The 72,089-nt window shown below is 33.6% G+C and overlaps 3 protein-coding genes, 1 long non-coding RNA gene and 1 pseudogene across 4 annotated transcripts; 1 reads left to right on the top strand and 4 right to left on the bottom strand.

Annotated features, from left to right (window-relative positions):
- Window positions 1–27,520: 27,520 nt before the first annotated feature.
- On the bottom strand, window positions 27,521–30,575 carry LOC149559794 (uncharacterized). The gene is made up of 3 exons (XR_016363309.1): window positions 30,487–30,575; window positions 29,981–30,010; window positions 27,521–28,416 (listed from the first exon to the last, which is right to left on the bottom strand). It is a non-coding gene; the product is annotated as an uncharacterized LOC149559794 (long non-coding RNA).
- Window positions 30,576–32,792: 2,217 nt separating this feature from the next.
- LOC149559795 (uncharacterized) lies at window positions 32,793–34,587 on the bottom strand. The gene is made up of 4 exons (XM_089823506.1): window positions 34,010–34,587; window positions 33,769–33,894; window positions 33,413–33,679; window positions 32,793–33,095 (listed from the first exon to the last, which is right to left on the bottom strand). Exons 1-2 carry the CDS (start codon window positions 34,460–34,462, stop codon window positions 33,865–33,867), a joined length of 483 nt encoding a protein of 160 aa, XP_089679632.1. The 5' UTR covers window positions 34,463–34,587; the 3' UTR covers window positions 32,793–33,095; window positions 33,413–33,679; window positions 33,769–33,864.
- Window positions 34,588–35,704: 1,117 nt separating this feature from the next.
- Window positions 35,705–53,040, bottom strand: LOC149559796 (uncharacterized). Its single transcript, XM_089823508.1, has 8 exons — window positions 52,892–53,040; window positions 52,675–52,763; window positions 46,906–46,966; window positions 46,762–46,809; window positions 36,469–36,582; window positions 36,323–36,385; window positions 36,170–36,244; window positions 35,705–36,083 (listed from the first exon to the last, which is right to left on the bottom strand). Exons 4-8 carry the CDS (start codon window positions 46,771–46,773, stop codon window positions 35,823–35,825), a joined length of 525 nt encoding a protein of 174 aa, XP_089679634.1. The 5' UTR covers window positions 46,774–46,809; window positions 46,906–46,966; window positions 52,675–52,763; window positions 52,892–53,040; the 3' UTR covers window positions 35,705–35,822.
- LOC149559797 (arogenate dehydrogenase 2, chloroplastic pseudogene) lies at window positions 38,056–39,151 on the top strand (annotated as a pseudogene).
- A 1,126-nt stretch (window positions 53,041–54,166) lies between the features above and the next one.
- Window positions 54,167–56,370, bottom strand: LOC149559798 (uncharacterized). Its single transcript, XM_089823507.1, has one exon. The coding sequence runs from the start codon at window positions 56,142–56,144 to the stop codon at window positions 54,306–54,308; it is 1,839 nt and encodes a 612-aa protein (XP_089679633.1). The 5' UTR covers window positions 56,145–56,370; the 3' UTR covers window positions 54,167–54,305.
- Window positions 56,371–72,089: the final 15,719 nt, after the last annotated feature.

The raw sequence follows: 72,089 nt of genomic DNA on the forward strand, positions 1-72,089 counted from the left end.
AAAATATAGTTGGCCTTACCTATGACTTAAACCTATATGGTTAAGTACGAAGAACAAGGCATATCTATTCTATTGTTGACAAGTATAATAGAGAAACCCGTTATGTGTTGCCTAGGAGCATACCATACAGGGATGGAGTATCTTAGTGCCATAATGATGACACCTCAGTATATATATGTTTCATTTACATGTTATTCTTAGTGTGAGTTTAATTTTGCAATAATGAGTAAAGGTTTACTTCTTGCATATTAATTTTGGAACTGCACTATGTTATAGTGAACTAGATATATGCATTATGGTTTTGTATATGTTTGGTCTAACATGCATGCAGGTGGATTACACTTTTCAACTCAGTGTGTACTGAGCCCTCTTTTTTTTTCTGTTGCATCCTGTGTGTTTCTAGGTGTTTCGAGTTTACAAGTAGCTAAAGATGCTTATTGAAGTTCTTCCTGAATCATTATTCATTTGATTGTAGGGTCCATATTTTGGACATAGGCATTTAAGGATGAGATTGTACTTCATTATTTTCTGAACTCAATATGTTTTAGAATCTTTATGGAATCATATTTGGATGATGTTTACTTGTATTTTGAGGTTTTCAGATTGAGAATGGTTCAATCTGTGTACTTGTACTTGTATTAAGTGGAGTTTTATATATATATAAATTATTGCATTCTTTGTACTTGTTATTGTATTCATATTTATTGGTATTGTTAGTAGTAGTGTTACATCTTGCCCTCATAACTGTCATGTCTCCCTTTTGATCTGAATGGTAACTGCATACACATATCCCTTACTAATTCTGATATAGGATGGTAATTGTTCATAAATCTCTCAATCATATTATTGTTTGTTAGTGCAAAAAAATTAGTTATTTTCTAGGTAATGTTGGTTAGTCTTCACTACGAATGAGTCATCATACAGGTCGAGCTATTAAGTAGTAAACTAAAAAAAAATTAGTATGTGACAACGTAGTTATAGGTGCCAAGTGCACATAATTGTCATTGAAAATTTAATTAGTTGTCAAATGATTTAGGAGGCATTAAGCAATCCAAAAGCTAAAACTAGTTTTATGATCAAATTAAGTTCATGTCAAGAAGCAACATGTTGGAACAAGCATGGTCAAGTGCCAAAAGCTACATGAATTATGTCATACAGTTAGTTTTATTTGAGTTTGGAAGGATAAGAATTAGAATGTGACTAAGGATATTAATGAAGATATATATCATTCACATAGGGACCTCACAAATGGAGCTGATAAATTGTGAGAATTTCTTTTGGATTTGCATGGTTACTAGAGGTGTTGTCATCAATGCCAAAGAGGGAGATTGTTGGAAACAATGATTGGAATAATTTTTATGTTATCATTGATGTCAAACCTACTAGACATACTTTTACTAATAGTGTAGAGTGCCATATCAAATGATTAATAAAGTGGATCTAAAAAGAGAGATAACTAGATGAACTACTAAACTTGTTAGAGAGAGGATTGTGTGGTTGAAGGTGAATTAGAGGTTGAAGGACTAAGGTGGCCAAGAAGTGTACAAAGGAGATAAATAATTTTTATCACATTGAGGCAATTGAATATTAGAACTTGAGAATATTTTTCATTAGCATCCAAATGAAAACTAAAGTATCATGGTACTAATAACATTACAACTAGTGTATCAAGTGAATCTATTAATAGAACGGTCCTAACACACCTATTGTAAATATCCTAATAGAGTACTCACTTTATTGTGATATAAAAATCATTTAATCAAGGTTGAATTAAAATTATTTTAATATCTTCAGAGGGAAGACCACTCACAAGCTAGATCATTAGAAGTTATCAAACTATATATACCTAATAAGCACACTTTATTGCTGCATTAGTGACAATTTTGTGGGTGTCATCTCCAATGCAGCTTTACCTCCACCTTGAAGGGTTTTTGTATTACCATATTTGGTGTCATGTGTTGATCTATTTCTTATATTTGGTATTCATGTTATTAGATGTTAGATCTGATATTACATATTGATATATGATGTTGCATGTTAAGGTCTAAGGTTAAGGTTGAGATATGTGGTGAATCAAGTGTGAATGTGATTCATGTTTGAAGTGATAGAAGTTTAATGGATCCTAATTCATGCCCCCTTCCTCCCTCCCAATCCCTCTTAGCATCTTACTTTTCCTATTAGACTTTGAATATTTTCATGTTAGATCCATCCATCTTCTCATAAAAATTACCTCATCAACTTCAGTGAAGTCAAGCTTTACCTCCTCCTCAATAGAAGAGTATCTTCTCCCTTAAACATTCCTTATAACCAACTAGAAAACTCTTGTCCTAGTTAGTAGTTATCAACTCAAACAAGAATATATCATATCTTCAATCCTCAACTTGAATTTATCCCAAATCTAATCCAACTTAGCCATTATGTTCCTATCAAAGTGTAACTTCCTCTAATTGGTGATCTGATTCCAAGATTCTAGCTACCTCACACTCAGTGATCTACTTTCCATCCTCACAACCTATCACAACTTGATGATATATCCACTCAAGAAAAAAAATTTCTCTTACGTTAAGGTTTCATAACCAAACTGATCCATCTATGTTTCCTCTACAATTGTGAGCCAAAGCCATGATCTTCCACCCCACAACAAAGAGATCTAGGTATTTATAAATAATCAATCCACCACACAACTAGCACAAGATCAAATCCTTATCTGATAACATATGATGTAGGAAAAGGTTGGATGTACCCCACTTGGAGGTTACCTATCCCCAAACCAATAATGACACAATGAAAATAAAAAATAGATGGTGATTCAGATCAATTACTACATATATTCTCGTAACATAATAATAATATTATATCCATCTTAGGCTATAACACCATCATAGGTACAACCATTACAAAGTAGAATACAACTCAATCCTCATATGAAAAATCCACCTCCTAACTATCATCCCTTAATTTGCTTCGAGCTACTGCATGCTTAAAAATTGATTTATTGACTTAAGACAACACAAGACTCAATAGTTATACCTAGAAAGCCACAATTCTAGCTCACACATTACATTAAATAAACTCTCAAGACACAAGTCATTTTGGAAGATTAAATTAAATAACACTTAAGACAAGCCACAAGATAAAAGACACAACTAACTCATACGCTAATATAACATTATATGGCCTTATAAATAATCTGACATGCCATCCAAAGAGCCAAATCTAAGATCATGTAAGCTAACTCCCATAGATTAAAGCTCATGGAGATAATCTCCAATATTTACTCAATAAATGAAGAATAGTTATAGAACCACCAAAATATCACTACATTGAATAGGATCAATCCAAACATTATCCAAACAAATGGACAATTTACAAATAGGCCTCCAACATAAGCCTAAACTCACAGAACATAAGGTCCACAAAATCAAACTTTGGTGCTCTTGCATGAATCCTCTACATGGGGAATGCATTAAAATTCAATATGTTAAGTCCCGTACATGGGTAACACATTCAAAATTTAGGCATGTTAAGTTGCATACATGAGTGATACATTTTTAGCTTCCTTTTTGTGTGGCTCATAGTAGGATGTACACTTCTCACTGGGAAATCTAATCAAACTTTGTCTTCTTCCATTAATTAGTGATTTAGATATCTTATTAGGAATTTAAAGCTAGAAAAATATCAACCCTTAGTGGGTTAGAGAGATTCTTTGTCTCCTTGATCATGATAAGATTGTCTCATGTGTTATGCTCTACTTTACCAATAGTTTAGGTTGAGCTTGTACTCTCACTAAAGTGGGGCCTAAATGTATCATCTCAAATTGAAAGAACCTCAAATTAGTGATGGGTTAGAACTCATTTAGTGCATGTTCTTGGTAAATTTTGATTTGGGATGTATTTAATATCTTTTATTGTCTCTTTTAGATGAAATTGGGGTAGGATCTAATGTATCCTCCTTGGTATTCCTATTCTATGATAATAATAAAACATGAGGTGGGACCTATTTATATGGTGTCCTCCCTTTTCATCTTAGAAGAAATTGCATATAATAACAAGATGACTTTGTCTTCTATGGGTATAATGTGTACATATAGTATAAAGTCCTTTGGTAGTAACTTCCCTTAAGAGCACACACCTATTCTCCATATTTTAGTTTTACTCATATTTTTAATCCATTTTTTCTCTTAGGAAATCTATGTATTGTAATTGTATTCAATTGTAAATTAATGAAATATTTTATTAATTTTTTTTTTCTCTTTAATCTATAAACATGTTCTTCTTCTATAGCTAGATCAACCAGTGATGTGTAGGTTAAGATAAATTTTAAACATGGTATAAAATTTCTTAAATTTTACATGTTTTTTGTACACAATTTTCTATTTGAGAAATCTATTAACTATGAGTATTTATGGCTATATAAAAATTTATTGAAAAATATTAATTTAAATATTATCATTTAAGAAATTATAGGATGTAACAATATTATCTATAAAAATTATTTTATTGATATAGTCATTTTAATTTAAAAATACTTAGTATGACGAATAGAAAATGTCATAAAATTGAAGACCAAAATTTAATGTTTGGTAAAAAAAAATGTTTAATTAAGTTATCTATTTTCTTATGTCTTAAATAATGATTATTTATCATTTGATAGTAAAAACTCCTTCCTAAATCTATAACATTAGGATGGGAAGAGAAAAAAAAAAACTGATATTAAGAAAATTTCTTTATAAGTCACAATAGTTTGATTTATTAAAATAAAAAAGTTAAATTCAATTTACTTTCAATCAAACTATCAACCTGTCAACAAGGAGCTTAAGAGGAACAACCATGATACTATAGGAAATATGATCCTCATGCTCGAGCAAATTTAGGATCATAAAAGCATTGTGTGGATGGAAGGCACTATGGGATGGACTGCTTGGATGGACACTTATGATGATGTGCTACATTGGCCATTGGGCCCCTTGTCTCTTTTATGTTATTTTTAAATTAGGCTATGTTCTTATCGTACTTGCTCTAGTGATGAGGCTTGACCTCTTGTAATTACTTTTTGACACTTTGTGATCTGATTTTGTATTGGTGTACTCCTTATACTTAATACAAAAATTTACACATAAATAGAAGCTTTCATAAAAATAAAATTAGGTTTACTACATGTACAAAACAAGTGCTACATAGTCATTAGTATTTGTCGATTATAGTTATAATATTTAATATTAAAATTTTAATTTAAAAATGTAGCATAGAAATATACTTTATTACAGAAGTATAGTACATAAATGAAAGCAATGACAGTGTCAAAATATATTATAAATATATAAAATAATGTTTATTTAATATCTAAATTTATGCATAAATAATAAAAAGTAAAAAGTAATAATTAACTTTGTATTGATATTATGGATTTAAGAGTAATTTTATAATAATACATTAAAATAATATTTATAAGAAATATATTTATTTAATCACTTTGAAAATTGAAATAATGTGGAAAATGAAATAACTTCAATATTTTTTCATAACATTATGGATATTTGAATGAGGTAGTGGATGTGAACAGATTATCTTAAACTCGTTAGAAAATCATTTTTTTCATTTTAAAAAATAAATAAATTTATACATTACTTTAGAAAATAATTTTTGAACTATAAAAAAATTAAAATACTTCATTTTAATTGGTTAAAATGAATTTCATTAATAACTAGTTAATACAAAGTGATTACAATAGCATATGTCTATCAAAAAACACAAATAAAATATATATTTTATATTACATTTAAAAAATACAAAATATTAGATTGATTTAATATTATAATAGTAAAATCAATTAAAAATTTATATCAGACTTAAATATCTAAATGAAAATAAATAAGAATTTATAATATAATGGTAAAATTGAGCATTTTTTTTCATGATCAAATAAGAAGTTCCACATAGTGGCTTGTATTTGTCGAATAGTTTAATTTAGTAGATTAATAATAATAATAAATTAATAGATATAAAGAAAAATTGAGTATTAAAATGATAGCATTTAATTAATATCTAGATAATTTTTTATATTAAAAGTTAAAAAATTATTTTAAATATTGATTAGAGTTCTTTTGATTTTTTTACATATTGATTAGTAGATTGTTAAATAAAATGTCTTTTAATTAATGATCAATTAAAATAAATTAAAGAATACTTCATGTCTTTATATTTAAATAACATTTAAAATATATATATATCAAATAAAATAAAGATTGAAGATGATTAATTGTAGGTCTTAAACAATGATAAATTATAAGCCTTTCAGAAATATAGGTAACAAAATATTTAATGTTTATAGATAATAATAAAGATTTTTTTGTAATGACATTGACATGAATTGGTTCGATAAATCATTTCCACTACTTCAAGGAAAATTCAGCATATAAATATTTAACATTTAATTACCAATGATTTAATTATTAGATCAAGTTTAATGTATATACAATATTTATTTTCTCAAAAAAATAATGTTGTAGAATTATCCTTACTATTATCTATCTTATTCTCTTTTTTAACTTTTATTTAATTTAATATATAGTTTTAAATATAACTACTATGATAAAAATAACATAATTAGATTCAATTTACTCGTAAATAGAAGCTCTCATTAAAATAAAATGAATTTTACTACATGTACAAAATAAAATACAATTTTGTTTTTTAAGGCAAGAGCCTACAACACAATGGTAAAATTCTGAGCCTATTATCGAAGAGGTCTTGGGTTCAAATCTACTCACAATCATGCTTAATAAATAATAATAATAAATTACAACACATAATAATTAATCTTGGCTTTGGCCTCTTACTGATAAAAAATAAAAAGATTTCATATTATATTTAAAAATATATAAAATATTAAATTAATTTAATATAATAATTATAAAATCAATTAAATTGTAATTTTAAACTTAAAAATATAAAAGAAAATAGATAAGAATTTATAATACAATGGTTTAATTGTGTACCGCATTTTGACAATCAAAATAATAAGTGCTACATAGTGGCTTGTATTTGTTGTATAGTTTCATTAAGTAGATTACTCAAAATAAAAAATTAATAGTTATAAGAGAAAATTTGAGTTAATTAGAATGATAACATTTAATATATTTAATTATTATTTATATTATCTTATATTAAAATATTCATGTTTGGTACCTTCAATTAGATAAACTATTAGACCAAAGTGCGCGCACACACACACACACACACACACACACACACACACACACACGAGATGTTGATTATTAAATACACATTTGTGATTATAGTAATTAGATAATAAGAGACATACATGTCTTATGAAGAGATATGTCTCCCCATGTCTCATGTTTAATATAAATAAGAGTGATATTGCTGCCATTGGAAAATATATACTTTACTAACAATGCAATTACATTTGCAACAATCCGCACGAAATTCAACATGGTATCAAAGCAGTTTGAATTTTAAACCGATTCAAATTTGACTAACTAGATACAATTGTAGATTAATATCACACAATTGTTGTCTTTAAAAAAGTATTACATTCAAAGTTGAGTTGCACATCATGGAGTATTGAACACATTTATTTATTTATTTTGAAGATCATTAGGATATCATTTTGTTTGCAATGATGATGAAGAAATAATATATTGCCAAAACATAAAATAGAAATCTTTTCTAACACTTTGATCTTGTTGCATCCATTCTACCACTCACAACTTTAAGAGAAAAGTGTGATATTTTAAAGCATACCACAATATGTTAAAGTTTGTTACCATACAAATACATGGGAAAGGCTTTGATATTTCCCTCTATTAATCATTTCCATATTATCTAATGATTTCATTGTTTTGATGCAAGTATATAGATTATGCGATTGGTAAGCAACAAATTGTACACTCATGACAGAGAAATAACATTATTGACCATTCTGGAGAATACGACATGGACACTCAATAGCAATAAAGCATCCATCTCATTTTTGAATGCATTTGATTTATTGAGAAAAAACTATCAAAGGAGTTATTTTAAATCAAGAGGTAATGATAGGAAAAAATGAATACTTGACAAACTAGAGGATATTTGTCGATGTCTCTAAATTGTAGTAAAGTTTGAACATATATTGAAAGAGCTCATGCAAACTTTGAGAATGGATGTAGTGAATGGAATATCCTATATACTTTAGTGGGAGTAGTAATCCACATCCTTGACCAACACCCCAATGTTTGGAGTGCTAAAATGGTTGGGTATGACCTCTTAATATTTCCTCCATTCAATGATTGTCATCAGTCTGTGTAGCTTGTTCATGCCATGAGGTTTACACTCTCTCAAGGAGTTACATGGATGGCAGTACATAAGCATGGTATGTGACAATGATGGTCTTACTCTTGGTAACAAAGAAAGTAATGCATCTAAGAATGTATGCAAGAAAAATGCACAAGTGACTAGACCATATACTTTCCTTAATGACTATTAAGATGGATCTGGAATTTGTAACGCACTTCAACTTTTAAGGAGGAGATAAGACATTAATGGACCCACCAAGAAAATTTGTGGGGACATCGATGTTAAGGACCTTTTGTCTTGCTAACTACAAAAGGCAACTTTGGCATCTAGGGTGATGTAAGAGCATAACTATTGTGCTAAGAAGAGAATCAATGGGGTCCACATCTTCCTAAGGAAAAGGGATAGGGAGAGTGAGATTTAGAGGGAGTATGACATTTTATTAGAGGAAACCTTGAAAATTAGGGAGAAAATAGAGGATATGATCTAGCCAAACTTTGGTGCTCACGAAAATATTGACTCAGAGCAAGTAAACCATGTCATTGTGAATTCTCTAATGATCAATAAATTGTATTAGTCAAGATGATTGTGATTCATAAATATACATTGTGACTATGTGATTTAATGGGCCTACCACCTATGTACATCATGTGGAAGTGATGACTTCCAAATGACCATCACTTGTGTTTGCAGAAGTTATTGAAAGGTGACGATCTTACAATACCTAAGTTTTCTATTATGATGGATATCTTATGATGTCTATGAAGATCATGATAGATTAAATACTTTTCGGGGGGGATGTTTGTAGGGTAAGCATTATGAGAATGTACATGCACATATCTTATGAACATTTTGAGTACATGGTGAATTTTATGCAAATTGACCTTCAAGATGTCATTACATAGACTACTTGGTGAGTATCAAATGAGTTGACATATAGGAAGCCATTACTCACAGTTTTAGTGAATGTCTTGCAACTCAACATTCATGAGGCCATTATTCAAAGAGTACACAAAAAATGTTAAATGAGTTGACATTTTGGAGGTCATTACTCCCAATATCTTTATATTACATTGAGGTAATATATGGTCATTTGTTTATCCTCCTTAGCTAAGAGGGAGTGTTGATGTTTGGTAGCTTTAGTTGGATAAATTGTTAAACTGAAGTGCATATATATATATGAGATTTTATATTATTAAATAGTCATTTTTTATTATATTAATTAGATAATAATGGATAGACATGTCCCATAATTAATATAAATAAGATTGATATTGTTGTCACTAGAAAACATATACTTTACTAACAATGCAATTACATTTGCAGCCATCCTCAATAAATTCAACATAAAAGTTATAAGAATATTTTACATATTTATTAGAGTTCTTTTGAATTTTTAACATATTGATTAGTAGATTGTTGAATAAAATATCTTTTTATTAATGATTAGTTAGAATAAATTAAAAATTACTTCATGTCTTTATATTTAAATAGCATATTGTTTTTTTCAAAATTTCAAATAAAATAAAGATTAAATATGATTAATTGTAAGTCTTACACAATGCATATAGATAACAAAAAATTTAATATTTATAGATAATAATAAGGATTTGGATGTAATGAAATTGACATGAATTGCTTCAATAAATCATTTCCATTAGAAAATTGAACATATAAATATTTAACATTTAATTTACAATGAATTAATTATATGTAAAGATTAGATTTAATGTATATACAATACTTATTTTTTCTGAAAAGAATGTTGTAGAATTATTAAGATGATAGGCTTTTGATTGTGGCACACAATGGCCTAAAAATTGTCAAATGAACTAAAAAGTGTCTGATGGTTGGAAAGGAATAAACAGTCAAGCTGTGAAAAAGTTAAACTAAAGAAAGACATCATAAGAGAAAAATTAGGGCCACAATAAATTAAGTTCTGAAATAAATGTGAAAAATTCAATAGAAATACGTTTTAAGAATATTTAATATGAATTATTAAAGATAAATATTATTTTAACTAGCTTATCTAATATTGAGTCTGGGTTGCATTTATTTCCTTTGAATAATATTGTTCTATTAGCATAAAAATAGTATTCATAGAGCATTAATTTGGAAGTTATTTTTCCTATCCTTCACAATATATTCCCTTTCTTTTAAAAATTAAAATATCATAGTTTAATTTTTAGAGAGTAAAGAACATTGATTCTTTAAAAACTTAAATCAATTTATAATTAATTTTTATTTGGTCATGAACTAAGTCAAGTTAGTTTAATATCAAGAGAATTATTTTACACATTATATGTTAGTTAAATTCAATTAATTAGATTTGAAATGTTAAACTATTAATAATATTATTTAGCTGCCCAGAAGAGCTTTAGATACATTTAAGTATATTTTTTAGTTAATTCTTTGGGTTTAAAGTATATTTGTTAAGATTACTTTTTTTAAATGTTTTGTGTTTTTTTGCGTATGAAATGAAGTGTAAATAATTGTAAGTATTATGAAAGAAGGTTTTGTTAAACAATAAAAAATATTTGTATGAATGGAGTATTATTATAAATATATAGTAATATGATTAATTAGTGTAATATAGTTGTGAGTTAGGGTTTCTTACATAGTATCACCTACTTATCTCACAACATAGCCAAAATTAATATATATAGGTATTTTGCACTCTACAACCATGCTCTGCAACCACCCTCTATAAATTTTTCATCATCCCAAACTCCATATCCTCTTAGTCTTGGGAGAGATGGGTCCTCCCTCAACCTCTACCCCTCCACCCCACACACCCCCCCCCCCCCCCGCCCCCTAAAATCTTGGAATGGTTGCTTCCTCCTTTGTGAGGATAATTCTTTTCCGATGGAACTTGGGGCCATTCCCAACAATTGTGCTTACTTGGGACCCAAGCTCTTGGATGGCCCCATGATTAAGGATATCCCAAAGTCAAATTGGTTGGGGGCTATTATTGGATCCAAGAATCCTGTTGGCTCTATTGCTAAACACACATTCTCTTTAGGACCCATTGAACCCCTGATTTTCTTACCCGATTTGGTGGTGGACTCAATTTCCTTGGGGTTTACCCTATACCTTGTAAGAAAGTTTTTTTCTTTTTAACCCATAGTGGATACATGGTCATAAAATGATGCTCAAAAAAGTGGAAAATCAAGGGCTCTATTTCCATCTCTATGATGATTATGGTATCTTCCTATTTAGATTTATAGATGGAAATGATAGGGATGTGATCATGGATACATCTTGGAACTTTTGAAAACATTATTTGATGCTTGAAAAATGGAAGCTAGGTTTTAACCTAGAGAGATACATTTATAGATCTTCTTGAGTTTGGATCCACTTACATAGGCTCCCCTTGAAATTCTAGGATGAATGTGTTTTTAGATGGATTGGTAGCTCCTTTGGGCAGTTCATAAAGACAAATTTGATGACTAGCTCAAAGATCAAACTGAGCTTCGCTAAAATTTGTGTGAACGTGGGAGTGAAAAACCCTTACCAACCATGGTGGACCTAACATCTAAATGGGGAACCTGGTCACAATATTTAGTCTAAGAGAACGTTGCTCCTTTCTGCTAGAAATACAACAACTTTGGTCATCTTTTTGTGGAGTGCTCAAATAATGAGAAAATCGTGAACAAGGTATCTTCCCCAAGTGTGGAGGTGTCTGAGAGCTCAAAAATAGTTGAAAGGACTATTATACCCACAACCTAGGAAAACACTTGCATGGAGGAGCCTTAGTACTTGTGTGGAGGAGCCTCAACTAAATGGAACTCATTGCTTGGGTGAAACCAAAAGAACCTTGGTGAAAGAATGCACTGGTGTGCAAGGTAAGGAGATGAGTGATTTATTGAATGTTGTTGTTCAAGAAGAAGGGGAGACTATCAACATGTTGAACTTGGAACAACATTTGAGTGATGGTATGTTGGATATAGAAAGGTTTGTTGGGGAGTGGAGAGATATTTTAACTTTCCTATTGACTTGGATGGGCACATATATTGATAGTGGAATTTTTGTGGTCTCTATTCCTAATATTGTGGAACTCTTTCCCCATACTTCAGAGGGCCCAAGCCTTGATCTCATAAAAGACACTGGTGAATGGACAACCTCAAAGAGGAAGATCAGGGGGGAATAAGATAGATGTTGGATCGACTATGAGTATAGGGAGACCTCCAACTAGGAACATCTATCAAAAGGAAATAGGAAAGGATATTGCATAGGGGAAACAAAAACCCTGAAGGAGAACTAGAACCACAAAAGAGGAAGATCATATCCTAGAATGTGAGAAGGTTGAATAGCCCTAGGAAGCAGTATTAAATCAAAAAGAAAATCATTAAACTTAACATTGATATGATTCTTCTACAAGAATTTGAAATGAATGCACATTTTTTTTCACAAGTGGCTAATTATATTTGGCTAGGTGCTAAATATACCTATTGTGAAGTTAATGGAGCTTTTGGTGGTATTGCTGCGATGTGGAATCCTAATAGGTCTATGAGCATGGATATTTCCAATAACACCCATTTTGTTGTCACAAACTTCACCACCCACTCTGACAACTAGCCTACTTTCAATTTTTATACCCCTGACACTCACAATGGTGGATTTGATGTTTGGAATGAGGCTACTACTTTTGGTAGTTTCTATGAGACAAGAGAAATTTTGTGTATGGGAGACTTCAACACCCCACTATACAGTTATGATAAATTGGGAGGATTAGAGGATTTTTTGGATAGCATGCAAGACTTGGAGGATTTTTTCAGAAGAAATGATCTTATTGATGTTGAACTGCAAGGCTCTTCTTTTACTTGGTCTAATAATAGAATGGGGAAAATTATGATTCAATTTAGGCTTGATAGGGCTCTAATCTCTTTAGGTTCAAACATTCTCCAACACATCTCCCTAAAGGTTTTTTGAAGGACTATCCTAGATCATTTGATGATACATCTCTCCTAGACTCAAAAGGATACTAGGAGAAGGCATTTTAGGTATGAGATCATGTTGCACTTGCACATTGAATTTAGGGGCTATATTTTATGATGGTGGAAGGATCCAGTGGAAGGCACTACAATGTTGTGTGTTGCTAGAAAGTTTGACAGAATTAGAAAGGAGGTGAAAGATTGGAGAAAATCTTCATTTGGGATTTTATTCAAGAAAAATAAGGTTACAAAGAAAAAGTTGGAAGCCCTCCAAATGCAAGTTGTGCAAAACAACATGCAGATTAGGTAGCAAGAGGAGATAAAGTGTAGAAATGAATAGAGAACCCTTATCAATAGTGAGGAAGTTTTTTAGAAACAAAGATTTAGGATACAATGGTTGAAGGAGGGATAAAAAAACACAACATTTTTTCACAGATCGGTCTTGAGATGAAAAAAAGGAAACACTATCAATAGCTTGATGGATGATAATGACCATAAGGCCACTGAAATGGAATACATAGAGGATAAAGTAAATTTCTATTTAGAGGAAACATATAACCCACCAGGGGCCCAGATTAATAGAAACATAGAAAATGATACTTTGAGGCCATTTTAACTGATGATTGATAGTCAAATAAATGGGAAGATGACATTCAAGGTCAAAGAAGAGGGAGTTAGAAAGTTTTTTTTGAGTATGGATCAATATAAAGCTCCTTGTTCAAATGTGTTTCCTCCTACTTTCTTCTAGGTATTTTGGGGCATTATTAAGTGTGATGTTATCCATGCTTCTTTTGATTTTGTTAGAATGGGAAAGCTACTAAAGGAATGTTCGAATTCTTTAGAATAACTGTGAGAGAGGGGTGGGGGGGGGTGAATCAATTATTCAAGGTCCAAATGCCCTGTTAATACTTTTTCACTACTTTTAATGAATCCATACACTTTTCATCCATCCAAACTTAAAAAAAACCATATTAGCAAGTTACAGTAAATCAATATGCAAAGATAAAACATGCAAGATCAACACATGACACAATGATTTATGTGGAAACCCAATCTGGGAAAAACCACCAGTAACATGCTACTTGATTTTCACTCTTCTGAAGTGATGCCCTGTTAAAAGCCTGCCCTGTTAAAGGCTTACAACACACTGTTAAATGTGACCTTGTTAGAGGATTTCACCAAACTGTTAGGAATGGGCCTGGTTAAAGGACTTTAGAACATTCACTTGGAATGTCACCCTGTTAAAGGATTTATCTCATGGCTATTAAACCAACCTAAGTCCATAGGATTTAAACTAACTGTTACAATTGCTAGAAAGTAAAAATAATGACCTTTTGATCTGATATAACTTACAACATACTTTGCAGATTTTAGATCACACTTTCAGTTCAATCCTAATGCTTGGCTTCAATCACTTCAGCTCTGACTGCTTGTCTTCCTCTCAAGCTTCATCTCCTTGATTCTTCTAACTCATTGTACCAATGCATCCATATTAGGGGTCTTCTTACTGAAATAGAGTAACTATGCTTTCTTTCCTCCTTAGCACCTCCTTCAGCATTTCATTCTTTCATGCTTGACCGCCTCTCTCTCTCTACTATTTTTCTTCACTAACTTATGACTCCTTAAATAGAAATCTGATTTGCCTTTTTTGCTCAATTCTCCCTCTCCAATTTTAGGGTTTCAAATGGATTAGGTAGGATACATTGTATCTACCTCATATCTTGTTCTTATCTATAAACTTTGTTAGTTGTATCCTTAAAAACATTCTACCTGATGTTCTGTGCCACTTTCTCATCATTCTTATCTTTCATTTAATTCACAAACTTCTAGATAACAACCTTATCGGTTTAGATCTGGAAAATCTTCCATTTTTAAAATAATGCAGCAACTCGGCATTATTGTTTTACTAGTGCTCGACATCTTTGTGTTACTCGGCACTATTGGTTTTATTGGTGCTCAGCATCTCTGTGTTACTCGGCACTATTGGTTTTACTAGTGCTCGGCATCTCTGTGTTACTCGGCACCTATATCTTCTCGGCACTTGATATCACTCAGCACTTGAAGTTTACTCGGCACTTGAACTAGGAATTTTCTCGGCACATACTAGCTTGCTCGGCTCCTTCTCTCTAATGAACTTAGTTGAGCTTTACAAAAGACTTAGCTAAAACCTTACATCTTTGATATATTTTAGTGTGCCCATTCTCTGTGTCTTATGGTATATCATCAAATACACTTTTTCATCAATGGCTTAGCTGATCCTTGTACTTCATTACAATATCATAACTTCAACCTTTCTCTAGGTGTTCTAGTTACATCTTATTGATTGCCTCCTCCTTGACAATCAACTAATTGATAGTATTTGGATCACTAAAGCAATTGTCATTCCTGCAAGTAGCAAGTTTGACATCAATGACAAAACAATGATTGAGAACATTCTTTACTAGTTCCATTTGATCATTTCAATCATTTCCAACAATCTCCCTCTTTGGCATTGATGGCAAACCAAACTAATCAATTGATCAACTTAGTTACCATCAAGATTATATACGTTGTTTGCTACATTTCTTTGTTGCTACATCTTTACTACTGATCTCATATATCTCCGTCTTTCATATGTATCTCCCTCTTTCTTTTTATTGATCAAGTTTCACATTTCTCCCTCTTTGACATAAATGCCAAAGATGTAGCATCTTTATCATGCAAAATATGAGCTTTGAATTCTTGTTGTTTTCTCCCTCTGTCACCATGCTTGTGACTGATTTGGAGTTTCTGCTCCTGATGTCATCCTCTGCATCAATCTGTTAATATTTCAATGATTTTTTTTTTGTTGATGCAAGGCAGCATCCTTGTTGCCTTAAACTGCTTGTGTTAGGGGTATTACCACCAACTTGCCTCTAAGATATTTATTAGCATCCTTGGGCAATGGTTTGGTGAAGATATTTGCAGTTTGTTCCTTTAAGTGAATGTATTCCAACTTCACTTGTTTATCTTCTACCAATTCTCTGACATAATGATACTTGATTGCAATGTGCTTGGTTTTTGCATGCATCACTGGATTTTTGGATATGTTTATAGCACTTGTGTTATCACAATATAGTATCATAGGTTTTGTTACCTCTTCTTTCATTCCTTTCAATAGATGTGTGAGCCATACAATGTTTTTGCAATTGACTGCAACTGCTACATATTCTGACTCTGCAGTGGACTGGGATGTACAAGTTTATTTCTTGCTAGTCCAGGTAACTAGCCTTTTACCTAGAAATAATGCACCTCCACTTGTGCTTTTTCTATCATCAATGTTGCCTCCCTAGTCTGCATCTATATATGCATTGAGCTCAAATTTTCCATTCTTTTTGTAGTATAGACCAAAATTATCAGTTCCTTTAAGATATCTCATTATTCTCTTTACTTCTATGAGATGATTTTCTTTGGGATTAGCAGAGAATTTGGCCACTATTCCAACTTCTAATGTTATGTCTGGTCTATTATGTACAACATATTGTAGTTTTCTAATCATGGATCTGTACATTGTTTGATTGACTTTAGTTGATTCATCATTTTTGGACAGCTTATTTCCTATTGCCATTGGTGTGTTGACTGGTTTGGACTCCTCTAATCCAAACATTTTAAGAATCTCTTTGATGTACTTTGATTGTGTCACAAATATACCATGTTTGAGTTGATGTACTTGCAATCCAACAAAGAATTTGATTTCTCCAAACATAGACATCTCAAATTCATGTTTCATTTTGTCAACCTTTGCAAAGTACTTCCTTTCCACCAAACACTATGTCATCCACAAAGATTTCAGATACAATAATGTCTTTACCTTCTTTTGCTTTGATGTACATGTTGTTGTTATCATCAGTTCTTTCAAATCCAATTTGCACTAGATACTTATGAAGTCTCTCATACCATGCTCTAGGTGCTTGTTTCAGACCGTAGAGTGCTTTATGTAGCTTACACACCATATCCATGTTGTTTTCATCAAAAAATCCTTCTGGTTGTTCAATGTAGACTTCTTCTTCTAGTATGCCATTTAAGAAAGTAGATTTTACATCCATCTGATAGACTTTAAAATCTTTGTAGGCAACATATGCAAGTAAAGTTCTTACTCCTTCCATTCTAGCAACAGGGGCAAATGTTTCCCCATAGTCTATTCCTTCTTCTTGAGCATAACCCTTGCACACTAGTCTAGCTTTATTTCTAGTAATCTCACCATTCTCATCTAGCTTGTTTCTGAATACCCACTTGGTGCCAATCACATTCTTGTCAGTTGGTCTGGGAACCAAACTCCAAATTTTGTTCTTCTTTATTTGATCAATTTCTTCTTCCATAGCTTTAGACCAATTATCATCTTGTAATGCACTGTATACTATCTTTGGTTCAGATTTGCTAATCAGACATGATTCATGTCTTAGTCTGTTCCTTGTCATTGGTCTTGCATCTTTGTCACCAATTATCTATTCAATAGGGTGATGTCTTTTTACATATTTGGATAATCTTGGCTCTGTCCTTGTTTCCATGTTTGATCTTTCAAATTCAGGATCACTATGCACTTCGTTGTCAGGTTGTTCTTCATCATGTGTTCTGTCTTTAGAATCAGATTGTCCATTTCCTTCATTCTGTAACTCGACTTCTGAATGCAACTCGACATTCATTGGTTGGGACTCGGCTGAGACTGATCCTTGTTCTTGAGTTTCAATTTGATTGACATCATCCTCATCAATAGTCATTCCTTCATAAGAATACACAAAGGTTTTGTACTCTTCCATTTTCTTTGGTACTTCAGCTTGGACTTCTGTGTGCTCATCAAAATTTACATTTGCACTTTTCACAATTTTTTTAGTGTTAGTATTCAAACACTTATATACCTTACTTCTAGTTGAGTAACTAAGAAATATGCCTTCATCACTTTTTGCATCAAATTTTCCATTTCTAGCATCTTTAAGGATAAAACATTTGCAACCAAACACTTAGAAATGTTTTACATTGGCTGTGTGACCATACCATAATTCAAAAGGTGTTGTATTTGTACCTTTCTTGAATTGTACTTAGTTCAGTGTATGAACAGCTACACTTACAGCTTCTCTCCAGTATTTTAGAGCAACAGTCTTTTCCATCATTAGTGTTCTGGCACAGTCAATCACAGATCTATTTCTTCTTTCGGTAATTTCATTTTGTGGGCGAGTTCTAGGAGCTGACATTTGTCTTTTGATTCCTTTATCATTACAGAATATCTCGAATTCATTTGATGTGAATTCACCACCTCTATCTGATCTTAGGCATTTCAAGCTTTTTCCTATTTCCTTTTCAACTCTAGCCACATACCACTTAAACATTTGAAAAGCATCAGATTTTTGTTTTAAGAACATAACAGCCATCATCTTGGAATAGTCATCAACAAATAACATTATGTATTTATCTCCTCTATAGCTTTGTACTTCCATTGGACCACATAAGTCAGTATGAACTAACTCAAGTACTTCTTTAGATGTATAGTTTTTGCTTTTGAAACTTGACTTTGTCATCTTTCCTAGCTGACATTGTTTGCACATGATGTTATCAGGCTTCTTCAATTTTGGTAAACTTTTGACTTTCTTCATTTTACTGATGTTGACCAAATTGTCAAAGTTGACATGACATAATCTTCTATGCCACAACCATTCATCATCAAATTTTGCAATAAAAAAAGAAACATCATCCATATCAAGGTAAAACAGATTACTCTTTGTTTGATCTCCTTTTCCTATCAGTTTACCATCAGTATCATAGATTTTTGCAGTTTTGTTTCCAAATTCTACTTTGCATCCTATATTGCCTAACTGTGAGACACTCAACAAATTGTAGTTTAATCCTTCAACATAATATGCATTGTCACATGAGATTTGTTCTGTAAGCTTAATGGAACCTTTTCCTTTGATTTGACATGGAGCATCATTACCAAATCTAACACTATGTCCATCATACTGAGTAAAGTTAACAAACTTACTTTTATCTCCTATCATGTGATGTGAGCATCCACTGTCTATGATCCATCTGTCATTTTTGTTCATACATGTTACCAGTACTATGGGCTCTTCTTCATCAGATTGATCCTTCATGGCTACATAAACAACTTCATCATCATTGTCATCAAAATCTTCTTTAACAATATAACACTTTTTACCTTTTTTCTTTGTAATCTCTCTTGTCATCATCTCTTCTAAATTTGTTTTTGTTTCCTTCCTTGTAATCCTTTTTTTGTGTACACCTGGCAGCAATATGACCTACTTCATTGCAATTGAAACAAATGATAGGCATCTTACCTTTGAATTTTCCTTTACCTCTGTGAAATCTTCTAGCAAGCAATGCTTCCAATTGTTCCACATCTTCCTCATCATTGCTACTGTTACTGGATACATCATTTTTCTTCCTTTCTTTGATTTCACCTATTCAACATTTTTCAGTGATAACTTGGCCTTAAAGGCAGATTCAACATTCTTTGGTCTGTAGTTGTCAAAATTAGATAACTCAAATGCAGTGAGTCTACCTATTATACCTTCAAAACTTAGATTGTTTCCTGGTATACATCTTAGCTCTTGTATTGCTGATACTCTAATAGCATAGATAGGGAGCAAGGTTCTTAAGAACTTACTATTAACAGTATCTTCATCCAATTGACCAATCAACCATCTTATTGCACTTACCACTTCCTTTATTCTTGCACCATATTGAGCAACGTTCTCATTTTCCTCCATTTTCATATCATCAAACTTTCCTCTGAGACTTTCTCTTTTTTCTCTTTGTACATTCTGATCTCCTCCATAGATGTCTGATAGGGCTTTCCACATTTTGAATGTAGTGTCACATCCTTTGATATCATCAAATTCAGCATAGCTGAGTGCAGAGACAATTTCTAGCATTGTCTGATTGTGTTCTTGCTTGTTTTTCATGTCTTCTGCAGTAGGAGCATTTGTCGGATCTACATGTTTAGTGACAATTGAATTTTGGGCATAATCTCTTATGGATCCAAGATGTAGCTTCATCAAGCTTTGCCATGCAAAAAAATTGTCTTTGTTGAGCTTGGGAACTTCTCTCTTTGGCATTTTGATCTTTTCTGCTTATAGTCCCTTTAAACTAAATCAGCAGTCAAGCTCTGATACCAATTGTTAGAATTCTTTAGAATAATTGAGAGGGGGGGGGGGGGGTGAATTAGTTATTCAAGGTCCAAATGCCCTGTTAATACTTTTTCACTACTTTTAATGAATCCATACACTTTTCATCCATCTAAACTTTAAATCAACATGCAAAGATAAAACATGCAAGATCAACACATGACACAATAATTTATGTGGAAACCCAATTTGGGAAAAACCACCAGTAACATGCTACTTGATTTTCACTCTTCTGAAGTGATGCCCTATTAAAAGCCTGCCCTGTTAAAGGCTTACAACACACTGTTAAATGTGACCTTGTTAGAGGATTTCACCAAACTATTAGGAATGGGCCTGGTTAAAGGACTTTAGAACATTCACTTGGAATGTCACCCTGTTAAAGGATTTATCTCATGGCTATTAAACCAACCTAAGTCCATAGGATTTAAACTAACTGTTACAATTGCTAGAAAGTAACAATAATGACCTTTTGATCTGATATAACTTACAACATACTTTGCAGATTTCAGATCACACTTTCAGTTCAATCCTAATGCTGGCTTCAATCACTTCAGCTCTGACTACTTGTCTTCCTCTCAAGCTTTGTCTCCTTGAGTGTTCTAACTCATTGTACCAATGCATCCATATCAGGGGTCTTCTTACTAAAACAGAGTAACTATGCTTTCTTTCCTCCTTAGCACCTCCTTCAGCATTTCATGCTTTCATGCTTGACCGCCTCTCTCTCTCTCTACTATTTTTCTTCATTAACTTATGACTCCTTAAATAGAAATCTAATTTGCCTTTGCTACTCAATTCTCCCTCTCCAATTGTAGGGTTTCAAATGGATTAGGTAGGATACATTGTATCTACCTCATATCTTGTTCTTATCTACAAACTTCGTCAGTTGTATCCTTAAAAATGTTCTACATGATGTTCTGTGCCACCTGCTCATCATTCTTATCTTTCATTTAATTCAAAAACTTCTAGATAACAACCTTGTCGGCTTAGATCTGGCGAATCTTCGATTTTTCAAATAATGCAGCAACTCGACATTATTGTTTTACTGGTGCTCGGCATCTCTATGTTACTCGACACTATTGGTTTTAATGGTGCATAGCATCTTTGTGTTACTCGGCACTATTGATTTTACTGGTGCTTGGCATCTCTGTGTTACTCGGCACCTTTATCTACTCGGCACTTGATATCACTTGGCACTTGATATCACTCAACACTTGAAGTTTACTCGACACTTGAACTTGCTTGGCACTTGAAGTTTACTCGGCACTTGAACTAGGAATTTTATCGGCACATACTAGCTTGCTCGGCTCCTTCTCTCTAATGAACTTAGTTGAGCTTTACAAAAGACTTAGCTAAAACATTACATCTTTGATATATTTTAGTGTGCCCATTCTCTGTGTCTTATAGTATGTCATCAAATACACTTTTTTATCAATGGCTTAGCTGATCCTTGTACTTCATTACAATATCATAACTTCAACCTTTCTCTAGGTGTTCTAGTTACATCTTATTGATTGCCTCCTCCTTGACAATCAACTAATTGATAGTATTTGGATCACTAAAGCAATTGTCATTCCTGCAAGTAGCAAGTTTGACATCAATGACAAAACAATGATTGAGAACATTCTTTACTAGTTCCATATGATCATTTCAATCATTTCCAACAAGGAACTCAATTAGACCTTCATTGTTCTCATTCCTAAGAGAAGGGATCCTCAAAGACTGGAAGACTTCAAACCCATCAACCTTTGTAACACAATTTACAAGGTTCTTGCTAAGGCTATGATGAACCGCATCAAGCCTCTCCTAGAGAAATTCATTGCCCCCTTTTAGAGTGGGTTCATGCCTAGGAGGTAGATCCTTAATGTGATTATAACCACCCATGAGGTGATACACTCTATGGAAAGGTGTAAGAACCACCGTATGGCTCTTACACTGGATATCTTGAAAGCTTATGATAAGGTCAAGCATGATATCCTCTTTTCTATTCTTGCCAAACTTTTCTTTAATGAGAAGGTTAATGGAGCTCTTGGCAATTTTTTCTGATCCTCTCAAGTTTTTCACCAAGGTGACCCCCTGTCTCCATACCTTTTTATTATTGTGCAAAAGTTCTAAGGAAAAAATTAGTGTCTTTGACTAACTCTTACAAAATCAAGGGCATTAAACTAGCCTCTAGGTCCCCCCCACAAATCATATAGCAGTTTGCAGATGACACCTTCTTATTCAAAATCTCCTCCATCCATTAAGCTAGATAATAGAAAGTCACCCTAAATCAGTATGCACTGGTCTCTAGTCAATACATAAATTACCAAAAAAGAAAATTCATTTTCTTCAACACCATTTCCAACTTAAGATATAAGTTGACAAGTATTTTATGTTGCTAGGAGGCATCCCTACTAGATACTTATCTTTGCCTAACACTCACAATTAAGGAAGTTCCAAACCATTTTTGAATGGTCTAGTTGAGAATTTCCAAAAAGAGAAGTCAAGAATGAATTTGGTTAGCTGGGAGAAATTTTTTTAACCAAAATCTCTTGGTGGTCTGAATTTAGGAAGAACGGGAAACTTGAACAAGGCCCTATTAACCAGAATTGGCTAGAATTTGGTAAGCTCTCAAGATAGCTCATGCAACATAATTAAGGCTAAATACCACAAGAGATTGTCTCCTCACCAATTCCCCTTGGGCTTTTGATCTACCCTAGGGCTTCAAGATCTAGAAAAATATGGTTATACTAGAACGATCCTAAAAAGGGGGCACTAGTGGATTATGGTGAATGGTAATTCTATTGATTTTTGGGAGGATCAATGGATTTGTGATAGTCCTCTCATGCATACTAAGTTCATAACTCTCTAGGAAAAGTGCACTATATTGTATGTCCCTTAGATTTGAAGCTTCATCACCTCTAAAAGACAATGGATCACTTTCTAGAACCTTGAGCCTATTGATTTGGGAATTTCTCTAGAGTTATAGGACCTTCTTCATACTTATAAAACCCCCCTTGATCAAATTGAGGACTCCTTGGTGTGGAAATTCAAATCCTCAAGAAATTTTATGGTTAAGTTTGCTTATCTATGCTACACAGGGGAGATGGTTTCCCAAGCTGATTGGAAAAAAGCTCGATACCATTGGATCCTACTAGAGATAAACTTCTTTTGGTGGGAAACTTTGTGTCGATCGATCCTCACTATTGGTAGCCTACAACATATAGAGTGCCAACTCACTAATTACTGTATTTTATGTCTTCAAGATGCGAAATCTACTCCACACCTACTTATCCACTACCCCTTTGCCACAACTATGTTAAGGGAAGTTCTTTTCCAAGGGGAGGTCCAATTGTGTATGGAGAATGAATTGAAACAAATTATTCATTGGAACAGGTTGGCGGTGCATCCTTATCTCAAAAACTTATGGTCACATATTTGGAAAGAAAAGAACAATATGATCTTTAGGGAACAAACCAATAATAGTGTGGGGGTGGCCCAATAGGTTATTGGGATCATAAAAGAATACAATGGGATCTGGCATTGCAAACCCCCTTTCCCTCGTAGATCCTCAGGTGGTTTAGACATGAAATGGGATTCAGCGTGGAATGTTGAATGAATCATGGAACAATTTGACAATTCTAAAGTCTTGGCTAGAAAGATGATGTTATGGCTCCCTCCCCCTCCATCATGGTTCAAACTAAATTTTGATGGTTTTTCCATGATAGGGAGCACTACAATAGGAGATATCCTCCATAATAGTGTGTGAAATATGTTGGTCACCTATGCTGGTAACTATAGAGGAGACTCCAACAATGAAGTAGAATCTATGGCACTCCTATGGGGGCTAAGGATTGCGAGAGCTTAGGGGATCAATAAGCTTTCTATTGAGGGGGGTTCTATGCTTATTGTTAAGGTTGCTAAGGGAGAAGAATAGAGTAATTGGTTGATTAAACTCATAATTAAGGAAATCTGAAGGTTGTTGGAAGATTACCATGACATCCAAGTGGTGTATATATTTTAGGAATAGAATGGTGTAGCAGATGAGATGGAAAAATTTGGTCATTGTGCAAGGGATTTAATGAAATGGGAGGATGTTAGAATGTTTCCATCATCAACTGAAGTGATAATGGAAAGGGAGTGTACTTTCAAAAATTCCATATGATGAATCAAAATAGGTGGCAAGGTATCCTTTTTTTGCATGGGCATGAGGAAAAAATGATGCATAAAGGGCTTGTTTGGAAATATTGTATGAGGACCATGCATTAATGTTTTGGCTGCTACTAACATTGATTATTTCCATAAAAGGATGAAAAGTGAGGATTTGGAAAGATATAGAAAATGACCTACTAATAATCATAATGACAACTTACTCTATTCCCACACTAATATAGTTGGAATCACCTATTTATGGAGGGAAAGGGATCGCTCATACATACCGCAAAAGATGGATTTTTTTCTTTTAGGAAACATTGCGGAATTATGATGACTATGCAATGCCTTTTCATTTTTATCATTCAAGCTTCTCATTTTATATTTCATACCTTCAAAGAGGCAATGTCAACTAAAGATTTGGTTGTCAAGTTGGGTGAAGACATGGGTGTTAGTGATCGCATAGAACCAATTTGTGTAGAGAAGGGAATCTGTAGTAGTGAGGTAGCAATGGTCTACTTGCAAGAAGGTGGCCTCTTACTGTATATGGAGGGAATGAAGAAGCATGATGAGATTTCCTCGACATAGTTCTTCTAGACTTGGAAGGACAAAAAGGTGACTAACAATGGTATGAAATTTGAAATTTCTAAGGAAACCGTTGTAAGGACTAGAGAGTTTACTATAAGAGGAAAGAAATGGTAAAGGTAGGCTAAGGTTAATGAGAAGCCCAGTTTGTGGAAAGTTTTCAAACTCAAAGGGAACTGATGTGAATGCGTGAAGTATTTTCATGGGAAGCCCTCCCTTAGCCTTGGGACACCATTTGCTATGTGATTATGTGGTATGTCACCCTTAAGGACCACTTTTAGGTGATCTGTTATTACCACTTCCCTATTTTGAATCACTTCAGGAACCTTGACCACATTTTCTTCATGTTTCTGTTATTGCATTTGGTTGAGTATTCTATTTGTAAGGCTAGGAGGAAACATGATGAGGGTAAAAATTTCTACCTTATCCACTAGGGGCTCATGAACAAGTTGTATATCCAACACCTAGCCCAAAACCCACCTCTTTTGGTTAATCCTCTAGCCTCAGTGATCCTCCAAGTCTTCTTGGACCCTGGACCTCGGCCTAGCCATAAGAAGTTCAAAAAAAACCATAGCCTGTAAGTCAAAATGGACACTGGGGCCAAAATTAGCCTCATAGAGTCAGACTTAGATACTAAGAAGGGTTCAGATACTAAGAAGGGTACACTAAGCACTAGGAAAAAAAGTAAGTGCCCCTAGTTAGATAAATTAACCACCCCCCCCTCCCCCACCAACAAGATTCCACCTCTGAGTCTTCTGATAGTGATGTCAAACCCATGAGAAAAAAGAGATTACCTCAGTCTTCCCCTAGCACTCTCAGTCCTTCCCATAGCTCTAACACCATGGAGGCTACACTAGCTAGAAGTTAGGGGGAAGACATCACTTCCCCTAGGAAAGAACTCAAAAAATACTCTGGGAAGAAAGAGAAATACAACCATAGTAAGGGTAGAATGGAAAGGCCGGAACATTCTATGAAGGACCTAGCTGATAATCAAACTAGTATCTTCCAACGATTTGAAAAATTGGTGGAGTTTTCCACCAGGGTCATGCACTCTGTGGCCACAATCTTATACTTCTTGCAGGCTAAGAAGGAGGAGAAGGATCTAGGAAAAGCTATTGAGATCACCCACTCCATCTATGGTTTTTTAGTGGAGGACTCACTAAAGACCATCTTGGACAAACTGGTTAAGGGGGAGGGTGAGGATGTGGTCAAGGATGTTGCTAAAGTAAATAAGAAGGACAAGCAAGGGAAAGAAGAGGACATTTAGCTCTGGTTTTGGCATTTTCTATGTGTTTTCTTTTTATGCTTAGTACTTTGAACTTGATACCCCATGGAGTCTTAGCTTTTAAGATTATGTTGATTAAGAGCATCATTTTTTATAGGAGCTATTGGTGCATTTCACATACTTTTATGAATGTTAGTCTAAGGTATGATAGTACCATTAATCATGTTGTGGACATATTTTGTTTTTTGAAGTTTAAAGATGACACAGGATAGACAACTAGAAGGTTACCTCCGGCTGATTGTTTAGCCTATTTGTTACTTGGGGTCAGCCTCCCATTCTCTTTTGGCTGCTATCTAATACTTCAAAAACATAGCTAAATGTCAAAGTTTCAAATGTTATTTAGTTTTGCACCTACAATTAACAATTCCACCAAAGAAAAATGGAATTAAAGAAAGCAATTTGTGGAACATAATTTAGGTAATTATCTAAAAATAGATAGATTGATTATGTCTATGATTCTGTTCACTTGTATGGATAGAAGTAGAAAGTCTCCAATACAACCATTGAATTAGAAAACAATAAACAAGCATATGCTTACATGAAAATTCAGGGTACCAAAGAATCCAAATATAAGTTATCCCACACTTGCAAAGACACTTGATAAGGACAAGAAATATTTCCCTTCTTTTGTCACATTTAAGAAAACATACAATCACTACTACATAGAAGTGGGGTTAAAGACGATTATAGAAACAATTGTTGAGTCAATTGTCTTTATTTGAGATGAAATAAAAGTTGTTTATTGTCATAAATATCATCTTTAATTCAATGTCTTTAATTATTGTTGTTAATTATTGTCTCTTAAAGATGATATAAAACATTTACTTATTGTCTTTAATTATTCTCTTAAAGACGATATAAAACCTTTACTTATCGTCTTTAATCAGTCTCTTAAAGATGATATAAAACCAGGCTATTTATTGTCTTGTAGAGACAATTTCACTTGTGTCTTTATTTAGAAAGATTAGTTAGAGAGATGATTTTTTTTTTACTATTACCTTTATGAATGAATGTAATAAAAAATAAACAATTTAATTATATATAATTTTTAACATTTAATATTTACTATAATTATTTCCAATGTTTAATTCTTGCAAAGCACTAAACAAAATAGTAAAAAACTAACTCGAATAAAAAAATTATATTTATTTTTCATTTATTATCAATGTTGTCTTACAAAATAATGTGGGAGCTAATCCACAAAAGGAACACAGCATTAAAAACTAGCAGTTGCACGTTTATGTACACACAATAAAGAGTTGATGGGAGCATATTCTTTTCTCTAATGAGAAAAAATAGTTGACAAGTGATTAAAGGACCATAGAGCCCACCACATTTTTGACAAGTGATTGAAGAACCATAAGAGTTTAAGGGCGAGTGGTCTAAATGGCTTTTTTCCTTGATGAGAGTAGTGAAACTCCAGCTACAGAATCTACCATACTCATTCTACATACATCCTCAATGGAAGCCTCCCTTGATAGCATTTAAACTGTCAGGCTCATTGATGGTCGGGAAGAACTCATTCCTTGAGTGTACAGAGGGCCACTTGAATAATTCTTAAAGCCTTATACACAATAATTATCTCCAAATTTTGGATCCACAAGATCCAAAAGCTTACCTTCACTAAGCAATTCAAACACCTGCATTGCATAAATTGCATGTCAGCTATTTTTCATAATAATTTTTCACAAACCCTTTCATGGAGATGTAAAAAAATTCTTTTAAAAGAAACCCTCATACCTAACAAATTAGAAGTAGAAAGATACCATACCAAGTCCTAGATCTATACTTCTGATACTCACTACAAAAAATCTAGTTAGATTAGTTCAAGATTTGAAGTATATTTTAAGTATACCTTATCATGCCCCTATATTTTAAGTATACCTTATCATGCCACTAGCAACAAGTCTTTCTTTAGAATCTTGGACAACCTCATAAAGGTCTTCAATCATCTCTTGATGATGTGATTGAGCAAAAGCGAGACCCATATACTTTGTGAATTCTGGCCAATCTTGGGAAGTGATGACCTGGTTTGACATCCAGCACATCGAATTTAAATAAGATGTGACAAAGATTAAATGCAAATTTTACTTAAAGTGAGTCATTAGAAATCATGAGGAAATCCATTGATATCTCCCCTTTTTTCATCTCTATGGGAAGAAGCATACGTGCCAATTGTAAAACTTAAAATAAATTAAGTGAAAGAAAATTAAAAGATACAAAACATCCATGAACTAAATTAAAGAGGGTAGCATTATTTGATTACAGCTACTATGGAAGGACTTGTGTCATCTCCAAGGTGAGGGCAAGCTACATCTACTCAAAATATTATAGTTGGAACATCAGTGACAAGAGATATCCTCCTCTATAGAGCATCTACAAGAACAGTGTTCCTTCCACCCACCTATAACCAATCCCACCATATAAAATTGATTATGAAAAAATTATAACTTCCATGGGAATGAGTTCATGCAATATGAAAACATAGAATTTATTTTGCGTATTTGCAGTTCAAACAAACATCCATCAAATTTTACAACATATCACACTGTTCACCTTAACATTAATCTTGAGAGATACATTAGCCATGTGCTATTTTCTCTTCTTCTTTACATGTTTGGATAAACAACATTGAGAAACTATGGTGGGTTCGGTCTTGCATATCCTTTTCAGTTCTCCTCAAGAAAGCATAAGGACAAAAATCAAAACTCAACTTTCCATGCCTTCACCCCATATATCATGACCGCCTACTTGGAGCAATAGTAAAAGAATACATAGTTGATGACATATACCATAGAAAGGACCATTGTTATCAGGAAAAATTATAATCAGAAGCTCCAATTCCTTTTCCCTAAGTCTATTTTTTATTGCTGTGTACACACATTTCAATGCAGACTCAACTTGATTAGGAGGTGATGTATATAGTGGAACTGGTGGCTCTAAATTTAACTCTTGAAGAGAAACATCAGAGAAACATTGTGTTAAAGTGATGCAAGATAATCTTACTCATATAATGTAGTTTTCATAGTAAGATACCATGTTTAAAATTAGTATGTTAAAGGTTCAAGTCTATTCACCTGCCCTTTTTCACAGATTCCAAGCATTACAATGCAAATCTTAAAATTCAAGGTTTCTTAATGGCTACAAGTTGCTCACCTACAAAAGGTAGGCACATGGAAAGAATTTGAGTAGCATTAAGGAACACCAATCCAGTGATGGTGCTAACATTGAAAGAGAAGAAAAAGTTGGCTGATAAAAGACAGTGTGAAAAAGAAAAGTAAATGTAAGCATAAGGAAGTGCACAAGAAAATGTGATAAGAAGCAACAGATTGGTCAATATTAACAATCATGAAGTTATGAAATTGCAAGAGCCACAAGCCATGTACAGACCTAGAAGGGACTATTTCTAATGAAATGGCACTATTTTTCATACCATTTCTTATAAGAAAAATGGAGTACAAATAAGTAAATTGTAAAACGAGTCTTGTTTTCTAGTCTGTAGTGCAACACTAAAAGTTTCAAAGATAGATGATGGAACTTGAAATTTCTTAGATAAATCAAAGATGAATGAATAAATGGAAACCATCTCACCTGAAATTCTCATTTGAATGAACCGGTTACCTGAGACAAAAAAAAATTGAATAAACTTATCATTAGTTTATCTCCCCTCCTGGAGTTGGTTAAAACTGGCAGGAAAATATATAAACACAAGTTTAGAAGAGCTGGTAGTATTCAATTACATATAATTTCACAGTTGTCACAAACTAAGTTTTCAAAGACAACTGGAAACAACATAAAAATGCTTCCTTGATATATGTTTCCTCCATATTGGATACTCAAGAAAGAAAATCGTGATACATAAAACTAGTTCAACTTCCACTATCGAATATGTGAATTACACTATGTTGTAAGTATATAAATAAAAAAGAATTCAACAACAATAGAACTTCTGCCTACATATGTTACAATTGATAAAATGTATGTCAAACAAAACAAAACAACCAATCAAACCATTGACAGACATATGCAGGCTCCACCTTCATCTGCCTTTAAATCAGCAGAACCAAAATGTTTTGAAAACCCAATGCCAAACTCACCATGTGTTTCAGCTTCATATTTATTGAGGTCTTCCTGTGCATTCATCCCTGTGCTGATTGTTTTGGCTGCCACAGCTGCTACGAGGCATCCTTTCATCCATTATGCAAAACCTAGAAAAGTGTCAAACTAACCTTACAAAAAAAAAGGACAGGGTAAAACATTATAGAAATATGTTGTCCATAAATTCCCTTTATCAGGGAAATACAGTTTCAATTAATCAGAAACTATCAATTAAATATCATCACCTAGAAACACATTAAAGAGTGTTCACGACAAACTCTCAATTCCACGCAACCAAATGGTTATCTTGCACGATATAGTTCTATAATACTAAAGATGCTCTAATGAATTGGAATAAATCTAATAAAAGCATTGTACATGATAAACAAGCTGAAGAACATCTCATAGCAGATGAAGAACATGTAGAAACATAATTTGCAAGCACAAAACACTACAATTTGTTAAGCTTCGCATCTTCAAGGAAAATTTTGCCCTACACAACTTTTTCTCCATATTTAGCACTCGCTGGGGATATTGCGACACTGTTAAGAAACATGCCTATATCGCAAAACCTGGCATTTTGTGCCTACGAGAATTGAGTGATGAAATACATCGGTGGGCTTTTCCAGAGCATGCTTGATTTAAAAAAAAAAAGAAATGGAATAGATGATCACACAAGATATCTCAATGAAAATGCTTTTATTTGTGAGAGAAATATTTTTAGTCACACCCCTCAATAGTCCAATCATACGTCAAACAATCAGTGTTTCATTTTTGGTTCATCATACTACGCAATTCCTATGGATTCTTACCAAATATAGTCTCCACAATCTATTTTATCTGTCATGATCTATGGAATAGTCTGTTCTCTCACATTGGTAGTTGTGGAGGGCTCTGCCACCGTTTGAAATGCTAATGAGAATCAGCCAAAATCATGTCTGCTCAAATGTTCGTAGACAATCAGCAACCTGTGCATTAAGAACATTAGGAAAACTTGAATTAAGAAAAATTGTTTTAATGCTCCATCCAACATATGTTATCTGAAAATGCCACCTGTTCAACCCTTCATCAAAAATGTAAGCAAACTGTTACTGTTTTTTGCCAAAATGGTGACCCCAAGAAATTTATACTCGAGCTCTCCCTCAATATATGTGTGTCCTCTTGCATTGAAATTTGTGAGCTCTTTAGTTTAGCTAACAGAAAATTGCCAGCATCGTACACACTAGAATTTAGAAACTAAACACCAGGCTGAAAAGCTTGTCTAAATTTGGTTTAACAGTAATGTTAGCTAAGAAAGGGATTCATAGTAGGAATAAAATAGGGCAATGACAATTGACTAAGGTGGCATTCAGAAGCCTGGCTACAGCTACCACATCATAGATCTAGTAAGAAAGAAAACATTAATGAGTATGAAAGTGAATACAGAAACCTACCACATATTTTATTTTTCTTTTAATTTGTTGATGTTTCCTATGCTGTATTTGATTAAAGTCTCTGAATATGAAAGAAATTGAAGAAATGCATCCTAAATGTTTCTACTTATAGTTTCAAGACAGTCTACATATTTGTATTTGATTAAAGATGAAATTATTACCAAAATTCTGATCTCTTGGAAGCCTCCTTGAATCTTCATCCAATATTGTGGCCGTGATGAAACTAGGGTGTCTACAGGCATGAAATCTGAAAAAGAGTTTGATAGTAACTTTGAAAAATGAAATTTCCTAACCCTCTTAGCATTTTTCTCACTACCTCTGTTTTTAGCTTTGGATGTTGCTCTTTCATCAAGTAATCCTGCTTGTATATATTAAATAGTACTATTTGCAATATCTTCAAAAAATGCTTGAGACCTACATAACACCAATATTTGCATTTTAGATGTAGCAGTCTGAATAATAATGTAATAGGAAAATTGATACGATGTACCTGAACACTAGTTAGTGGTAGCAGCAAGTTGAAATGATTTCTCATTAAGGCCACTTTGCTAATAATGTAATTGTGCACAATTACATCAATAGAACATTGTACTAAATATACCCAATTGTTGAATTCATGAGTTCAATAGAGTAGATTATCTTACCCAATTCACCCACAAGTGTCTCAAAATTATATAAGAGAATGACAAATTAAAATAAGACAGTTTACCCTCTGTTCCAAGTGCAAAGTGAGGTAGTATTGCTTGAGCAAAATAAAATAGAACACCTAAATTTTCATGTTCCATCCGAAGAAAAATTCTAAAAAAGTGTGGTGGACCCAAAGTTATGTAGACAAAGAATAGAATTTTCAGAGAAACATCAGTAGCTGTAAATGAAATAAGAAACCATTGAGAACTAATCATTTATATTTAACATCAGATGCTTTCCAAAAATATAATCATTTTTACTGTAAGTGGTGGAAATATGTATGTAAGCACGTAAGAGGCCATAACGATACATTCTAAAAAAGATGATAAAGAAAATCAATTGAAATTAAAGGTGAAATCTGAAATGCTTCATTTTCAATGTGTTGAAGTTGTACTATTCTTTTCATGCCATATCCAATTTAAGACCATATGCAAATGCATCTTAACCGAACAATAAGTAGATCATGTTCTTCATTTTCCTCTGAATGCCTGAAAAAAAATATAAAATAAGATGTCTAAGAATATAATATAACTAATCAATTACAGTTTCTCATAAATGGAGAAGTCCATAAATATAATGCACAAATTATAAATAACAGTAGAACAAATAACTAGAAAGCAGATGAATGCTACATTGTCAATTTTGAAAGGAGAAACAAAGAAACAAAGGGCCTTTATGGTGATCACAACACTATACACAATTATAATGTTTTTAGTACAATGAACATAATAAATAATGACGACGTACTTAAATAGACCAGTAAATAGATTAGTAACAATGACAAAAGAATGTTTGTACTACATACCTGGCTTTTAAATCCAGGTTATATCACATCCATCTTCTTTCTTTGTGTTCTCTTTTTATGAGGCACCATTCTAATTGTGGGTGCAATCTGTTCATGACATTGAGAACCCTCTTGATAATTATTGTTTGCAACATGCTGAGATTTACGCATAGTTTCTTGCTGAGATGGCAGAATTATATTTGAATTGTTCTATGCAAAAAATATTTCATCATGTTCCCCTACCTCATCTCCATTCTCACTCTGTGGTGAGTTAGATTGTTGGGTTCCCTACACACAACACAATTTAAGAGATTGATTTGACATAATACCTTTGATTGAACTATTACGTAAGTTTTAAAATATTATAATAAACTTACCTCATTTTCATGACCACTGGCTAATATATCCCCTCAGTCTAGCATGTGTTTCCTCAGGCATTGGGAACCATTAAGCAAAGGAAATTTTAAGTCCTCTCATGATGCTTCCTTTTGAAATTGGTGAACCTGCATTAACAAATATAACCAATTTTTTAATAACTTATTAGATATAATAAAATCAAAACTTTGACATGACTTTTCTATGGAATACAAAATAATAAACATGAAAATATTCACTTACCAAGGCACCACGAATGCTATTGTACCCGCCAGATCCTAATATATGAGATCCAATACTTGACACCCTGGCTTGGGTTGCTTTTGTTGTATCTCGGAGACGTCTTTTAGAGCCTCCTACTGAAACTGGTATATCACTATGATTATCATGGTGCTTCCTCTTAAATTTTCCATCTTTAATGAGCTCATCCCATGTTGTTGGATCTGTAATCCAAGCTGGACATGGATAACTGAGGTCATTTTTCAACTTGCACCTTAAATTATCTCTTTTAGAATGTATATATTTCCGAGAAATTTCCAAAATGTATTCCTCATCAAAGCCAGGGTCACTAAATGCCATTATCACATCATTACAAAGTTCAGCTTTCTTAAGTTTGCATTGGTTCCTCCAATCTCGTTGAACTGTATTGCCAAACAGTTGCTCTGAACGATGATATATAAAATGAAAGAATGTCATACCAATTTCATCCTTTAAGACTTCACCTTTCGAGGATAGCAAGAGTGTAACTTCCTGTGCCCCTTTTGTAGTGACTAAGGAAACATTTGAAGTCTGAGGAGTTGATGTCGATGCCACAATAGGTACATGAGTTTCATTTTCATTTGTTTCCTATATGTAAAAAGAGAATTTCAAATCATTAGAAACCCAGCCAAAATATAAAACTATTTCCAATTTAAAACTTATTATTTTGAACATCAAATATGGAACCAGATAACTAAATTAGTTACCCTTGCTATTCATTAACACAAGACATTCTGGACATTACAATGGATAGTTTGAGATATTTTTTAAGGAAGAATAGACAAAATGACTCCCTTTCCTTTTTAGCATATGAGTGAGTTTGCAGAGTACCAAATCATGGTTGTGTAACCAGTAATTTATAAGGAGATATAATATTGAAGGTGGCAGCAATAATAGTTTCGAAATAGGTCTCTCAAAAAGGATTGACAGACCAGTAGGTTGTTGTCAAAGAGAGGGAATAAGAGGGTGTTTGTAACCTCACTTTTTTATGTTCTTTTAGTTGTGATTTGCTCCAAGAATAGGCTATGAAAAAAAAAAATCTGGTAGATTTGAGGAGGATCCACATAAATTTTACAAATACAACATTGATTTTCAATGGGTTTAACTATAAGAAGTTCAATTACAGCAACAAGCTGTAGAATCCCAAAACAGGGATTAGTTGTTTAGCACAATGCCAAAAGAGATGAAGGTGGGGACAATGCACTCCAATTATTTTCTATAATGTCACAAAAAATAAGCATGAAGTACATTATGTCTGAGTGAGGATTCTCTATAAATGAGCCTTGCATACATAATAATATGAGCTAGAATGTTACCAGTTAGGCCTATGGTTCTCATCGTGGCTATAAAAATAGTTGTGATCAAGCTATAGTTGCAATGGTAAGGCTATGGTTGTCATAGTGGCTGTAGAAAATACTTATATGTTAAACAACATGAAGAGCATCTCATAGAAGATAAACAACATGTAGAAGCACAGTTTGCAAGCACACAACACTAAACAAGCTTGCTTGTTGCAATGATCAGAGTCTAAACACTTCACCCAATAATTTTGGTACTACTAGCAAGACTAAAAAGAAAAGTGACACTTGAAATCAGTCACAAAGTGAAACACAACTTGAAATGAAATTAGTTGATAGGAATATAGTATCATAATAATACTTATAAATAATTGTACTTGTTCATCTAAAGCAGTCCCTGCAGTCCCCAACAATGTCCTCTCCCACAACTTGATTTGCTTATGTATTTCCTTCCTATATTCAGCATTTTCAGGAGAGTCTGGTAGGAGCCTTAATGTTTTTTATTGTGATTCTATAAGATTCCTCAACGAAGCTTGTTCAGGTGTTTGTGGGAGAATTCTGATTGAATCCACACTTGATGGATTATTTAATGATTTTGAAATACTCCTAGCATGAGTTTGCATGTCAATTACAACAGGGATAGTAGGAGCACCCATGCTTGATCTGAAAGGCATGTTATGAGGCATTGTGCTTGATATCACTCTTGAGGTAGGTGTATCCAGTTGAGATGTTGAGGGCATGACACATCTACTTGACATATTCTGCAAATGTCAAAAATAAATATTTAAGTGGTATAATATGGTAAACAACATAATCAAACCCAAACAAACATATGACTGAGTCTTACCATTTGCATTATATTGGGTGTACTAGACGGCATAATTGGATCATGCAAGCTTGGGGGAGCTACTGTAGAAATGCCCTATGACAAAAGAAAAAATTACTTTTAAAAAGGTGAAATAAGATAATTAATTGCACAATAACATATATTAGATCTTACCATCGCCATAGTGTGAGAGGTACTCAAGGGCTTACTAGGGGTTGGAACAACTTTGGAGATGGCCTACATTCCATAAACATAAATTAGCTCAACAGGTCACAAAAATTAAGATAATTGGACTTATAAAAGAAAACTTTCAAACTTACCTCCTGCACCATCCTAGTAATGTTTTCCCCTTGACCATTTCTTAGCATCTTAATAAGACCATTTAAGATCAATGGATCTCCCATAGTAGAGTCCGGAGCACCCATAGGCACATCCTTTAAGAAACACATAATGACATAAAATTACAAAATATTGATTAGACATGGAACAATCTTTTATTTCTTATAAACAATATACATTTTTTATAATATATAATAATCTATATGTTGTCCATGATACAGAACTATAGCATCCATTTCTTAAACTCAAAAACATTATGTTAAAATTCTAGCTAGAAGGTTGGTAGTACCTGATGTGTAATTTGGAATATGTTATTTGGCTAGGTTTATGTTTGTCATTTTTGTACCCCCCTCATTGCAACAGTGGCAATGAGTCTACTCTGGCTTTATTTTGATCATTCATTTTATAGAATGAAGATTTGGCCTATTTCTTCTTGGTAAATCTTTGGTGATATTACTAACTATATTTAACATGTCTACTCTGGCTTTATTTTGATCATTCATTTTATGGAATGAAGATTTGGCCTATTTCTTCTTGGTAAATCTTTGGTGATATTACTAACTATATTTAACATGGTGTGGGATAAGGTTGGAGAAAAGTCTTGTTATGGGTGCTCCGTTGTCTAATTTGTCACCCATATACTTTTTCTTAGTTTCATTGACTATTTTTTGCCACTTGTGGATTAATGTCTAATTTTGCTTCTTAAAATCAATCAGCCGAACCTATAGTATATCCAATTAAATCTGAATCAAAACTTAGTGTAACTTCCCTGCTTTTCTATCAGATTAGATGTTCTTTTGAATATTTTAAATCTTGGCATTGGAAGTGGCAATGAACATTGTAAGCTAAATATCCCATAGGTTATGTCCAGTACATTTATTTCTTTATTACTTGTCAAATTCAAAAGTTCTGCTTTAAACAATATTTACATATTCTTCATTTCAGTTATTTGCATTCCAACCCCCACATACCTGTTAGTCTGGAACATTGTAGTCTACCTTATGCAACAACGTCCATTTTTTGTGGTATAGATAAGGTTCTTAGCGTTTCATTTCAAAATGATAGAGGTTTCTTAACCAATTCCTAAGATACTAGTGCCCAATCCTTGACTAACTGGTTTATAAAACAATCTGGCCATTATTATAGTGTGGTCAGGATTTCTTCCATAACATTTTTCTAAACTTTTTCTTAACTGTAGCATCCTCCTGGGAAGTCCTGTAGCTTCACCTATGTGAGCATCACCTAGATGAAATGAGTACTACCATTGGTTCTCACAAGAGAAAGGCTTATTTGAACCATTGCTCATTAAACATGGGCACAATTTATTTGTCTCAAAAAACTACATAGTTGAATCTTGATAGAAATATCACAACATTAGATTTTACCCTATGTAGCTTCAAATTGTAGACTGTTGCTTTTGCAATGTGAATGCCCAGCAATTACTATCAAGTTATAACCGCAGAGGGCTATATTACATTTGTATTTTTATGGCTACTTCATTTTTTGAGCTGTCTAACATCCTCATTTGTTCATTTGAAGGTAGTGTAAAGTAGAGAGAAAGTGTGGACATGGTTGCTTCAATCAAAATTTCCATTTTTCATTTCATTCCTCACAGCCTTGTTCTGGTTTCAGACAACAGTTTCAGTTTTGCAGAAGAAGAAAGAAAATGGAAAGCAAAGTCACTGCCCAAGGAATTTGAAAGTTATAGCTTTCGATGTTGCACAGCCATTTGATTATGAATCGAAGATAAGTAATAAAATCAAGAAGAGTAGTAAGTTAAAGATTGGCATAGTGGGCTTTGGCAATTTTGGTCAGTTTCTTGCTAAGACCATTGTCCGCCAAGGTCACACAGTATTGGCTTATTCTGGAACAGATCATAGTGAGGTTGCACGTAAGATGGGAGTTTCATTTTAGACAGATCAAGATGATTTTTGTGAAGAGCATCCAGAGGTGATATTGCCATGCATATCTATCATATCAACAGAGTCTGTGTTGAAATCATTTCCAAGTCAAAGATTGAAAAGAAATACATTATTTGCAGATGTCCTTTGAGTCAAAGAGTTTCCACGCAATCTCTTTTTACAGGTGCTTCCCCCAGAATTTGATACATTGTGCACCCATCCTATGTTTGGGCCTGAGAATGGAAAAGCTGGGTGGAGAGGTCTTCCCTTGGTCTATGATAAGGTTAAGATTGGAGAAGGGTTAAGAGCTGAGCACTGTGAACGGTTTTTGTAAATATTTGCAAAAGAAGGCTATAGGATGGTTGAGATGTCCTATGTGGAACATGATCACCATGCAGCTGAAACACAATTTATTACACACACTGTTGGGAGGATGTTAGGGAAATTGAATTTGGAATCCACCCCAATAAATACTAAAGAATATGAGTCATTACTTCGAATGGTTGAGAACACTTGTGGAGATAGCTTTGATCTTTATTATGGTTTTTTTATGTACAATATTAATTCAACAGAGCAATTGGAGAGGCTAGAAATGGCTTTTGATGCTCTAAAGAAACAACTTGTTGGCCAGTTGCACAAGATTTTAAGAACAGAGCTATTTGATGGGGTTGCCAGAGGAGGAGTGCCTGAGCAAAATTCAACTCTTGCAGATCCAAAAAACACGAGTCCTTCGGATGCTGTTGTTCCATTACAAACAAAATAAATGAATTATCTGTTCTCTAGAAACCCAGTAGAGCCATGCAATTTCCTTCTTATCTATAGCCTAGCAGAGTGTGTTTGTTTAACATAGTTGGTAAAACTTTCTCCCTTTTTATTAGGAGACTTCTCTTGTAAAATTTCCTTTTTTCTGTTTGCTTGTAATTGCATGTCCTTTGAAGTAGAAGAGTAGGAATAACATCTTCTCTATGTAATTTTTGGATTGTTTTGTCATCAGAATTAGCTGACTTAGAAGTCAGCTGTGATATTCACTATGACCCCTGTCAATGCAAGACAAAATGAAAACAACTCCTTTTCTTTTCTCATGTCTTCCATAGAGTGGATGGAACGTTTTCAGTAGTGAAAGGCCACATCCTACCAGAGAATGATGGTTTGGATAAGAGGGATGATGGTTTGGATAAGAGGGATCTAGAGAATCTACTTGCTTTCAAAAAGGGCATTACGGCTGACCCCATGAAATCACTCTCCAGTTGGGTTTCTTCTAATGCAGCAAACATATGCTCCTAGAATGGTCTTCTATGCAGAAAGGGTTCCATAAAAGTTGTGGGCATAATTCTTCCTCACATGAAATTGGAAGGTACTATTTTTCCCGCCATAGCAGCCATCTCGTCACTGAAGATTTTGAATCTCACCAATAAATTTTTCACGGGAAATATTCCAATTGAGCTTGGCCAATTGAAAGCCTTAAGCATTGTAAACCTTAGTCATAATGGACTGGAAGGGTTCATCCCTATATCTCTCTCCAATTGCTCGCACATTCAGGGGATCAGACTTTCTGTGAACAACTTGACTGGGAGCATACCTGCAGAAAATGGCAGTTTGAGCAAGTTAGATCGTTTGATTTTGTCCTTTAACCATCTGAATGGAAGCATTCCAATGTCTCTGACCAATTGCTCACATCTTCAAGTGATTTCATTTGGGGAAAACAATTTGAAGGGTACAAAACCAGCAGGGTTTGGCCACCTGGATATGTTGGACAGTCTCTTCTTGGAGAACAATTGTCTAAGTGAAAGCATCCAATTTCTCTGAGCAATTGCACCTCTTTCCTTCAATTGAGCATTGGCTACAACAATCTCACAGGTTCAATTCCCCTTGATTTGGGTTCGATAAAAAATTTGGCATATCTCTACTTTGAACGCAATTCGATCAGTGGTAATATCCCTTCTTCTTTCAATAATTGTTCTGAGTTGTACTATATTGCATTTTCTTACAATGGCTTGACCGGAGACATTCCCTCTGAGTTGGGTAGGCTGGACAAGTTACAGAGTGTTTACTTACATTTTAACAAGTTAAGGTAATAGATCCCAGCATCCCTAGCTGTTTTTCTTCCCTTGAAGTATTGTTACTATCGAATAATGTGTTATCCGGCCCCATACCACCTGAATTAGGCAAGTTGAAACAGCTTAACCAAATATCATTATATATCACCATAAAAATCAGTGGCCATATTCCACAAGAATTAGGAAAATGTAATAATCTTCAATGGATTGGCATATCAGGAAACCGGATCAAGGCACCACTGCCCGTGAGTTTCTCCAAGCTTCCCCTAACAACCCTTGATATAACTCAAAATCTTTTTGAGGGCCGATTTCCAGAGGTTGTCTTGAATTGGACTCAATTAACTTCTTTAGAACTTGGTCTGAATGAGTTCAATGGAGCCATTCCAGAGGAGATAGGAATTCTGAACAAGCTCGTCCATTTGAGTTTGGGTCCAAATGAGTTCAGTGGAGCCGTTCTAGAGGAGGTAGGAAATCTGAACAAGCTCATCTATTTGAATTTGGGTACAAATAATTGTAATAAAAAAATTGGTATTTGCATTAATTTTAATCACCACAGGCCAAACACATAGGGCTACAAAAGGTTCTAATTGTAATGCAAAAAGTCCATCCCTCCTGTGTGCAACCTTTGAAACCAGCCTCTTATCTCCTCAACATAATAATCTATTATTCTGGCCCAATTCATCATTTTCCCCTGCTGCTTGTCAGTCTCCATTGTATCCACCATGACCAACAAACCTCATTTATGCATATAGTGTGACCACTACAAGCCATGAGAACACATTATTAAAAATGTTGTGGATGACTAAGAAAAAGGCTGGTTACAGTACGCAATCCTTGCATGCATCCTCAATCACATACTCCCAAATCAAATTATTTTGGCTACTTAACATTTCTGTAAATTGTGAAGGGGCCTTTCTCAATGTTTGTTTATAAATTAATTAGAATTAATACAATATAGGACCATATTTATGGAACTCAAACCATAGGTTGATTTCTAGCTATATTATTCATTGATTAAGATTGCTTCATAACAGAAATGACATTGATATTGCAAATGATAAAGACACAAGCATATGCAGACACATCCAATACACCAAATATAGTTATTAAGACTAATCTTTGCCCAGTCCAGAAAATAAAGAGCTAAATTGAGTCAGATATAACAATAGAGAAAAGCATATAATATTAATTGGCCTGTCTATTATGGTAGACATGAATATTTATTTCTACTTATAACTTGGTTATTGTCTCTATATAGCTGTGTGAATAGCACATGTCCCCAAATAGTGGCACTTAATCACCCCTTATTTATTTTTGTGGTGTCTATAGGACACACAACAAAAGGAAACAATCTGGTTGCTTGTACATTTAATTGAAAAATGAAAATATATAATTATATTGTATGAATCCTCACAACAATCATAAAGTGAACATTGTGAGCAAATAATGTCATCTTCACAAGAAATTTCCTCATCTGATGGAATATATATCCCATCATTAACAGGACCTAAATCTACAAATACATTGATATTATCATTTTCCTGCTCTTCAAATATAGGTAAATTCAAATCAATAAATTCATCATCTTCATGGACTTCAAGCCCATGTTCTTGCTCATGTCCTTGTGAATCTTCAGCAAACTCATCATGATATTCATCTTGGTCATTTGCGTCATTGGCAATAAAAGTTTTATCATCTCCATCTTCTTCATCTATTTCTTCAAGGGGAACTTCTTCATCTTCAACTAAATCGTGGCCCTCTATGTCTTCAACAAATGTTACTCTTCGTCCTCTTGGATCATAATCAATCACAAATGACCATCCCTGCTGTTCTAAATTAGGAATGAGGAATATTTGTTCACATTGATTTGGAAACACATAAGGTTCAGAAGTGGCTTCAAACCTAGATGTATTAATCATATAGAATCCATTATTGTGCTGAAATATAGTTTTTTCTTCACCCACTTTAATAAGCTTGTACCATTCAACACGAAAAATAACTTTCTTAAAAGAGACAAAATCAAGCTCTATAATATCCTCCACTTCTCCATAATATTGTAGTGCACTGGTGACTGGTTGTCTATCATTTGCATGTGAACGACATTCTACCTCAAAAGATGTTGAAACTCCACAATCATAAGTTTGTCTCTTTTCATCAACTTTTTTGATGCGGAAATGATGCCCAAAATTCCACATTCCTTTGTAATATGTTACCTAAATTTAGATTAAAAATAACTAATTAGATTCAATGCTACCAAATAATAATACTATTAAACATTTCGAACATGTTAATAAATATGCATCACCTCCCCGTTGTTCGATCCTTTAACGAAATTCAGTTGTTGCGGTGTGACTTTATTCCTCCCTTTTGATGCCTCGTGTTCAATATTGCTCTTTAGCCAATTCCATGTGCATCTATTTGGCCATTTTCTTTTATGGCTTACAGGAAGTCCTCGAGCAGAGTTTCGACCATATTTATTATATATGTTGGCCAAAACCATTTCACCATCCAATTTCTTTTGTTTAGCATACTTCTCCATCCATTCTGACATAAACTCAGAATTGTATGCAATATACAAATGTAATGCCTCCCACTCCTTAGCATCTATAATTAAAAATAGAATTCATAATTATTTAAAACAAAAGTCATCTATTATACAATTAAGATAAAAACTACTTTCATTTTTGCATACCTTTTATCCTCTTTGAAGTCCCCTGACCCTCTAATTTTTCACCTTCAAATGATGGAGGTTGGTTATAATTCCATAATAGTGGTGCTTCAAGGTGCAATTGAGGTAAGTACTCACTCAAATGAACCATTGATTGCAATACCATGTAACCCTCAACCATGGACCCTTCTGGGCGAGCCTTTTGCCTCACAAATTGTTTTAAAACTTTCATGTATCTCTCCACAAGCCACATTGTTCAAATATGAATAGGCCCACACAAATCAATCTCTTCTACTAGGTGTACAAGGTAGTGCTCTTGAGAATTAAAAAAACTTGGAGGGAAGCATCTTTGAATATCACACATCAAAAGTGGAATATTCCTCTTCCAATACTTGAGGTCATCTTGATGTATCTCTTTAGATGAGACCCACCTACACGTATTAAAGGTATTACAAAAAATTAATTATACATTACAGTCTAAAAGTATAAAATCATATGAAGCCATAAGAGATGGTGCATTTGAAGTGATAAGAGTCACCAAAATACCTCAAATATTTGGATAGTTTGTAAACAGCTAATGTCACATCATGGTCAAAACTACTCGGTATTGCTGCAGGCAATACATACTGCACAACCATTTACAAATAACCACATTAAATATGTAGTAACATATATTATCACTAAGATATACAATTTCATAAATATACCTCCAAATAAATGCAATGTTCCCCAAACTTACCTTAATCCAATTGTGCCAATCATGTGTTTTTAGGCCTGAGAAGTCTGATCCATCTCTCGTGAATAAATTTTTTAATGTAGCACCAAAGCCAGAAGGAAATCTTATGCTTTTCATTGTATTAATGATGTTAAGCTTGTCCTTTGATGTAAAAGTCCACGGAGCATGAACAAATGAGTTGTCTCCATGCAACCACATGTTCGGCATGATATTGGCGATTTGCAAATCCTTTCACAACTTTATTTGTGCTTCAAGGTTTGTTCCAGTAAGATGTTTCCACAAACACTCAGCCACATTTTTTCCAATATGCATACTATCAAATAAGTGCACTATTGGTAAGTTCTCATAATATTCTAATTTGTAAAAAATAGACAGTCTTTTCATTCCTAGTGGAAATCCCATGCCATTTCTTTTGTCATACGAGGACTTCCACCTAGCAGGGTTCATCCTTCTTGGCTTCCTCACTTCCAATTCCTTTCCATTGAAATCATTTTTCTCACGCACTCGATAGCGATGATTTTGTGGTAAGAATTGTCTATACTCATCATATACAATTTTATTAAGATCTTTTGAGTGTCTATACAACATTTTTGGCCCACATGACGGACAACCATGTTTCCCCTTTGTTTGCAGCCCTAAAATAAGAATGGATGCCATATTTAGAAAATGGTACAATGAACACGATAATATAAAATTCAAACAATAATTACAAATGTACTTTATATATATTACCACAACAAATAGAGAGCCCTGGGGCATCATGAATTGTCCAGATAAGAATTGCATGAAATACAAAGTTTCTATCATTGATGGGTCTTGATACATCATACATATTTACACCATCCCATAACTCTCGAAGCTCATCAATGAGGGGCTCCATGTAGACATCCATATCCTTTACTTGATATTTCCCTAAGAAGAAAAAAAGTTAATTATGGTTTTATCTATAATAAAATATATAAATATATATGTAATCTTCAAAAAATAATTGTATTCATGTTTTATAGTACCTGGTATGATAAGAGTTAGCATTGCATGCTCCTTCTTCATTGCCATCCAAGGGGGTAGATTGTTGTTAATAATTAAAACCGGCCAAACAGAATATGTTGTTCTGAGATCTCCAAAAGGATTGACACCATCCATTGCTAGAGAAATTCTTGCATTCCTTGGCTCACTATTAAAATGTGGCCATCTTTCGTCAATATCTTTCCAATATTTGCTATCTGCAGCCATATGCATGACACCATCATGGCTCCTCCCTTGTGCATGATAATCCATATATTTTGCCAACTCCTTACATTTGAACATCCTCTCAAACCTTGGCTTTAGTGGAATGTGTCGTAGTACTTTATAAGGAACCTTCTTCGATACTTGATCTTGATGATACCTCCTTGTATGACATACTAGGCACTATTGCAAATTTGCATTCTTTCCATAGTATAATATATGGTCATTGGGGCATGCATCATATGTTTTGTACTCCATTCCAATATCTTTCATTATTGAAGATAGTTCTCTATGAGAACGAGGTAACTGATTATCCTTTGGAAGTATTTTGTTTGACAAAAGCCTACATGATGCATCAAATGATTCTTATGAGTATACAAGATATTCAAAAACTTAAAAACATCTGGAGAAAATTAGATTGTGGGAATATTAAATCAAACCTTAATATATCTGTAAAGCATGTGTTTGTCAATCCATGTGTAACCTTCAAGTTCAACAACAACATAATTGTTGCCAATATAGATGTATCAGCATTTGGGAAAAGAGGCATCCTAGCCAACTAAGATAGGGGTGAATCAATAACTTCTTCTGCAGATGTGTAGAAGTCTTGGATGAATTCATTGATACCAGCCTCATGTATGTGCGAAGTGGTTTCATCCATAAATGTGTCTTCGTCTTCATCTTGAGTGTGGCTATCTTCAATGGCATTCATTGATCCTTCAACAATATTACGAACTGGAAGTGGCTTTTCATCATTACAGCCATTGAAATGATCAATATAATATTATAATGTATTAAATAATATATGTATTTGTTTATCTTTAGGAGTACCAATTTGTTAATTATAATTTACCTCTTCTATGTAAACTCCATACTTCAATTTGTGGATACGAACCATTCGCCGCTTCTTTAGTTTCCTATTTTGGCACCTCTTGCAAGTACAATATATCTTTTCATTGAAGTATTCTTTTGTCCCTGGTTTAGGTCTTGCTACTCGTTCATTTGAATATTCAGATGTTGATGTACTATTTCCTTGAATGCACAATGTACTATCAACAGTAAGGCCAATTCTCATTAATATATGTAATAAGGCTATATCAGGGCCATAGTTAGTATGTTTATATTTGTTTAATCATGTTTTCCTATTTGGTGTTCAATATAAGGCCATTAGTGCGACATACATTTCCTAGTTAGAAATTTGGTCAACAATGGTCAAATAGGTCAAAATAGATTGAAAAGGCATTTAACTGGTGAAATGTTCTTAAGTTGCAAGGAGTTGTTGCGAGAAGGGTGTGCACACGCATGCATGTGTAACTAGTGTGTAACACTGAGGAAGCTTGGAATAGGAACCATGTCTCTATGTGGATTGTATTCCTATGAGGATAATGGGTACTATTCTATCACAAGGCAATGACCTTACTCATCTAACAAAGGGTAATATTTTTAATGCTCTGGTTGGGTAACAGATGATCATACCTTGGAGATGAATGTTAGTAATGTCAACACCCATGGTTTTTAAAATATAGAAGAGGCCTCGTAGGAAGAGAATTAGCAATCTACCAACAAGAAATTAGAAACACAATAATAAATATATCAATTACTACATATGCTACCTAGTCAAGCTTAGGTTAATGTTTTATATCATGAAAAATGATAATGTAGGAACAAAAAGAAACAAAAAGTACCTGGTCTGCCATGTCATATGGATGCCAAGAATATATCTAAATAGAAGGCTACAAAGAAAAGTGCATGGATGCCAATTAGGATCATTATATAAAAAGGCATTGAAATATATGAAAATACATAATCCATTTCGATATAGCACTTACCCAAAATATTGGAAGAGGTACTTTTATATGCAAAATTTGCAATTTCAGCTTTCTAACAACCCTGCAGAAACTAGGCACTAGTTAGCGAGAGGGTATAAGTCTCAGTCTTAAAATTATTGCTTAATTTTTGGATTCAAAACATAAAAAATATTGTACCTACTCAAAAAAATTGTCATTTTATGTAATGGAAAAGCATTCTCTACTTTCTATGTTGGAAAGTAGATATCCAACTCAGTAGATTAGATTAAAAAAATGAAGCATGTAGGGAAAATAAATTTACATTAACTATGGCTTCAGACTGGTTTCCAATTACACCGTAGCTTGCAATTCATAAATAACTTATTAAATCAGTTCCTTCGCTGACACATGCTCAACTAGAAGATTATCATACATGGGAAACAAGGTTGCCATGCAAAACCAGACCCAACCCTTTCAATTTACCCATCAGAATAGAGTAATGGGTAGGGACAATAGGTAAATGGGTATTAGATATAGAGGATTATAATATATACAAGGCATGACTCTCACCTGTTAGACATGATTTGAAGTGTGCAAAAATGTCAGGATCAATAAGGTGGTCAAATCTCTTTCTGATCTAATTTTCTACAATAATAACAATAACTGGGTTAAATTTTATGTAATTATACCACTTACTAACCCACAAAATCGTGCAAAAGCTGACTTTCCACATATTTTCTGAACTGAATGTTGGGTATCAAAACCATGATTTCCATAGCCTTGATAATTACCATGGTGGTGTATATTAAAATGGTAATTAGTGTCTGACGCAGAATCATCTCTACATAAATAAAGGGCATTGTTCACTTTTCTTGGCCTCCACTGTGACGCACACCTAAGGTTAGAGACACGCCTCCATGGCTTCCTATTTGTCTAGGAGTTAAATCTTCGTGGGAATAATTGTCACCCATTCCAGCAGATTCATGGTTGTAAGTTAAATTAATTGTATTACCATATTCTTGAAAGCTGTTGCCATCCAAATCAGGTCTAAATCTCTTCATGCCTTGTTCAAAATTAATGCACCCATGTGTTTCATCAAGTAGTTTTCTGTCAACCCCAATGGTTGGTCCTGTATTTACAGAAGATAGGGAATCAACATTAATTCTCCTTTTATTCATGCTCATATCTAATTCTCTTGTGCCATCAACTTATCCCCTGAATGAAACTGTGATTCTAGAGGTATGCTCAGGGCTGTACCACTACTTTCCTAACCAGTCTGTGACGTGCTTCCACCATCATCAACTTTGGAACCTTCACATTCGTAAGAAGATTGCTTATCATATACACTCCTCAATCCAACATCATCTTTCCATTTTTGTTCATTTTATTTTCATCTCCCACTGGACTTTCAGTTTTTTTCCTTGACTCATTTTCTTTATCTTTTTGGTAGAGGCATTCATATAAGATGTCTCCTTTAATTCCTGTATGTACATATCTTCTACAATTGGCTTCCATAGCCTAACTCTGGCATTTATAAACCAATTTGAAACCTAAAACAAGTTGTGCCAATATTTTTATAGATTAATTATTCCAACTGGTAATCTTTAGCATGTTCTCTTATAAGTTTCAATAACATTAAATGCCGGCAAAAACTTCAAGTAGTGCCTAATAATATATAATTCCTAATAGTATACCCTCAATGGCCTCTCTAGAAGAACAACTTCCATGAATCTTTCAGCAAGTAGAATAACAATTTGTGCAAAAATGGTTGATACAGTGAGTGGTTGGGTTCTATAGGAAAATAAAGTGTTGAACAACATGAGAAAAATACAAGGAAGGATTCCAAGGTCCACATTGGAAAAGTCGTGATAGGCAAAGAAGAATCATCACTTACAGAACTGTCAAGGCAACCTCCTCAACTGGGGACTGCTCCTCCACTGTTTTTGCATGTCCATTACCATTATGCTCCACTGTCAAAGCAATTATTAGACCTCAAGCTATTACAACCATGTACTGGCACTTTTTCACAGAATCTTCTGTTCATTCATTACACCCATATACCAGCATTTTTTCATAGAATCCTCTGTTCAGTCATTACACCCATATACCAGCATTTTTTCACATAATCCTCTATTCAGTTAGAGCTTTTGAGTTGGTTTCTTATGCAATGGTTTAAAGTGCTGCAAAACTTGATAGTGTTTTGATGTGTCTGGCATTCAGTCAACTAACACACAATTCTCCAAATCTTGGTTGATAACCATTATAAAGAATGAAATTCTGCTCTACAATGAGGTCCTGAATTTTTGTACTATTGTGGTTTTTTTCCTTTTTTTGAGCTACTTTTACACTTGATTCCATTAGCAATATTTTAAAATGGTATGATGTAAGTCATTTATGAAAATTTTATATAAATGTATTCAAGAATTCTGTAGTGAAAGGTACAGGCCCATACAACATGCTTCCAGTTAGATTGAGGTGGTAAATGTGAGAAAGATTTCCTACACTAGGAGGAATGCAGCCAGAGATCATGTCATTCTCCAAAGACAAAGAGCTAAGATTAAAAAATTTTCCATAACTCACAAAGATCGGACCACTATACCCTGAATTAGCAAGCCTCAGCTCTTGACGCCTTCTGAGGCTCCCAAACTCAGCTGGTAAAGGATTGTTTTCTGTTGTAAAGTATTGAGGGTTTATAAGGTAACCAAAGAAGGGGGAAGCCTACAAGTAAATTTTTGGTTGCTAATAGCAATAAAATCCATGCTTTTCAGGTTTCCTAGAGCTACAGGAATGTGTCCTGTGAGAAAATTGGAGGTCAAATCTACTTATAAACTTTATGCTTTAAACATATTCATAAGCCATTACACATATTAGCATACAGATGCAAGCAACAGTTCATCATTTTCTCTAGAATTAAAATACTATGATGAAATCAATTTAAGGAAAAGAACTAGGGAAGCCTTCAACAAACTTTTTGACACCTAAATGTTTTCAATTGAATGACCAATTATTCTTCCATTGTAACAACGACAGTGAATGATAAATTAAAAAATACTCAACAACAAATTTTGTCAAAGAAAATTAAAATACAGCTAATAACTTTGACCTTGCTGGCCATAGTTGAAGTATGTTCTTTAAGGTCTGATTCATCTTTGATATTGAGCTTCTTGAGTGGGTTTTTGTCAGACAGAAATGCACTTTAGTTCAATGCTTCAAAGGTGTCATTCAGATTTCAAATGTTGTGCTTGCCATGGATGTACAGAACAATTGTGTACAACACAGTTTTAAAAGGAACCCATCTCTTCACTTTTTGATAGATCTAATTCCTGGAAAGTATGTTTGTGGAGCAATGAAACATTAGGCAAGATACATTAACCTTGACTAAGTCTTGCAAAAATGTGGTCTCATGAGGTGTTTAGATTGAAGGACAAATTATAAACAAAAATGTAACCTGTGCTAGTATTTCTCAATCAGATACGGTGACCAATAGTTATGCACAAAATTCATCTTTGCCAGCATACTCACTTCCTGTGCCTAGAAAAAAAATTTAGTCTATGGAAGAGGCATGAGAAGGGTAGGAACACCTATCAAAGAATAGAAGTAAGGAGTTTTAGATGTTGTGATTGGTAAATGCCTTATAAGATGTCAATTTCAATGATGGAAGTCATAGTGTCGTTCAGATTTCAAATGTTGTGCTTGCCATGGATGTACAAAACAATTCTGTATAGCACAATTTTAAAAGGAACCCATCTCTTCACTTTCTGATAGATCTGATTCCTAGCAAGTATGTTTGTGGAGCAATGAAACATTAGGCGAGATACATTAACCTTGACTAAGTCTTGCAAAAATGTGGTCTCATGAGGTGTTTAGATTGAAGGATAAATTATAAACAAAAATGTTGAGATGCACTATAATGTTGAAAAAAAATGCAGCCTGTGCTAGTATTTCTCAATCAGATACGGTGACCACTAGTTATGCACAAAATTCATCTTTGCCAGCATACTCACTTCCTGTGCCTAGAAAAAAAATTTAGTCTATGGAAGAGGCATGAGAAGGGTAGGAACACCTATCAAAGAATAGAAGTAAGGAGTTTTTAGATGTTGTGATTGGTAAATGCCTTATAAGATGTCAATGTCAATGATGGAAGTCATAACATAGTATGAGGATATTGGTTAACAAATTCCTAGATCAAACTTAGTTTTATGGGATTTTTCAATAGAAATGATGTTTGTAATCAATTAAAGGATTGACAAAACACGCTGAATAAATATGAAGAATGGACTTTGTTGAAAATGACATTTGGAAATGTTCTCATCTTTGTAGATAAATATTGATAATTTAAACTCAATAATTTCTACTTGTTTGAATCCAATTATACTGCTCCAACAAGGAGCCCTGTTTATAGGCGCCAATATCTTGCATACTATTGGGACCTACCAAATATAAGAGCTCAGCTAAAATGGGAGGTTCCTTACTATTACAGAGAACCTAGACCCAAGGTATGGGAATATGGTAACTTGGAAGGTCATTATTGGCATTATCCTTAGCCTGTGAAAGATAGATATTATTCTCATTGGCGAAAATATATAGATTGGCATCCCAGATCTTATGAAAGAGATGTCATAAAATTTTGATGGAGATTTCAGTAGGGGTTTTCGTAGATTTTAAAGACCCATTTACATTATTCACACATTTTAGAAGCTGGTACTCTTCTCCTCTCTTTCCTAGAGATGAGAAATTTTGCAGATTTCTTTCTCTATTGAGGTCATAGTCCAGTTAGAGGTTGGTTATGTATTGTAACTGAAAATTCAGGTAGATTGCAATGTTGCCATTTCTAAGATTGATTTTAACAATAATAGAGTTAATATACAATTAAGCAAATGAATAAATAGATATTTAGATATAATTATTTATTCTATGTTTTTGAATTACCCAAATTTTAGGTCAAAGAGCTATGGATTCACCAAATGTCAAAGAAACCAGCACTGATGCAAAGGAGAATGACATGGAGACTCCCATGGTTAGTAAAAAGAGAGACAAACGCACCATGCATTTCCCAAGTGCCATCAAGACAAGTGCTTATAGATTTGATGGCGAAGGAAATTATTCCAGTAAGGAGTGGGATCTAACAGAAGGGCAGGGAAAGGAGTTCCATTGGTACCATGTGGAGTTTCGAGGTCTAATCATAAATTGGCCCTCGCTGCTCAATACCTAATTGACGTGCTCTGCCCTCCTCTAAAACTTTATGACATTCTGGCCCTTGTAAGCAATGGGCCATTCATTTGGAATATTGATGGGGCTCTTGTTTTTAGGATTAATTCTGCAGGCCCCACGAATAGCAAATTTACACATAGGCTTGCAGCCTGGATCACTAAGAATACTATCATTATCGTATCTCTAGGGAAGGTGCCAAGGCTCAGTTTTTCTATGACAATGCAGCAACCTCTTCTTTCTGATATTCCAAGTGTGGAAAGTCCTCACTACAGAAGGGGTTCAATCATAGGTGCAGAGGAGGGATCCAAAATAGGGGGTCAACAACAACAACCAAATGTGACCATCATCAGAGAGCATGTGCTAGAATTTCTACTTACCATGAAGAGCCCACACGAAAATGCTTGAAGAGTCCAAACCCTAGGAGGATCCATGGCGTTCAGAGTTAAAAGGTAACAGACCATGTCACAATAGGGCAAAACAATGTAAAAAATACAATGTTAATGAAAACACTGAATGGTCAGGATAGCCCACGGCAGGGCATAAAAATTAAAAAAACCAATTTAAGAGTTTAAGTAGCCATGACAACTAGCTGTGTCTTACCTCAACAAACTGCGTTTGAGCCAAAAAACTGCATTTGAGATCGTCCAGGATCTGAGCAGTCGACGATTTCCAGCCCACGCGTTCTTTTTCTGTTAGATTGAAAACCCAAAATCCGGAAGAGCAGATTAATTACAAACCAGAAAACTCTAATGCAAATAGAGAGGAAACCGAGCCCAATATATTAAACAAACAAGAGATCTTTAGGGTATTTAAATACATGTTTATTGTGTAGATCGTTCCCATTGAAGACGTCGATGACTAGGGCATGATAGATGAGAATACAAAATGTGACATAAATCACGCATAACTCATCTTGAGTTGCAGCCATATCCATCATCAGTCCTCTAGCCTCTGTGCGAAGAGCTGCTGATCCCCTGTTCGAAATGCCGATGAAGCCATTTTGACAACGCCGAAACTGAGTCGAGCGCCCAGAGTTTTGGAAAGATAATGATCAGTCATATTAGGAAAACTCTCACTTTACCTATTGTCTTTATTTAAAACAATAAAAAAATAAAAAAATTATTTAAATATAAAAAATATCTTAAAGACATTATTTATATTTTGTCTTTAACTATCGTCTTTAATACTGTTGTATGTAGTAGTGAATATATGCTACTATCAACATACACATTGCACCTCTTAGTGCAAGTGCTAGTCCTTATTATTAACTATCTTATTTTCTTGTTTAACTTTTATTTAATTTAATAAATAGTTTCAAATGCAATATGCAGCAAATACATACAATAAGAAAGGGAATTTGTTGACTTGAGAAATTATTTTAATAATATTGAAAGCCACCGCTGGCATATACTAACCCGAATCCAGCGGATTATTGGGGAGGATATTGTTGCCCGCCATATGCAGACGAAGCATTTGGCATGTGTAGAGAGGTGTCTAGTGATTGATAGCCTATTGTGTTGTATTGTGGTGGATAGCCATAAGGTTGTGGATAGCCATATTGTTGCTGATATAACAACTGGGCTTTCGCTTGTGCTTCCAGCAGTGCCATCTGCCGTGCTGCACTAATTTGGTCTTCTGTAAATTGCGATCTAAAGAGATCCTCCGTGACCCTCACTTCCTTTTCTGATAGCTCCTTCAGCTCCCTTTCCTTCTGTTCCAGTTCTCTGCGCATCTGTTCCCTCCGCTCCTGGTCCTTCTGTTCCAGTTCCTCCTGCAATTTGATTCGCTCTTGCTCCACTTCCTTCTGTAGTTTGATGCGCTCCTGCTCCAGTTCCTTGCGCTCCTGTTCCTTTCGTTCCACTTCCTTCCGCTCCCGCTCCTTGTTCTCCCGTTTCACGCGCTCACTTTCCATCATTTCCTTAACCTGCCGTTCAAGGGTCGCTTCAACCTTCAATGTTACTGCAGAGTCAGATTGCTCTCCAAATCCCATATGCCCCAGTAAAACCCATACCTGACTCAGAAACTCACCCCCGCTAGCCAAGCACTCTGCATGAACTCTGGCCTTATTGTAGGACGCCATGTATATCACCAGCTGACCCCAGTACTCCGCCAATAATTTCCACCTTTCTTCTTTTCCCTTCTCCTTCAAAATGCCTACTATTTTATAGGCCGCTCCAAGTGGAGATTTGGCTTCCATGCTTGCCGGTTCTATAGCATCGGAAGTAGAATGTTTACCCATTAAACTCTCTATCGTGCTCTTGGGCATCTTCAGAATCTGCTGCACAAGATCCAAGTATGCAATCTTTGCCATATCCGGGTGGAGAGGCAAAAGACGGGCGCGACAGAAGCAGATATGCACAGTACCTCGACAGTACTCTGCTGAAACGTACATTGTCGACATTCTCTTCGTCTTCCTCTTCGCACATTGTGGTGGCTAGATGTAACATCAGAACGATCTCTTCCAGATTGTACCACTGATCTGTGAATTCATGTATCTCCTCCAGGATTTTCCTGTAAATATTTCCCATTGTGTTTCCTCTATCACCATCCTGAGAAAGCTTCCCTTTTAGGATGGCAAAAATGAAGCACTTGAGATCGTCTTGAACAGAAACTTTGTGGGCGTGCTTTAGCTTGATGTATCCCGTTACAGCAAAAGAATATTTGGGTAAGAATCTAGCCAATTTCCACACCAAACGAGAACCATTATAGCAAGTCTCGATCAAGCAATGTTGGTGAACTGATCCTCTGCTCCGGTTAGAGGCACTTCTTCCGAGCAGATTGTGAATCATATCCAGCACAATCACAACTTTCTTTATTACTATCATTCCCAAGTCTCTGCTCCACTTCAAGACGCCCTCTGGGAGTGGATGTTTCAAATCATCAACAGTAGCGCAGATCAAACGGACCCTGGTCCAGTCCGATGTCATAATTCGACATAGCTGAAACACCTCCACCACAAGCGCCACTGAAATCACAACATACGTGACTGCCCGCTGTGCTTCTCTGTATTCTTCTTCCTTCAATATCAAAAACCCCGCCACTCCCACGAGAGTGGCGTTCAGAAGGCGTATTAGGACACCCCACTTACCGAACGCTGTGCGGCTGAATTTGGAGAAGAGGGCGTCGTACATGAATTTCAATTCCATTTCTATAACTTTGAATGCTTTGTCTCCACCAAGCTTTTCCCAAAAAGCTATAGTCTCCGGCCACTGCCATTCTTCAAAAGACAGATTTACAATCCTCCGCTTGTACATTTTGAATAGCGCATGGGAGAGGCAGAGATTGTAGTCCATACCTTCAATATGAGCGCTCTTGACATCATCAATAGCTACTATCCCTCTTCCTTCCAGTAGGGCCCCTGCCTCTATATCTCTTCCTTCCTCTTTGTCAATCATTCTCTCCAGTTGCTTCTCGCCCATAACCACATACCCCCGACGTCGTACAACATTTCTTTCAATTGAAATTGAAGAGCCCTCCGATCCTTCTCTGTGCACTTGCTTCTCTTCCATAGAAACATTCCCTCCCTTCATATATTTGGAAATCGGCAGACATGACGTAACAATTTGTGAGTAGGTGCCAAGCCACAAAGCGTGCGTTCTTTCCCCGTACTTGAGGAACCCAACGACCAGAAGAAGAATAGCAGAAGCCAATGAGTAGCCTTCCAATGCTGATGAATATATCACATACACTGCCACTGAAACCTGATAAATCATGTTGAATCCATGCCTCAACCATAGCTCATTATCAGCCATGGAATAGGCAGTGATCGCATCTGGTCCCCCCAAATGCAGCAGCAACACTGGAGCCCATAGTCCGTATATCTCATTGCGTACGCTGTGCATCATGGTCGCAAGTGCAGATATGGCCACAGCGTCTGCAGAAATGTAAGCTCCCCACACCACAAAGCGGAAAATTGCACTTGAAATATAATATCTGCGCGTACCCAAAACAACCAAAGCAAGCTGCAGTAACATGCTAACGAGCAGTAGAATCCTTACCAACCATTCCGCTGTAATCCGGAGTGCTAAATCTTGCATGACACTCGACAGTGAACGACCTCCTGCATCCATTGATCCCAAACAAGGACGTACGAGATGACAAAGGAAAAAACAATGCAATTACCACATGACGCTCGTCCTCACGGTAACCTCCAGCTTTATAGATGGCATTTTAATTTTAATAGTCATCTGGAGCTCATAACCATCATGCCAAGGTTAGTACCAAAGATCTACTGACAATCTAGTCTAAAAGGACGCAACAATGAGTACATTGCCATAGTTGGAAAGAAAAAGAAAGTTAATTATCCACCCATACAACGAAGCAAATGGGTTCTTCGTCCACTTTGATAAATGTTTAGAAGCTTTTCCGTGAAGATCACATGTTTTGATCTGAGTGGGGAGGCAAACGTATCTTTAAAGAATTCATTTAAAACAGTTTTGAAGGCTTCATCGTTAAGATAACTAAGTTTTTAAGAGAGTGTACAAAGAAAAATAAGAAAAATAATGGACATTTGAATACATTTGATTTGGTGATGATGATAAAAAGAGAAAATGTCATCCATCAATATTCAAACCTCAGGAAACACATTTAGATCAAATTTAAGGCTAAGATAAATTTTACAGATACCATTACCAATATCTTTCCATACATTCACTCTTACCATGGAATGATGATAAAGTCTTGATGATATCATTAAAAATGCATATTTTACGAAAGACACTTCATGTCTTACTATCAAATGATTATAAGGTCTTTGATGATACCATTAAAAAAAAAGTATGCAAGACCGCCTAACACATCCCACGTGCTAATAGTTTATTTTTGAAGTTGGTGTACAACTTCAACAAATCTTCCAAAGCACTAGCCCCCATCGGCCCCCTAAGGAGGGAGAGGAAAAGTAAAAATAGCTGCAACTTTAAAGATGCCGTTTTGATTTTAATTAAATATGAAATCTAATAGATTTCATGGCAAGGTTAAGAATAAAGATATGCTAACAATCAATTTTAAATTGTGCAGCAGCGATTACATTCCCACAGTTGGAAAAGAAAAAACTAAAGAGAAGGTGTTCGTCACTTTAGGTAGAGATCGATTTAGGAATTTGTTCTCCTTCTATAATTTTTAATACAAAAGAAGGCAGAAAATTGTAGAACTAAGAATATAATTGTAAACTTTTATTTAAAGGGAAACATGTTTGTAGAGGATTTTATTTAAGTTTGAAGACAATTATAAGAAGATAAATTATGTTATAACTAAATTATAATTCTATCATATATATATTTGGAATAAAAAATCTATCAATTTATTATAATTACAATTTTATAAAAAAATTAATATCAATCTTTCAATATAATGATACTATATATAAATATATTTTAGAATATCATAATTAATAATAAAAACCTTCTAACTAATTAATTTTACTATTTAAATAAAATATTGTTATAAATTTTTGTTAATATTATTAATTAATAGAATAGATAGTTGGTCATTTCATTCACCATAGACTATATAGCAAAATCGTGAATATAATTTTGATAAACAACTAAATATATATTTTCAAACTAAAGAAAACTATTTTTCTATAAAAAAAAATTATTGGATATTACTCTTAAAAGAAAAAAGTGCAATTTAGACTAGCTGCACCCTAGCAATGGTCATAAGAAGTACCTCCTCACCTTCAACATATTCAACATGATGGAAGTCCACAAACCACCATTTGATATATCAACTTTTATGCCACTTTAGGTATTTGAACAAGCTCATAAGAACCATATAACCTTTCCATTTAAATACAACCCTATGAAAATCATTTAATTAAGCCAATAGGGTTTTCCTTTGAGGGATCTTGTGACTGTACACATCTTTTTTTACTATCGCACACTCAAAACATGTCTCAATTTCTTTTTTTAGTGCATAAGGCTTGTCATACTAATAATCTCATGGAGGCTTTAGCCATTTTACATCATGCGGAGCAATGATTTTTGACAAGATGACACAAAGTTATCTCTAAATTTGACTCTCAAGTGGTGGTGAATTCACTTATGTCATAGTTACCGAAGGATGTTAGTTGGCTATTGACTTCAGTTGTTAATCAAACTTCTCTCTTTTGTACTTCTCTAGAGTATGTTAATTTTAATTACATTCCTCAATAATGGAACAAAGCTATTGACTGTTTGGCCAAATGGGCATCTGATCATGCTCAGGATTGGACTATTGTGGATAGGGGACAACTTCCCTTAGATTTGTCTCTTGAGTTAGATGACCTTATTGCTCAGAATAGAGCTCCTTGGTGAGCTCTCCTTTTTATTTCTCATTTTTTCTTAATAAATTTTTATGTTTCTTTTATTAAAAAAAACACATCTTACGTTGGTATCACTGAATTTTTTTTTATCTCATTGATTTTAGAATGTTTGACACAGTTAGTCTGAAGATTTTTTAAAATTATTATTATTACTAAATATGAGGATTTCTTGTTAGAGGATCACATAAAATAAAACATAGATTTTGAATTTTTTTTTAAATATAAGAATTTTTCAATATAGATATAGCATTATAAAAAAAAATTATAATAAAGAAAAATTTATTTATAAAAATACAATTAGACAATTATTATTTAAAATATGTTTTAAGAATATTCACTAAAGTATAATTAGTTTTTTGATTTAAGTACACTGCAATGCTATTTTTTATGTATTTATAAAAGGATTTCTTGGATAGATAAAATATTGTATATTTCATTGAATAGGGAAAAAGAATAAATTCCATAAAAACAATATATATATATATATATATATATATATATATATATATATATATATATATATATATATATATATATATATATATATATATATATATATATATATATATATATATATATATATATTATAATTTAAAATATTTGATTAACATAAGTAATAATAAAAATTAAATATGACAATAAAATTTTAAAATAATGAATATTATAATATTGAAATAAAAAGTATCTATATATAAAAATAGGGAATGCTAATTTAGATTTTAGAGATATTGATTTATCATGTTCATATCAAAATAACAATATGAAAATTTCCTAAGTCATGGCACCTAAATATCCCAAAATGAAATCTATTGCAAATATGACCTACACACTTTTAATCTAACTCCCTTTAAAATAAGTCCAAATAACATAGTTTGACCCAAAAAAATAAAATATGTTTAGAGCGTGGTTAGGTATTTTCATATCTAAACTTTTTTCATGATTATTCGAAAGTATATATGTCAACATTTCTAGCTACAATATCATCACACTTATTTTTCTTTATAGTGATTGGCTAATATAATACTACATCAATTACAATTTTGAGGTAGGTATGACTAATAATAGTAACATATATGTGTAAATTTTAAAATTTTAAAATTTATATTCATTTTTATTTTTTTCCAAAAAAATATGTAATAATTATAAGCTAAAATATTTATTATTTTACTATTACATATATATGGTTATATATATCATAAGATACTTTTATACATTTTACTATTTGATTAATTATTAAATTTATAAATTTATTTTGTACATATAGTAAGTTTACAACTATTTATACTATTTCATATCTTATTTACATTTTTTTTTTTCAAACATAGCAAATCATTGTAAAATTTAAAAGCTTGAAGTCAAGAATCTATAATACAACATAACTTTGGAGTGTCTGATTAGGGAGATCTTTGGTTCAAATCTGCTTGAACTTAATGCATCTTAATATTTGTGATAACACTTGTTGATTTAATGCTTAATATTTTTTACAACATTGCACTCAAATACTCTTAACATAAAAGTATTTATTCCCTATATTACCTATAGTCAAATGAAACATATCCCAAGTATCAATCTCACAAATCTTTTTAGAATATTTTGGACACCTTGACAAAATAACTTGGGTAAAATCATAGATATGTGTTAGCATTTATGATACCAAAACATGTTTTGGTCAAATTTCATTTCTCTATCAAAAATCTTTTTCTTTTTTCAAAAACTAGAAATACCTTTATATAGATCTCAGATTCAATATCATCATTATATAAATTTTTGAGTGTTTTGATTAGTTATAATATGTTATAATTTCAAAATATTATAAGTTGAGATTTCAACATTTCAAAACATGCTCACTCAAAAAAGGAAAAAAAATGGTAAATCATATCAAAAAAACTAAAAAAATATATTTATCTCTAGAGGAGAGAGTCTTCTTCATGAATATGTAATTTTTTTTTCAAGAAGGTGTAGATTTGGTTGGGAAGTTTTGATGGGAGGAAAAAAATGTTGGTTTCTAAGAAGGTTGAACTTGAGTACTTATAACAAAGAAAATATGCATAAAAAATAAGTATTTCTTTTTTTCATTCCCTAGCTATACTTGTCATCTATAAGATGTTTTCAAATTAGAACAAAAAAGGTGATTTGCATATATTTTCTTAACAAGAACTACACCCTATATTTTTTACAGTGACAAAAGGTACTTCAAAATAAAATAAAATGAATAAATTCTTACTCAAAAAAATTATAAAAATGATAGGCATAAAATTTATCCAATTCTACACATTTCATCAGTTTACATAGCTTCAAATTCAAAACACAAATTCCATTTATTTTGTCATTGACGTTGAACTGGCATATTTTGATATCTCGTTTCGTTATAAAAGGTGACACAGGCTTGTGCTTTTACCCACTTGTTAATGTAGCCAAAAAACCTTAGTTATAAGCATGAGATTTGCCAAGTAGACATGTTAATGATTGATATTTCATTAATATTTTCAAATTTAATACCCACTCATATATTTATCTTATATTTTCACATTTAATAGTTGGATATGTTGTGTATTTGACAAAGAATTAAGTTTATTTTTCAACCTTTTGTTAATTCTATTTAATTGTGTTGTATATTACATTTTTAAATTTATTTGAATTCTTTTAAATATTTATTGAATTGTGTGAACAAAAGTCTTTATTATTATTTATCCTTGTTAATATTTTCAAATTTGATGTCTACCCATATATTTTACTTAGTCTTTTTGTATTTAAATATTTTTCTCTATGTACATTCTTTAACTATCATGTACCATGTACTATTCTTCACCACATTCTTGAATATAGAAGCTAGTAAAACTACTTGATGTAATTCTACATGTTTAGCCAATGTTCTCCTTCAATCTATACCCCAAAATGTAAAACAATCCAAACACAATAATAAGAGAAAGGGAGGGAGCTTCATTACAATAACTATTTCTCTAACAAACCAAGGTGTGAGACTCACAATCCTTACAATCTATCTCATGACTTAATAGTTCTTGACTCATTAATTCTCTTGATTCAATTTTTTTTTTTTTTTTTTTGCACAAGTTTTCTCTCATTGAATAATCTTCCATGCATATTGATCAACAATTTTACTTGTGCTCAACACAATAATGTGAAGACATTATTTTGCAATTTCTCTTTAGGTTTATAAGATAGCAAACATTGACAAATGTATTATACATAACTAGCAAGTATCAATCTACTTGGAATATTCCTCGTCCCTTCAATATATTATAGATGTATATCTTCCTATCAATATGACTTTTGCACCTTATAGAGTGCAATTGCTAGTAATATGAAGATAAATTGCATTAAATATTCAACATTTTATTAATTAGTGTTATTTTAAAATTTACAGTTAAATATATTACTTTTAGACAAATGGTTTTTTAAAAATATGATAAATTTTTAAAAAAATCATATAAGATTTTATTTAAAAATCAATTAACATAAAAGAAACATAAAACCTTTAAATCACTTCTTACTTACCAAATTAATGTTATTTATTGTTTCATTCATCCCTTTCTATCTATAGGTAGGGAACTAATGTCCCCACCTACTTCTTTTAATTAGTTTTTAATCAATAATTCTTTTGTTTCAATTGGTTGGTCTTATTTTTATGGTATTATTATTTTTCCCACTCTATAATATCAGAAAATAAAATATCTAGAAAGTTCTAGGAAATTTTGGAACTAGTCTCCCTCTCTTCTATCTTCCTTAATAAAATGGTGAGCATGATGGACATAGAAAATGAATTCAACTGCAGATGTTTTGGCTATGAAGACTGAAATTTTCTTTAGGAATGGTATGCTAGTATAGGGCTTGTTGGCTCTTGATTTAATAGTTTGGAAATAACCAAGAAACCAGACCAATACATCTAAGGTTAGTAAATTCCTATAATGGATGCATTTGACTCCAGTCTTGGGCCAACTATAAGGATAAATCCTTCTTCTTCTTTAGGCTCTATTAGACCTAGGTGGGTGGACCTCAAACTCTTTATATGGTACCAGTGTAAAAGCATGCAACTGAATCTGGAAAACAGATAAAATCCCTTAATCTTCTATGTTTATGCAAGCATTCATGGGTGAAATGGCTGATAATAGAGCACATGAACCTAATAAACTAAGTGAGAGAAAACTCTTTTAACTCTTAAACACAAAAGGAAAGATATTCAATTAAGATTTGTATCTCAACATCATCTAGGTATGCAAAAATAGAGAACATGTATCCTTCAAGCTGACCAGTCCCTTATCCATTGGGCATCAACTAAACCTTAACATACATATGGGTACCTAAAGTATACTCATATATTCAAACAATTGATCTATCCATTTGACTTGCAAATAGACATCTGTCTTCATAACAACTCTCATACTATGAAATCCTTCTAGTGTAACCTGAAACCCTGTCAATGTAAACAAGCATTTACATGGATCTTTGCTAGACTAGCAAATTCATCTTGACATACAACCTTAAGGGATTGCAAATGGGTTCAAACTCTTTGTTCTCAAACACAAAATATTACAAATAATAGAAGAAGGAGACGAGAACCAGAATGAAACTAAAAGAAATGAAGCTCTTGCATTAATTTCCTTGAAACAAATACACCATCTATATATCAAACTTAGAAAATACATAAAGAATGACTATGTACTATAAAATGCTTCAAAAGAAATACAATACTAATGTTCATAACTGAAGAACACTGATAAAATTGGTATCACAACTGTGAGAAAATCTCAGGAGACTGGAATTAGACTAGTCTCACAATCCTCCTAAAATATTCAAAGAATTGGAACCCTTATATATAGGAGAGAAGATCTTCAGGAAATGTAATATGGAATTGACATCTATCCTACTGAAAGAGCCTTCAATCTTGAGTTGTTGAAACTAAACTTCCTCATCTACGTGCAATTGAAAACCATAAATGAACCCCAGAATATTTGATATATCCCCTTTAACAATTAGTAAAATATCCCATGGAGAAATATCAAGAAATCATCAAACTATACTGAGGCTCCAAAAATCTAATCTCAACATGTCACATTTTCTTTGTTGTGAAAATCAACATGTGCTGTGCCAAAAACATAACTACTCCCAACTACATCAAAAAATAATCAATTCATCCTTACAATTGCTGGAGAAGTCAAATCAGATGAAAATATCTCTATATTTGATTGCAATTTTCATTGAGAAGCCCCCAAAATTCTACTTTGCTCTGTGAAATTCTCTGTATTCTGATAGCCTTTTGCAATTTAGTGGTTCAATAAATGGTGAGATCATGAATTATATTCGAGCATTGAAATCACACAAATGAGCTCTGAACCAAATTAACTACCATTAGCCATTTTTTTCTCAAGTTACATCAGAATTTCAAATCTTATTTGTTGATTTCACCGGATCGGACAACCTTAATTCCAAAAAGTAATAAGCTTTATGTCCTTAGGAGCAGGGCCATGTGTCGCATTACCACTTACCTGCATTGCTTAAATTTCTTGCATCTTAAAATAGCTGGTAAGTGCTAATCATTGATCAAGACAAGATCAATGACTACACAAATTTACACTTGACTAAGGCCCAGTCACCCATTCTAACCAATAGGAAGTCTCCATGTGAGTCTGTGCCTTCTGGCAACCCCCACACAAGTGGGTCCCATATCACCTTTTGAGTGAATGAGTACTTGACGTCATTCTTTCCATGTGTCAAGCTAGTGCATTCCCGCTTTCCTTATTGAACAAGCATCTCCATATTGTAGGATTGTGCCAGCTATTGATCTTTGAAGGATCTATGGTTGAAAAAGGTTTGATCATATTTGGCAGAGAAGCCTCTTTAGTGGCACAACTAGCAATACATGTCAGCAATCACTTTACAACTTGGCATATTGCAGCATATACTAAGGCTTCCCGACCCCACCTTGCTACATGTCCAAAAACTGCTTGCCCACTTTATTTAAAAGCCTTGCATCTGAACATTATAGGAATATGGTACCCATTGATCTAAATGAGATCAACGGTCAGACAAAATTAATAATACTTCGGGCATTTTTCAAAATAATCCAGTGAAAAAGAATATGGTTAATGAATTTTAAATGAGCCTTTAATAAAACCATGCTTGCCTAAGCCTAACCTTAGGGTAAAATGATAAACCATTAAAAAACATTTTTCTAAATATATTTTGAGGATTTTTCAAAACTAGGGTAAAATAAGATAGGGCACTAGGGTTTCCAAGAAATTCTCTAAAGAAAAACCGTGATAATTTAATAGAATTTCAAAGACACAGAGACTTGGCTATGAACTATGGAAACCTAAGGGTTTGAAAAATACAAGGAACAAAACCCTAATTTGCAAGACACAAAGACTCAAATGATTTTTCACTAAAAAATTCCCAAAATTTTTGCATTGTGAAAAATTAAACCAACAGTGACTCTGTCTAGGGATGATAGACTACTTGAGTCTATGCAAGAATTGAGAATCTTTGGGAGAGTAGACCACATACTTGGTATAGGAATGCCAACTTTTTTAGAGAGCACAGAGCAACACATAGAAAAAAGAAACAAGAAACCAAACTATATAGAGAGACTATTTATAGGGATTTACAAAATATATAGAATGTACAGGAAAACCAAGAACCCTAAAACTACTATTCATAGAAGACAGATACCTTTAAGAAAAGTACCTCTTCAAGAATTGTCCATGAACTGGAAATTCAAGAATACCTCCAATTAAATCCTTCAGAAAATATGAATCTTCTCCATTTTTATCACAAATGTTATATGGGCCAAGCCATATTCTATCAAATTTACCATGCTTTCCTTTATCTTCTAATCTAGCATTCCACATCAGTACCATGCCACCTATTTCAGAGTTCCTCTCAGTGGCTCTTTTTTCATATAATTTCTTCATTTTTTATTGTAACTAAACATTTCGAATAGAAGATTCTCTCCTTGTTTCTTCTAGTTGCAAAATATCATCCATTCTGAGTTGCATCTCATCAATGATGTCATCTTCATATAGTTGAACAAATTTATACATCTTCTTTAGGTTATTTTGTGGAATTCTAGCTTGTATGCCATAAACTAGATCAAATGGGGCACATCTAATGGCCTTTTTCATAGTAACCCTATCAGCCCACAAAGCTAATGGCAACTTTGAATCCCACGCCTTCTTGTTTTCCCCTAGAATTCTTTTGATAACCTTTAGTATACTCTTATTGCTTGATTCTACCAGACCATTCCCTTGAGGATGATAGGGTGATGGTGTGTACTCTGTAATGCCATATTTCTTGCAAAAAAATTTATATTCCTCTGATCTGAAACACATAGCATTATCTGTTACAATCTTTTGTGGGCATCCAAATTTGGTCACAATATTATTTGAAATGAAATTAATCACTACCTTACTTGTTGCATTCTTAGTAGGGACTACCTCAACCCACTTGGTGAAATAATCAATGGCTACTAAGATCCATGAATGACCACCACTAGACTTATTTGTGATCTCACCTATAAAATCAATTCCCCACAGTTGAAAAGGTGTCTGCACTTCAACTAGTCTTAATGGAAAATTCCCAGAGAATTTTAACTTTCCACTAAACCTTTGACAAGCATCAAAAACTTTTACAAACTCATGAGTATCTCTAAAAAGTGTAGGCAACCAAAAACTAGCCTAAAGAATTTTATGAGTAGTGGTTTTAGCCATATATTGACCTCCACATACACCTTCATGCATATCTTTCAAAATTCTTTTAGATTCATTTTCATCTACACACTTCAAAAGTACCCCTTCCATATTTCTCCACCATAATTGACCCTGCACTATAACATACCTTATAGCCTGCAACTTGAGGGATCTTTTCTGGTTATTTGTTAGCCTTGGTGGAGATTTCATATTTTGCAAATAATAAATTACATCTTTCTACCAATCAAAGATACCCATATCACAACTATTGTCCTTGCAACTATCATCAAGTTGATTAATTTGGTTTGCCTCTAAATTAGCTTCTATCATCAATTTAGCCAAACCTTGACCCTTGACCAATTTGGTAATCTGAGTATCAATATTAAATTCTTGTATCCTATAATGCACCTACATCTCCTACCAGATACCTCTAGTTGTTAAAAGATGTCCTTCATAGCAGTAGTAGGAACAAAAGTAATGAAAGTAGCTCCCATTAAGTAACATCTAAAATCCTTAACTCCTTTCACCAATGCATATGCCTATTTTTCATTGATGTCATACTTAAGCTTTTTTGCTTGCAAAGACTTGCTGAAGAATGCAATAGGTTGCTCATAACCTTCTTCATTTTTCTGTAACAGTACTATAGCAACCATGTGAAATGGGGCAAAAGAAAATATATGCATTGGTTTGTCATAATTAGGAGCTCTGAGAATAGGGACATCTTTAATAGCTTGCTTAATTTTTTGAAATGCAATACTAGGTTCACCATCCCATTTTATCTTAGATCCCCTCTTTAGCATTCTTGATATAGGCCTACTAATCTCTACAAAATTTGTCACAAATCTCCTAAGAAAATTGATCTGTCCAAAGAATGACTAGATTCCTTTAACACTCTTGGGTTTTTGAATCTTATCTATAGCCTCTACCCTTTTGGGGTCAATCCTCACTCCATGCTTGCCAACTAGATGTCCTAAAAAATTTCCTTTAGTGACACCAAAGTTACATTTCCTTGGATTTAAAGATATTCCATATTTAATGGCTCTGATGAATACCTTTTTAAAGTGCATACAATGAACATTTTCATCCTTGGAATAAGCAGTAAGGCCATCTTGATACACAACTAGAAATTTGTCAAAAACATTAGTAAAAGCTATATCCATGGCCCTTTAAAAAGTAGCCCTAACATTAGTAAGCCCAAATGGCATCTTGACATAAACATAAGTACCCCATGGAGTAGTGAAAGAAATCTTAAACTGTTCTGATTCTTTGACAACTACTTGATTATATCCTGAAAACCCATCCATCATGGACATCAATTCTAAACCAGTGACCCTTTGCAACATGGCTTCCATATTGGGTAAACCATAATTATCTTTTAATGAAGATATGTTGAGATTCCTAAAATCAACACACAACCTTATATCTCCATTTTTCTTTCTCATTGGTACTAGATTGGATACCCAAGAAGAATGTCTAATAGGCTTTGTAATTGCAGCATCTCTTAACTTGATCAATTCTTCTTGTATTTTGGGAGCCAAGGTCAGATTTATTGGCCTTTGTTTTTTTTTGAAAGGCTTAGCATCTGGTTTCAAAGGGATTTCATGTTGAAAGAGATCTTCCTTATAGGCCTTTAGATCATCATATGACCATGCAAACACATTTCTATACTTCCCTAACAAATTTATTAGATCTTTCCTAATTTTAGGAGGCAATTTCTTACCAATATATACCTTTTTAGGTGTTTCCTGAGTTCCCAAGTTCTCTTCCCCTAAATCCTTGGCATTATACCCATTAGTATCCATTTGTGACCTATCTTGGTTGTCAAAAATAGTTTCTAAAACAACTAGACCCTTTGGAATTTTGTTTGCTTTCAATTGTACAACTTCTTGCCCAAAAATTGTATCTTTTCCATCTACATTTTCTACATAAGCTGCACAATCAATTACTTGTCCTAACAACATATGCTCATAATTCAAAAATCTTAGAATATCCTTATCATCTTGAAACACTTGCTAGTTTTGAACATTATCAGGGACAAAAGGTCTAGTTTGAATCTCAATTTTAGACACACCAAAAAATGTGATATCATCAGATTTTATTACTATGTTTTCCTATAAATCTGCCATTTTATTATTTTTCTTATCTTTCCAAATAACCCCAAATGCATCAAAACATTCAATCATGTCCCACATTGCATTTCTATGCTATTTCAATCTTTTATTATTTGACACATAAGCATTGTTGACTTGGGATACCACCAATTTAGAATCTCCTACAACATGTAAACACTTTATCCCATGCTTATGAGCTAATCTAAGACCTAACAATAGAGCCTCATATTTTTCTATATTGTTAGTTCAAGGGAAACTTAAAGTAAAGGAGAATTTGTATGTTACCCCTGCTGGAGATATCAACAAAATGCCTACACTAGACCCCTCTTTGCAACATGCACCATCAAAAAACATAGTCCATAAATCACCCTTGTCTATTTTTATGTCAACTTCCATTTCCATCTAAGACTTATGCTTAGATATTTTCAAAGTCAAGACCTCAGCTCTGAATGCATTAATAATTGTATCCACAAAATTTTTCATATTGTTTTCTACATCTTCCTCTATCATGTATATATTTTTAGGCTCCCTATTGACTTTTATCAAATTCCCCTCAATATTAAAAGTTCAAACCAAAAATCACACTATAGACTTCCACCCATAGCAGCACTCCATTTTCTTGATAATAACATGCCATACTGAGGTGGAATGTCAACAACCAATGCACTCATAGTAAGTTCTTTGTCCAGTCAGGCTATTAATCTATATGGCAAAGCATTTATAGTGCCTATGACTATCACTTCTCTTTTATCCATAGCACAACATCTTCCTTGAGTTGTATCTACTTTAAAGCCTAATTCCTTCATTATTTTAAAAGGCATCACAGTGTTAGAAGCACCAGAATCAATCATGCAATTTTTTAATGTTTTACCATTTACTAAAATGCTCAAGAAAAATGGTTCAACATTGCCCAAACACTGATTTATAGAATTATCCAAAAACATTTGATGAATTTGAGAGACAACTCGTTCAACTTCATTTTCCTTTACTTCTTCTTTAGTGCTTTCTTTGGGACTATGATTTTCATTACAATCCTGACTTACCCTTACATCAGTATTTCCCAACCATGCTATAGCTTTATTTTAGTGTTCAACAATTCTTAGCAATTTTGACAATGGAACCGTAATAGTAATCTGAGATAAAATAACAAGCATATCTATGGAAGAACCAAGAGGATCATCACTAGTCAAATTCCTTTTCTCATCTTGTTTGTCCAAAATGTTCAGAGCATTTTGATGATTCTTATCATGTTTTGTGATGATCTTTGATAGCTTCTCATCTATTTTTTTGGGGACATTATTTGAAAACTCCATTTCTTTAGGATTTTCTCCTTTCTTTTGTTCCCACCTTCTATTAGTAATTTTAACCTTCACAGCAGGAGCTTCTTTAGGTTTCACAATTTCCCCCTTCTTAGGATCAACCCCTTTTATGAAGATACTAGCTAACTTATTACTTTCATCTCTCTGAGTCATGTTTCTAGTCTGAACTTGAGCTATCATATTAGTAGTAATTTGATCAATCTCTTCCCTAGAAGGTTTTCTTAGTGTTACTTCTTCCTTTGCATTTACCATGTTGCACACATTTTCCTCCACATCACTTTCATTAGAAAATACTTGCTATTGTATGACATTCTAAAACTGCCTTTGGTCATACACATCTCTGTCATAATCTTCATAGTCAAAATAATGAGATTCAAATATATTGCATCCTACATCATCATTATTTTCTTCTTGCTCATGACACTTTTCTATTGTAGTTTGATATCCTAGGAATGACAATGCTACTACACAAGATTCAGGGGAATGGGTAATTGACATGCAAAACACCAAGTAGGTTCAGCAACAAATTTAGGGTCATCTACCAAATTTATAGAATTTTTTGACAAAGGATTATGGGTCACCTTGTTGTTGTTGTTTTTGGGAGGAGGGATACTAGGCTGACCATCCTTCCAAGTAGTGTTATAAGGAAAATTTTTCAGCCTATTTTGTCTATTGATTAGTGGGGTTCCTATCATTCTTCATCTAAGGAAGGTTTAGACCCTTTATAACATTTAGAATCTGACTCATTTCACTAGGCTCTTGCTTTTTTCCTCCTATGGCTTTATTTTCTTCCTTTCTATTTCCCTTATTCCCAAATAACCTAGGATAATCTCTTTTGCTTTCTAATCTCCCTAAAATCCTCAAATTATTCTCTATATTAATGGAAATCCTGAAAGCATCTCTTAATGTCCTATGCTCTTTATCTCTAAGTTGGTATGCCATTTTACCATCAAAAGCATTTAGATAAGTGATCAAACATACCTTGTCATCAATTCACATGGATTGCATTATCTTGTACATCCTTTTCTAAAATCTAGTGTTAAATTCAATAATACATTCATTAGGCAACCTCTTGATATTATTGAATTCACTCAAAATATAGCTCTGATTTTTCTTGTCACCATATTGGTCTTTGAAACAATACTCAATATCTTTCCAATCAACAATAGACAATTCAAAAAGTCTTTTGAACCATTCTCTAGCATCTTCAGTTAATGACTAAACAAACAACTTCATAATGACATCTTTAGCTTCAATCTCATAATCACTCATCATATTAAGAAAACTCCTTAAATGGTCTTCACAAGATATAGCATTATTTCCATCAAATTTAGGTAATCTTTTCCTCATTTCTTATGGGATGGGGTTTGGAAAACTAGGGATTCCATCAAAACATATTTTCCTATAGCCTTCTGATTGAACAGGTCTTCTTTGTAAATTAATTTTCGGGTGATTAGCACTGTCTTTCTTAGTATCATTCATTTTATTACTAGTACTAGCATCACCAATAGATTTGTTAAGATCTACTTTTTGTAAAGATGAAGACAAGAAAGAAACAAGCACCTTAGTAGTATTTTGATTTGCATCATTAGATCCATCATCATCTTTAGGTGTAGTTGTAGACTGCTTCTTGGTAATTTCCAAGAATTTGATCTTATTTTTCATCTAAGCTATAGTAGCGTCAATTTTTGCAATCTCCAATCTATTGGTTAAAGAATCCATTTCTTTTCTTCTCTTTTCCAATTCAATATCAGAAAGTGACATGGAATCATGGATTTGAACTGTCTTTATTGGCTCATTGATCTTAATACCAATCTCCTTTTGTTTTCCTTTGTCCTTAGCCCCTACAACAACTTCCACATTTTTTACTCTATTGTTATCAACTTCTAGAGTAGTATAGTTCTTAATCTACTATATTATAGATCCCTCTTGATTCATTTTTTGAGTTTCTAGCAAATTTTGCTCTTGCCTCTTAAGTTGTTCAACTTGTCCTACAATCTCAGGCTGCCATGCACTAGCTACTATCTCATTTTTCTTCTTTAGAGCAGTGATTCACCTAAGTAATTCTTGCTTTCCTTCATAAGCCTTCGTGATCTTGTCTTCCCTTTCCTTTTGAAATCTCCTATTAATAGCTCCTTGCTCAGAAAGCTGTGCTTTCAAAATTTCATTCTCATCAGGATCAAGGATAGTGAATTTAGACCCAGATGTTTTCTCATCATTAAAACTTTCAGGTCTAAGTCTCTAGGTCTCACCTTTTCAAGAGAATAATCTAACATGAAAGGATTTGTGCTACGCTGGAAAAGATTGTTACTAGTCCTATCCTCAAGACTAAATACCTATGGTTGCACTTTTTTTACTTGACATATCATTTTAGGGGTATTATAGAAATCATAATCAGAAAAAATTGGGTGAGATCTTGGACCTTTGGAGAAAGGCACCTTTTCAACAGTAGAATGGCGAATGTTATCTTTCCCTACTATTTTCCCTTGTGAATAGATTCCTTTATGCATCTGACTTCCCTTCACAGCCTAGTTCTATCTTCCTCTAGGAGGGAGATTAGTTTGTAACTTGATTCTTGGGT

This window comes from Cupressus sempervirens, chromosome 4, assembly GCF_028749045.1.
Source record: "Cupressus sempervirens isolate cs-2001-9-10 chromosome 4, ASM2874904v1, whole genome shotgun sequence".
NCBI lineage: Eukaryota > Viridiplantae > Streptophyta > Pinopsida > Cupressales > Cupressaceae > Cupressus > Cupressus sempervirens.

Excerpts from the sequence above, each read along its gene's own strand:
- LOC149559796 (XM_089823508.1), bottom strand. Across the intron at positions 36,245-36,322 it reads CCTCTCACACTATGGCGATG|GGCATTTCTACAGTAGCTCC; the intron begins GTAAGATCTAAT and ends CTTTTGTCATAG. Across the intron at positions 36,084-36,169 it reads CACCCAATATAATGCAAATG|AATATGTCAAGTAGATGTGT; the intron begins GTAAGACTCAGT and ends TGACATTTGCAG.
- LOC149559798 (XM_089823507.1), bottom strand. The coding sequence starts at position 56,144 with ATGGATGCAGGAGGTCGTTCACTGTCGAGTGTCATGCAAGATTTAGCA.
- LOC149559795 (XM_089823506.1), bottom strand. The coding sequence starts at position 34,462 with ATGACATTCTTTCATTTTATATATCATCGTTCAGAGCAACTGTTTGGC. Across the intron at positions 33,895-34,009 it reads ATAGCATTCGTGGTGCCTTG|GTTCACCAATTTCAAAAGGA; the intron begins GTAAGTGAATAT and ends TTGTTAATGCAG.